Below are 72,089 nucleotides of genomic sequence, written 5' to 3' on the forward strand. Positions count from 1 at the left end.
TGGCTCAGTCAGTTGAGCATCTGACTCTTGGTTTCAGCTGGATCTCGCAGTTTGTGGGTTCAAGCCCCGTATCAGGCTCACACTGGCAGTGCAGAGACTGCTCAGGATTCTCTCTCTCTCTCCTTCTCTCTCTGTCCCTTCCCCACTCACTCTCTCTCAAAATAAATAAATTAGCTTTAAAACAAAATAAGTGGGTGCTAGAGGGGAGAAAGACATGAATGATAGAAGTTTTTCAGGGTAGTGGAATGCAAGACACATCAAGATTATAAATCTAGTTTAAAAGGTCGGAAATGAGGATGGGAAGAAAATCTTACAGGTATGCAAGGTCTGTAAGAACAATCAAGCCGGAAACAAGAGCAATAATTGGTTTCCAATTAGTCTCAGCACTCTGGGACCAAGAGGCAGACAGAAGTATGAACCAAGGCATGGGGTCCTGGCATTAAGGAAGTAGCATTAGAACCCAGGTGAAAATCTAGGCACTTGATGAAAGGGACCAAGGGAGAAAAGAGCATACTTAATACTTGTACATATTTAGACATACTTACACTCTGAGACACAGGCTCCTCACTCCTTATCCCAGGCAGCATAAGGCCAAACCATAGGCTGACTTAAAGCATAGGTAGGAACTAATAGATCAACCTGACTAGAGTATATGAACACATAGCAGCGAAAGCAATAAATTTGTCAGCCTATATTTCTCATGTGTTTAGATGAGGCATTCATTCCACAAGAAAATCAGAATAAAACTTCATATTCCACAAACTGGCATATGCATTAGTAGAGGCCAAAACAATATAAGTATTTTAATATATCAGTTAAACAAGTAGCTTGAGAATATGGAAGGTAGGAAGACAAATTCGTACATTCCTTATCTGAATAATTTTGTAGATTAAATGGATATGCTGAGCTATAAAACTACTGGGATGGAGATCTTTAATATGCTTGCCAAGAAATGTAGCTTCACGTCTTTCAGCCTAAGTGTTTTCAACAAAATTTAGCCTGAGTTAAGGTAATGACCAACTCACCTCACGACATTATTTTTTCAGTCCTTGCCTAGAGAAATTATAGAGTCTCACACTAACCTCTGATTTACTTGAATTTCTCTTTAGTGAACCTATCTAGGCTACTAAGTAAGATCGTACATCACAGTTTTTATCGTCTTACATTCAACGGATTTCTTTGCCAATGTTCTACCGGTGTGTTTGCTGACAAGCTCTTCCTAAGTCTTCGCCTGCGTGTGGGAATCAAACGGAAGCATTGGCTACAGCTCTCTTCATACTTCATGAAACAACACAGTGAAGAAGAAAAAGTGGACCATGTTTTGTATCTGCTCTGTCATTAGATCTGAGGGAACCTAATTATTAACCATATTTTAACCCTGGCTGCACATTGGAATTACGTGTCTTCCATCTGAATTCCATTAATAATTTTAAGATGTATTATCCGGACAAGGAAACAGTCCTAAAATATCTCAGGTGATTCTCCTGAGGTTTGTATTCAAATCTGTGTTCATCCTCCTAAAATTTCTTTGATGTTTAAGCAAGTCACTTCACCTATCTAAACCTGTTTCTTTACCTGTAAAAAAAATATCTACTTTTCAGGGTGGATGTAGGGGTTAAATGAGATCATCTATTTAGGCTCTGGAGCCTGGAGCACTGCAAGTTCTCAATAAATGACAGTTGGACTTTGGTTTTAGGTGGAATCTAAAAACTCATATTAATATTAGTATTATTAATCAACTCTTTGATGATATTGAACAGTAGTACATAGTTGTATTTCTATGAAAACAACATCAACATACCTCCCCCTATAGGAGAGGAAATATATCTTCTTCCTCTATCCTTCTAAGCTCTTGACTGGGACTCCTGTAGCAAAAGACAGATTAACAGGAGAAAAGCATACAAAGGTATTTAATGTAAGTTTTATGTGACATGAGAGCCTTCACAAGGAAATAAAGACCTGAAGAAAACAGTTACACCCGGGTGTTTTTGTGCTAGGTTTGATGAGACTGGAAAGTCGTGGAAAGATAGGATAGGACAAAGATTATGAGCTAGCGTAGTAACAGGGAAACTTGGCAAAGGCTGATTCCCCTCTGTGCCCCTTTATCTTTAGAGATAAGGCTGCTCCTTTCATCAGACATAGAGAGGGCATCTCTCACTGGAGGGTCATATGACCTGCTTCAGGGGAAGGTCAGAAAGTCCTTCCTGCACATACCATTTGTCAAATTCTTTCAGCTTGCAAAAATCAAGATGCCAAGGTGCCCAATTTTGAACCACATCACTCCAAAATAAATTTATTTTCTCATTTCAATTGACCTTTTTGGTAAGAATAAGTTTACATGCTAAGGAAATGGGAGGAGGTACCTGAAGAGGAGAGAGGCATATTCCAATATACACTTAGGTATACCAGAATTTCACTATTCACCAAAGATGAAGTAAAATAAAAAAAAAGCTTAAAGAGACCTAAAGAAGAATTCAATGCCTGCCTCCAGAGAAAAGAGTATTTACCACATAAGATAACATGTTTTCTACTGTTTTTTATAATGAAACTTATCATCTTTCCAGTTATAATGGATAACTTTACGTATCTTAGAATTCAATGTGATTACTAAAGCTCTTTTACATAGTTTTGACAAAATCATCAATAAATAAGACGAGAAGCACTCTTAGACTTCAGTTGGCATATCAGAAGTTGAGGTAAAAATTTCACACAGAGACAATAGGCAGCAGATTTCCTTATGCAGTGTTGACATTCAGGCTCTTCTTCTTCCTTTTGACTATCGAGAGATCACTAACGTTCCCCACTGGGCTGAAATGGAAAAGTCAGCTATGGATGAATTAATGTTCAAATCCCCTAAGAGGACTCTGCTATTCATGTAATATATGTCAACAGAACGCAGCAAAAAAACATTCTCTCTGTAGTCTGTGTTTGGACAAAAGTCATTAAATATCTACTGTGCTCCAGCTATAGCAGATAATGCCTGTCCTTTGCAGATAGGGCTCTCCTTCTTACACAGCAGTGCCCAATGCATTGTCTCACTTAATCCCAAAGCAAAACTGTCACATGGGACAAGAAGTTGTTACCATTTTGACCCACTGACAGTTGTTACATTGAGATAGTCACACCAGTAATGCTGAAACGTAGAATTCTCCTGACTCTTGCCATTGCAGAAACATCAATAAAGCGTCTGCCATTGAGGAGTTAATAATCTACGAATAAATTCCAGATTTACATTCAGGAAGGATCACCTACCATCCATGTCATTCCATTTTAAACTTGAAAGGGTCTACATTCCTGTGGAACAATGGTTTCCTGTTGAAGAAGTCTCTTTCTATTCCACATGAGATTTATTTTATTTGGATTTTGAAAACTACAAACCAAAACCTTAGCAGTGACTTATCATCAGCCCAATTAACAGGAATAAATTCTATTTCAAAGAATTTTTTTTTCATTCTATACCTTCTCATTTCATGATTCTGACAATTTTTTGAACCAAAACAATTATCCTCAATTTGTTCTTGTTACTCTCCATTCTAAAAGTCCTCTTGGGGCACCTGAGTGGCTCAGTCAGTTGGGTGTCTGACTGTTGGTTTTGGCTCAGGTCATGGCTCACGGTTTGTGGATTCAAGCCCTGCGTGGGGCTCTGCGCTGGCAGCAGAGGGCCTGCTTGGGATTTTCTCTCTCTCCCTCTCTCTCAGCCCCACCCCTGCTCATGTGTGTTCTCTCTCTCAAAATAAATAAAGTCTTCTTAATGTGTATGGGCAAAGTTACTAGTTACGTAATAAATTTTTAAAATTAGTTTAAAAAGGAATCAAAAGTAGATATATTTTAATTTCTTTGTCTAAAAACACATACGTTTGCCAATATACTGATATAGAACCAAGGCCTTCTCTTTTTGTTTTAATTGTAGCTGACACTCAATGTTATGTTATTTTGGTACCAAGGCCTTTTCTTTAAGAATCTGGGAATGGAAATCCTAAAATATCTTTCTGGCAGTAACCCATGAGTCCCAGTATGCATTTTATTGAAATAGGGTGAAAATATAAACACTACTACAATAATAAATTTGCAGGCAAATGCTTTCGGAAATTTAAGATCTTCCTCAATCTTTCGTATATAAAAGATTGTCTTGCCCATATACGGTTCAATAGGATTATTTTTTATATACCTTTATCAACATTCTAAAGTGTTGAACTTAGTCTTTTAGAAACAATGCCTTTTTTACCCACCCTCAATATCATTAGTTTCTATAATATTTAGTTATCATATATAATTACAAAAATATATACAACTGTCATAAATATGTGGGGGGGGGAACCAAAAACTCATTCTTGGCAAGAAAACGATTCAACTTGTATAGGAAGATGCTTGCAGGCCTGGTAAAGAATAACCTACTACTTGTGGGGCATCTGGGTGGCTCAGTCGTTTGAGCGTCCGACTCTTGATTTTGGCTCAGGTCATGTTCTCACAGTTCGAGAGTTCAAGACCCGCATCTGTTTGGAATTCTCTCTCTCTCTCTCTCTCCTTCTCTCTGCCCCTCTCCTGCTTGCTCTCTTTCTTGAAATAAATAAATAAACTTTAAAAAAATAATAATAATCTACTAGTCGTGAGCACTCAGCATATCCTGACCATAGTTACTGCATGTTTCAAAGGGAATGGAGAATGTAGAAAATTTCAGTGAATCAGTCTAGCAGAGGTTAATTTAAAGAATATCTACTCTATTTCATGAATATCTTAGTGTCAATTAAATAATCACCTGCCTCTCTTAACTTGCCTCTCTTAACTTGCTAATAAACTCCATGGGGACTGAGCTCCCTAAGGAATTTAACACTTATACATACACCTCATTAACCAAGCCAAGACATCCAGACTAATTTTAGTAAAATGTATTTTTTTATTTTAATTCCAGTGTAGTTAATATACAGTGTTATACTAGCTTCAGGTGTACAATATAGTGAATTCAACAGTTCCATATATTAGTGCTCATCAAGATAAGTGTCCTCTTAATACCCTTCACCTATTCCACCCACCTCCCCTCTAGTAGCCATATGTTTGTTCTTTGTATCTAAAAATCCTTTGTGGGGGGGGGGGGATCTGTCTTTTAATTTGTCACTTTTCTGGCTGTTTTTGTAAAATCCACTTATTAGTGAAATCATATGGCATTTGTCTTTCTCTGATAGACTTACTTCTCTGATAGAGTTAGCATTATGCTCTCTAGATCCATCCATGATGTTGCAAATGGATGATTTCATTCTTTTTATGGCTGAATAATATTCCACTGTGTATATATATGTGTGTGTGTGTATATATATATATATACACACACACACATATATATACATATATACATATATATACACATATATATACATATATACATATATATACATATATATATATATATACATACACACACCACATCTTCTTCATTCATTCCTCTATTGATGGATACTTGAGCTGTTTGCACAGTTTGGCTATTGTAAATAACACTGCAATAAACAAAGGAGTGCATATATCTATTTGAATTAGTATTTTCATATTCTTTGGGTAAATACCCAATAGTGAAATTACTGGATCATTGGATAGTTCTATTTTTAATTTTTTGAAGATTCTCCATACTGTCTTCCATAGTGGCTACACTAGTTTGCATTCCCACCAACAGCATATAAGCATTCCTTTTTCTGGACATCCTCCCTAACACTTGTTGTTTCTTGAGCTTTTTATTTTAGCCATTATGACAGATGTGAGGTGATGTCACATTGTAGTTTTGATTTGCATTTCCCTGTAGATGAGTGATATTGAGCATCTTTTAATGTGTCTGTTAACCATCTGTATATCTTCTTTGGATAAATGTCTGTTCATACCTTTTCCAAACTGTTAATGGAATTCTTTTTTTGGTGGTGAGTTGTATAAGTTTTTATATATTGTATACTAATACTTTATCAGTTATGTCATTTGCAAATATCTTCTCCAACTATACATTGTCATTCAGTGTTGTTGGTTGTTTCCTTTGCTATGCAGAAGATTTTTATTTTAATGTAGTCCCAATAATTTATTTTGCTTTAGTCTTCCTTGCCTCAGGAGACATACGGAAAAATGTTGCTATAGCCCATGACAGAGAAAGTATTGCCTGTGCTCTCTTCTAGGATTTTTAAAGCTTCAGATCTCACATTTATGTCTTTAATCTATTTTGAGTTTATTTTTGCACATGGTGTAAGAACATGGTCCAGTTTCCCCAACACCATTTGTTGAAGAGACTATCTTTTTTTCCCATTGTACATTTTTGCCTCCTTTATGAAAGAGTAGTTGACCATATAATTGTGTGTTTGTTTCTGGGCTTTCTATTCGGTTTCATTGATCTATGTGTCTATTTTTGTGCCAGGACCATCATGTTTTGATTACTACGGCTTCACAATATAATTTGAAGTCTGGAATTGTGATACTTCCAGCTTTGCTTTGCTTTTTTAAAGACTGCTTTGGCTATTTCAAGTCTATTGTAGTTCCATACAAATTTTAAATTGTTTGTTCTAGTTCTGTCAAAAATGCTATTGGTATTTTGATAGGGATTGACTTAAATATATAGATTGCTTTGGATAATATAGGCATTTTAACAATATTTGTTCTTTCAATTCATGAGCATGGGATTTCTTTCTATTTCTTTGTGTTGTCTTCAATTTCTTTCCTCAGTGTTTTATAGTTTACAGAGTATATATAGGTCTTTCACCTCTTCGGTTAGGCTTATACCTCGGTATCTTATTATTTTGGATGCTATCATAAATGGGATTTTTTTCTTAATTTCTCTTTCTGCTTCTTCACTATTAATGTATAGATATGTTAAAGATTTCTGTACTTTGTAATGTATCCTGCGACTTTACTAAATTTATCTATTACTTCTAGTAGTTTTTTGGTGGAATCTTTAGGGTCTTCTATGTATAGTATCATGTTATCTGCAAATAGAGTTTTACTTCTTCCTTAACTATTTGGATGCCTTTTATTCCTTTTTGTTGCCTGATTGGTGTGGCTAAGGACTTCCAGTACTATGTTGAATAAAAGTGGTGAGAGTGGGCATCCTTATCTTCTTTCTGACCTTAGGAGGCAAGTTCTCAGTTTTTCCCCTTTGAGTATGATGTGTTAACTGTGGGTTTTTCATGTAAGGCCTTTATTATGTTCCCTCTAAACCTTGTCCAATTTGTTGGCATATAATTTTTCATAATATTCTCTTAAAATGCTTTATGTTTCTGTGGTGTCACTTGTTATTTCTCCTTTTCCATTTGTGATTGTGTTTGAGTCCTTTTTATGAATCTGGCTAGAGGTTTATCGATTTTATTGATCTTTTCAAAGAACCAGCACTTGGTTTTATTGATCTGTTCTATTGTCTGTTTAGTTTGTATATCATTTATTTCTGCTCTGATCTTTATTATCTCCTTTTTTCTACTGGTTTTAGGTTTTGTTTGTTCTTCCTTTTCTATCTCCTTTAGGTGTAAGGTTAGGGTGTTTGAGATTTTTCTTCTTGAGTTAGACCTATATTGCTATAAACTTCCTTCTTACAACCACATTTGCTACATCCCAAAGATTTCAACTATTGTGTTTTCATTTGTATTTTTCTCCATGTAATTTGTGATATTTTCTTTGATTTCCTGGTTGACCCATTCATTGTTTAGTAACATGTTATTTAACCTCCATGTATTTGTGCTCTTTCCAGATTTTTTCTTGTGGCTGATTTCTAGTTTTCAGTGTTGTGGTCAGAAAAAGATGCATGGTATGATTTGGATCTTTTTGAGTTTGTTAACACTTTTTTGTGGCCTAATACGTGATATATTCTGGAGAATGTTTTGTGTGCACTTGGAACATGTATTCTGCTCTTTTAGGGTGGAATGTTCTGAATATATCTGTTAAATTTATCTGGTTTAACATGTCATTCAAAGCCACTATTTCCTTACTGATTTTCCGTTTAGATGATCGGTCCATTGATGTCAGTGGGGTGTTAAAGTCCCCTACTATTACTGTATTACTATTGACTAGTAACCAATGTATGTTTGTTATTAACTATTTTATGTATTTGGGTTATTTCATGTTGGGTGTGTAAATATTTACAATTGTTATATCTTCTTGTTAGATTGTACCCTTTATCATTATAGAATGTCCTTCTTTGTCTCTTGTTACAGTCCTTGTTTTAAAGTCTATTTTGTCCAATATAAGTATTGCTACCTCAGCTTTCTTTTGACATCCATTTGCATGATAAATATTTCTCTATCCCCTCACTCTTAATCTCCAGGTGCCGTTAGGTCTGAAACGACTCTCTTGTAAGCAGCAGATAGACGAGTCTCACTTTTTTATACATCCTGTCACCTTATGTCTTGATTGGAGTGTTTAGTCCATTTATATTGAAAGTAATTATTGATAATTACTTAATTATTGTATGTATTTACAGCCAGCAGGCTTGCTGGCTTTCTTTGGTAATATACTTGGATGCCTTTCTCTTTATTTTTTTCATATCTAATACTGGTTTTTGATTTGTGGTTACCATTTGTATATAACATCTTCTGGATGTAGCAGTCTATATTAGGTATACCATTTGTGGTATACCATTTGTATATATCTTCTGCATGTAGCAGTCTATACTAGGTGTACCATTTGTGGTATACCACTTGTATATAACATCTTCTGCTTGTAGCAATCTATATTAAGTTGATAGTAGCTTAAGTTTGAGCCCATTCTTTACTCTTCTCCTCTACCCATGTTTTTGCTTTATAGTGTCATACTTTACATGCTTTTATTTTGTGAGTGCCTTTATTGATTTTTACAGACATACTTATTTTTCCTGCTTTTGTGATTTCTACTTTTCTTACTCCTACTTATGGTATTTCCTTTCCACTCATATAGTTCCCTTTAACATTTCTTGTAAAGTTGGTTTTGTGGTCATGAACTGTTTTAGCTTTTGTTTGGGGAATTCCTTCCATTCTGAATGATAGCCTTGCTGGAGAGAGTATTCTTGGCTGCAGATTTTTTTTTTTTTTTTTCTGGTCACCACTTTGAATATGTTATGCCACTCTCTCCTAGCCTGCAAAGTTTCTGCTGAAAAATCTGCTGATCAGCTTATGAAGTCTCCCTTGTATATTACTCTTTTCTCTTGCTTCTTTTAAAATCTTCTCTTTATCACTACTTTTTTGCCATTTTAATTGCTACATGTCTTCGTGTTGTCTTCCCTGGGTTATTTTTATTGGGACTTCTTGTGTCTCAAGGATCTGGATATCTATCTGTTTCCTTTCCCAGATTAGGCAAGTTTTTAGCTATTACTTCTTCAAGTAAATTTTTTGTCACTTTCTCCCTCTCTCTCCTTCTTCTGGGGTCCCTATAATGCAAATGTTACTACATTTTATGGAGTTGCTGACTTCCCTAAATCTAGTCTTATTTTGTATATTGTTTCTCACTTGTAGAGCTTGATTACTTTCAATTACTCTGTCCTCCATATCACTAATTTTTTTCTTTTGCTTCCTCTAGCCTGCTATTCTTTTCATCTAGTGTATTTTTAATTTCATTTATTGTGTTCTCCATCTCTTAATTTTTCTTTTTCATGTTTTCTCTTTGTCAAGGGTCTCACTGAGATCCTCCACTCTTTTCTCAAGTCCAGTGAATATCTTTTTGATCATTTTGATTTTCTACCAGGGACATTACTTACCTCTCTTCACTTATGTCTCTTGATGTGGTTTTGTCCTGTTCTTTCATTTGAGACATATTTTCCTCTGTCTCTTCATTTTGTCTAATTCTCTGTGTCTATTTTTCTATGTTAGGGAGGTCAGCTATGTCTCCTCTTACAAGTAATGGCCCTGTGAAAAAGAAGGCCTGGAGTGCCCTGCAGGGCAGTGCCCCATGTTCACCAGAACCTGGCTTCAGGGGCATATCTATGTATGTTGTGTGCCCAGATGTTGTGTCCTGGGAAATTTTTCCTTCAGTCCCCTCATCTGCAGAGGCTCTCTTTTCCTGTTGTGGGCAGTATTTGGTCCCTGGTCAGGGTGGGACCAACTGTTTTCACAGGGTACACACTGGTCTGCTTGCAAAATGAGACCTGCCACCACAATAGGGCTGTATGGGCAGGGTATGCACTTTTAACAAGGTCAGCCTCAGACTCCACAGGGCTTGCTGCTGTCACTGCTGCCAGGACCAAGACCCTATTAAACACATAGGTCAGGAGATGTGGTGATGATAAGGTTTATGCTGGTCTTCTGGGGGAGAGGACGCCAGTGCCTACACTGAGGCAAAGTTGATTCGGAAGGGCAGATACACAGAAGTAGATGGGGGTGGGGCTTGGTGCAAGCAAGTTAGGTAGTAAATGTGGGCATCACCTGGATTCCCACAGGTGGCCATGTGTTTATGCCGGGGGCTGGAGAAGGGAGATGGCACCTACAAGCTTCTTTGTTCCTGGGAGAAGTTCTTCTGTGAATCTTGCCTCTCCAGGATATGCTCTGAGATGCATAAAAAACTTTCCCTCCCATGTGCCCTGGGTATTTTTCAAACTACTTCTTCTACACCATAATGGAAAGGGTTATTTGTTCTGCTTTCTCTTTAAGGGCAAAGACTCAGCCTTCTATTGCCTAGGGGGTCTTCCAGAGCCACACCCTCTCATTTTTAAAATTCCAGGCTTTAAGTAGCCCCTGGTTTTAAGAACATGGAATTTGGGCCCTCTAGTTTTCAAAGCCAAATGTTATGGGGATTCATCTTCCTCATTGTGATAATCTGTTTCTTGCCCTTCTCCACATCGGTGGCTCCTTCACCCAACCTTGGCTCCCTACCCCCAACCCCCGGGCTCCTGTCCATTTCACTCCCCACCCCAGTTTTTCCTTTCCTACTCTTTTTCACGTGGTCACCTCTCTATTTTTAGTTGTGGAGTTTGTTCTGCCAGGCTTTTGTTCATTTTCTGGGTTATTTATGCTAATGTAAGTGTTATCTAGTTGTATCTCTGGGATGGCGTGAGCTTAGGGTCCTCTTAATCTGCCATCTTAGTAAAATGTATTTTAAAAGTGAAAACATCAGTAAATCATTTATATAGTGAGCCTATATGACTGCAAAGCTGCAGGTTTCTACTTTCAAAATTATTTTACATCTTTGTTTTTAAAATCCAAATGATATTATGTTTAAATATGCTTTAAAATGTATTAATAATAAGCTTAGACTGTAACTGAAAGTAGATTGAAGCAAATGTAGGTTTGTAAATGATCTGGAAACCTTTTAGGACCATTGCTAAGGGAACCAGCAGAGCAGTGTTTAATGAGTAAGCCATATCTTTATTTTTAATTTAGCAATAACACACTAACTATGGTAAAAGAAGATTGAAATGAAACTGCAGGGAAACCGGTGACTGTGGTGATAAAAATCCTAAGAGGATTCACACAGACCAATCTATGCAACTGTTTCTTCCTCTTTCTATTGTTTCAAAGGAAAAGAGTTTGCATGAAGAGAGCAGAAATGTTCCAGAAACTGATCAGGAATACTAACATAACTGAGAAGACCTAGCCTCTGCCAGCCAATAGCCTAGAAGAGTAAATAAGGCATTTATGGGGGCGCCTGGGTGGCTCAGTCAGTTAAGCGGCTGACTTCAGGTCAGGTCATGATCTCGCGGTCCGTGAGTTCGAGCCCGGCGTCAGGCTCTGTGCTGACAGCTCAGAGCCTGGAGCCTGTTTCAGATTCTGTGTCTCCCTCTCTCTGACCCTCCCCTGTTCATGCTCTGTCTCTCCCTGTCTCAAAAATAAATAAAACGTTAAAAAATTAAAAAAAAAAAAAAGGCATTTATGACTGCAATTGGAAAGCAGCTGCCAGCTATAGTCCCTGGAAAGATGGGACCTAAAATTAAGACACTCTCAGAGTGAGTTATCCTACTCAAATCTGAACAGAAGTAGACAAATAAGAGACATATAAGACAAGTAAGAGAGACACAGACAAAATTTAACGTTTTCTTACTAATTTTCAACTAGTGTTCCTAGTTCTTTGAATCTTGAATTTTATTGTTTATCAAGATTTCTAAGGTTTATGTTAGTATCAATTATTGACTTTATTAGTCAACAGGTCTATTTTGCATGACAAAAATCCAAGTAGAAATGTGGGCTCTTCTCTGTATCACAGTTCAAGTTGGGATCCTGACTTTGCAAAGCCATAACTGAACTTTGACCATTATCCAGTAAAAAGATTACCCTAGTTCCAGACAAAATTATGGAAGTGAACAGCTTCTGAAGTTGTAAGTTAAGATAAAAACATGAAAGAACCATCACACAGATCTTTTAGTGATTCATTAAAATTTTTACTTTCAGCTCTCCAAAAACTTCTAGTTTAATTAAACAAAAATCTTTCTCATTTAGAACACACTCTAATCCTAATTCTATTTGTTGTATCTAAATGGAATATGCAGTGCTCGCTTTGGCATCACATATACTAAATAGAATAGGCAGATCTTCTAATACTCCTATTTCACATTCACCTCCCTAACCACACACACACACACACACACACACACACACACACACACACACACAAATACACACTTCTTTTCTTCAAATTAAATACTTCCAATGTCCCCTAAAGTTCTTCTGTGGCATAGCACCATCTCCTCCTTGGTCACTCTTTTTAAATGTCCTTGACTTGAACATGTTCTCCCTAAACTGTGGCACGTAGCCTAGAAGTAATCAGAAAAGAGTGGTCTGACACCCAGAAAAGAGAAGGGCAATGCCTCCTTCATTCTACATTTCTATTAATTTAGCCAAAGTTGTAGTAGCCTCCATGATAATTGTATCAGACAGATGATTCATATCAAATGTATTACCAACCAAAAATCTCTGTTCCTTGCAAAAGCAAGTTCTATACCACCTTCACAGGGTTTGAGAGCACAAGTGTGGGATCTTACTTTCATCTTCAATAAAGTAATCTTATTATACTTAAGACAGTATTGCAGTGTGATCATTTTAAAATGGATCCGTATGTCACTGTGTATAATAAGCTCACTTTTCTTCTAGGCTTGACATCATATTTCTTTTAAAAATTTAGAGTGTTTCTATACATGCATTACATGCAGTATTTTTTTTTTAAATATTGTAAAGAAACAAGGACACAGCTATACCTTAGATGATTCTTTTCTTCTTGTTGACAATAGCTTATTAATAGGCAAACTACAAATGGAGTCATTTGATAATTAATCTATGTAGGGATACTGGCACCTAACTTACATTCCTATAATGTATCCACAAATAGATCAGAGATAACTTGCAAAATATATTGATGAAGTCAAGATCCTAAGTGTATATATTTTGTTCTGACCTATCAGTGTAGCTGTCACGTCAAAGAAAATAATGAGGTAAGTCCATCAACTACTATTCATGAAACCACAAGTAATTACCGGTTTCTCTGCAGGGGAGGTTGGGTTACAATTAGCAAGATACTGAATACCTGAAATGAAATATGGAGGTGGTACTTAGGAGTGAAAAAAACAAAAAAAGAAACAGAAATAAACAGGAGTAATGGAAGGTAACCTCATCTACTTTACCTTTTCACTACAATTAGTCCCATTTACCTGCCCACTCCCATATGGGCAAACAGAACCCTATGCATAAGGAGAGTTCTGCCCTGAAATATTAACAACATCCAAAGTTTAGTAAGAATGTTAAAATTTTTCAGGAATTGATAATTTGTATGAATTATGAAGATAATTTTTAACAAGGATAATGTCAACATAAAAGTGTCAGCTTCACCATTTCACATGCACATATACACACATTTAAATAGTTCACTTATCTCTAAATGCAAATAATAAAAAAGCTGGGCTAATCTTTTGAGAACTTTAATCAAATAACATGATATCTTTTTAGTAATAGAACAACATTCATGCAGTAAAAGTAATAAAGACTTCAGTTGGGGAGTTTATCTTTCCCTTTTTAAAACCTAAGCTAATAAAAATGAAATAATAAAGAAACAAACTTTTAATAGCCTATAGATAATGACACCCCTGCTAAGATACCAGTTTAGTATCCTGCAGTTTAAACAGCTGCCATTTGTCAGATAATTGCTTAGGTTATTTCCCATCTTTGCATTAAAGCAGAATGCTATATTTGCATTTTTGACCCACTTTGTTTTCATAAGCAAAGTTGGTATATAAGAATCATTGAGATACCCTATCCAATTATACTCACTAGTTGAAAGGCTGGAAAAGAAGTCTAAAGAAAACTCAACATCATAAAATGAGATTTATTGCATATATAACCTAATTTTCCATCTTACCTTTTGAAAAATAACTCCTCTCCTTCAATGCACAGGAGGATAATTAACTCCATGCTCCATTCTCATCTCAGGATCCCATTTACACTTTTAGTTGGCACAGCTAATTATTCTGCCCCAAATAACTTTCACTTTTATGCCTTTTAAAAGATCTTTTGGCCTAGACTTCAGCCCAGCAGAATATCCCTCAAATATTCACTCCATGCATGCAGAGTTCAAGGAAAGAATATAAGCTTTCTGCCCAAATTTTCAAAATCTCCAGTCACTGAGAATGAATACATAGCACTGTGGCCCATTTTACTTTATACTGGATGCTCTGTTGGCTATGGTTCTATGTGGTCATCTTTCGGTATGATTATAAGCCTACCCTATGCCAAAGAATAAGTGTAGTGGACAAGTTAAATAAGTAAGGAAGACTTTATTTAAGAGGATACAAGAGGAGTCAAGCCTATAGCAATAGGGATCCAGACTGTTACAATAGGAAAAAGAGATTGAATTCAACTCTACAGAAGGCGGGAGAGTTTGTTTTTTTTTTTGTTTTTTTTTTTTTAATTTTTTTTTTCAACGTTTTTTTTTTTATTTTTTTTATTTTTGGGACAGAGAGAGACAGAGCATGAACGGGGGAGGGGCAGAGAGAGAGGGAGACACAGAATCGGAAACAGGCTCCAGGCTCCGAGCCATCAGCCCAGAGCCTGACGCGGGGCTCGAACTCACAGACCGCGAGATCATGACCTGGCTGAAGTCGGACGCTTAACCGACTGCGCCACCCAGGCGCCCCGAGGGGAAAGTTTTTAAACCTGGGGTGAGCTAGTGGAAAAGTACTGGAAGACATGAGGGAGGGTAGAGAAAAGGTTGGTCAATGTGATTAGACCATGTGTATTGCTAATTGGCACGTGTTGAAGTTAGGATCCTACCCTCCCACAGAGCCTGGGAGATAGGGGCTAGGAGTACTATATTTCTTGCTGATTACATTTCAAAAGAATGACTCTCAGGTCCTTGAGAAAGACAGTCCTGGATTGTAAAATGGGCAAGAGGCTTTTTAAAATATTTACTTTTCAAAAGAGCAGAGAAAGAATTTATAATTGCAAGTTTTCTAAAGTAAATGTTCTAAGAAAAGAGAAATCAGGATCCCAGAATCAAGAAGAAAGTTGACTGGCAGAGGCCCAGCTCCAGCAGACTGCACAACTCATCTCCTGATACAGATGATCCCAAAGACTTGGTGAAATGGTAGAGCACAAGGTGGAAAAAGCCTGGGTCTCTTAACCACCGTGTGGAAGCTTATCTACTGACATATACCACATCCTAGCAGAAATCTATAGGGGAAAATAATATGAAACGGGGACAAAAAACAAGATGAAACTACTAAAATAAGATCAAGTACCAGGGAGGGAGTCAACATGGTGGAGGAGTAGGGAGACCTGACATTCCCTTGTCCCTCAAACACAACAGTATTGAGGCCTGAAGACTTGGAATTCCAGGAATTCTGGCTATAGAGTGACAGAAATATCTCCAGGAGCCCACAGGGACAACTTAATGGGCCATAGGTGCATGATTGTGAATTGGGAGAAATAAAATGGGTGGCGTAGCCATAGAGGGGAGGGATCCCCTTCTGTGGAGAGATAAAAGGAAGATAAAGAGGCTGTAGAGTGTAGGACTGTATTTGGACAAAGAGAAAAACTTCTCTGGACCATGGACTGGGGAACAGGAAGAACGGATAAAGAACCAATTTCTAACATGATCCAGGGTTGTGGGGCTTTCTCCAGACTGGGGCCTGCTACCCTGTACGTGTGCCTGGGGAGGAGGGGAGCCAGCCCCGGGCTCAGTAGCAAGCTCAGAGGTTCATTCAGAGAAAGAAGTCCCCTCCGTTGAGTACTGTGGGAAGAAGGCATATAGCCAACCCTGCAGGTGCCTGCCAGCCAGAGGCACTTTGCCGGCTTGTTAGGCAGAGTGGCACTACCCCAGAACTGGGGCATGCAGAGTGGGACTGTTAAGTCCTCATGGTTTGAATCCAAGCCGAGAGCCTAGGAGGCACAGGAGACTGTGGAAGGGGACAAACTGGCCCACTTGTGCCCATGCAGCACTGTGAGGATGGTCTAAACAGAGTGGTTTGGGTCACCTGGTCTGGGGAGGAGAGACTGGGATGTCACCATTTTGCTCCTTATCATCAAAAATGTGGGGATTCAGGGAATGGACAATGGGCCTACAGTGGAGGTGAGACCCACCTTCACCAAACCATGCCCCTCCCTGCCTGAAAACTGTGTATCCAATGGAATACTACTTGGCAATGAGAAAGAATGAAATATGGCCTTTTGTAGCAACATGGATGGAACTGGAGAGTGTTATACTATGTGAAATAAATCATACAGAGAAAGATACCATATGTTTCACTCTTAGGTGGATCCTGAGAAACTTAACAGAAGACCATGGGGGAGGGGAAGGAAAAAAAAAGTTAGAGAGGGAGGGAGCCAAACCATGAGACTCTTAAAAACTGAGAATAAACTGAGGGTTGATGGGGGGTGGAGGGGAGGGGGAAGTGGGTGATGGGCATTGACGAGGGAACCTGTTGGGATGAGCACTGGATGTTGTATGGAAACCAATTTGACAATAAATTTCATAATAAAAAAAATGATACAAAACAGATGACTATTAGGGAAGGGAAGCAAGAATAATATAAAAACAGGGAGGGGGACAAAACATAAGAGACTCTTAAATATGGAAAACAAACAGGGTTGCTGGAGGGGTTGAGGGAGGGGGATGGGCTAAATGGGTAAAAGAAAACAAAAAGAAAACTGTGTATCTACTGGAACAAGACTGACACTGACTGAACCAGATGGCCCCTCCTCCAGACCATCACAGCCCACCGGTTCCAAGGCACCTGAGATATCGGGCTAGCAGGTTTGTATTTTCTGATTTGATTTTTGGTCAATTCTTATTTTATGAATGTATCTTGTTTTCTTTCTTTTCTTCCTCCTATTTCTTCCCTTTTCTATTCTGGTTATTCATTTGTTTAAGTAGACATTTTTAATCTGTTCTTTTTATACCTCTTCTGTATCTCCTTCTTAATTTTCCTCTCTCTCTCTCTGGATTAAGCCATAGTTTCTCTGATTCTCTGCCTGGTCATTTTTGTTTCTTTTTTTCTTCTTTTCTTTTCCCCCCACCCCTGTCATTTCTCTCTTTGTATGAGATAAGGCTTCTTCCACCATGCCCCCCCTTTTTAAAGTTTCTCCAGGGTTACTTCAACAAACAAATCAAAACACACCTGGTGGAAGGTCCAAGCCACCACTATGAGTAGGGAGATAAAGCAACTAGAGCCACAACAACAGAGAGCATGCAACACACTCCAAAAACAGCTCCTGAAGGTCCAGGCTCTGAACAGTGTATGACCCCTTTTTTATATAGTGATGCTCACAGGTGCAGGACACATAACAAGTTATTAAAATACATAAAGGACAGAAAACTAAGCCAAAATGATAAAACAGAAAAATTCTCAAAATAATTTACAGGAAGAAATGACAAATAATTGCTCAGAACAGATATAAACTATATATCTGAGCAAGAATTTAGAATAATAGTCATAAGATTAATAGCTGGCTTGGAAAAAGCATAAAAAACCAAGGAGTCTATTGCTGCAGAGATCAAGGAACTAAGAAATAGTCATGGTGAATTAAGAAACATTGTAAAAGAGGTGCAAAATATCAGATGCAGTGACAGCAAGGATGGAAGAAGCAGAGGGTATAATAACTGAAATAGCAGATAAAATTATGGAAAATTTTGAAGGCGAGGAACAGAGAGATAAGAAAATACTAGACCACAAGGGAAGAATTAGAGAACTAAGTGATTCAATGAAGCATAATAATATCCATATCATAGGAGTTCCAGAAGAAGAGAGAGAGAAAGGGGCAGAAGGTATACATGAACAAATTATAGCTGATGACTTCCCTAATCTAGGGAAGGAGGCAGACATCCAAATCTGGGAGGCACAGAGAACTCCTTTCAGATTCAACAAGAATAGTCCTTCTCCCTGGCATATTACAGTGAAACTGGCAAAAAACAAAGATAAAAAGAGAATTCTGAAAGTAGCTAGGGACAAACAGGCCTTAACCTATAAGGGTAGACACATAAAAGTAGTAGCAGACCTGTCCACTGAAACATGGGAGGCCAAAAGGGGGTGGCAGGAAATATTCAATGTGCTGAATAGGAAAAATATGCAGTCAAGAATCCTTTATCCAGCAAGGTTGTCATTCAGAGTAGAAGGAGAGATAAAGGTTTTCCCAGACAAACAAAAACTGAAGGAATTCATGACCACCACCCAGCCCTGCAAGAGATCCTAAGGGGGACTCTGTGGGTGGCATGCTGAAGAGACTACAAAGGACCATGGACATCACAAGCATGAAACCTACAGATAACTCATTGACATTAAATTCATATCTTTCAATAATAACACTGAATGTAAATGGATTAAATGCCCCAATCAAAAGGCATAGAGTATCATAATGGATAAAAAAGAAGAAGAAGAAGAAGAAAGAAACAAGATCCATCTATATGCTTTCTGTAATAGACTCATTTTAGACAGAAGGACACCTTCAGATTGAAAGTAAGGGGATGGAGAACCATCTATCACGCTACTGGAAGTCTAAAGAAAGCTGGAATAGCCATACTTATATAAGACAAACTAGATTTTAAACTAAAGGTTGTAACAAGAGATGAATAAGGGCATTATATCATAATTACAGGGTATCCATCAAGAAGATGTAACAATTGTAAATGTTTATGCCCCAATTTGGAACCCCCAAATATACAAATCAATTAATCACAAGCATAAGCAATCTTATTGATAAGAATACAGTAATTGCAGGAGACTTTAATACTCTACTTGTAACAATGGACACATTGCCTAGGCAGAAAATCAATAAAGGAACAATTGCCTTGAATGATATACTGGACCAGACAAATATATTCAGAACTTCTCATCCAGAAGCACCAGAATACACATTCTTCTTGAGTGCACATGGAACATTCTCCAGAAAAGATCACATACTGAGTCACAAATCAGCCCTCACTAAATATAAAAGAATTGAGATCATACCATGCATATTTTCAGATCACCAATGCTATGAAACTTGAAATCAACCACAAGAAAAAATTTAGAAAGCCTCCAAATGCATGGAGGTTAAAGAACATCCCACCAAAGAATGAATATGTCAACCAGGAAATTAAAGAAGAAACTTAAAAATATATGGAAGCAAATGAAAATGAGAACATGACAGTCCAAATCCTTTGGGATGCAGCAAAGGCAGTCATAAGAGGAAAATACATTACAATGCAGGCCTATCACAAGAAACAAGAAAAATCCCAAATACAAACCTAACTGCACACCTAAAAGAACTAGAAGCAGAACTGCAAAGAAACTCCAAGGCCAGAAGAAGAAGAGAAATAATACAGATTAGAGCAGAAATAAACAATATAGAATCCAAAAACAAAACAAAACTAAACAAACAGTAGAACAGATCAATGAAACTGAGAGCTAGTTTTTTGAAAAAATAAACAAAATTGACAAACCCCAGCCAGAATTCTCAAAAAGAAAAGAGAGGACCCAAATAGATAAATCATGAATGAAAGAGGAGAGATCACAACCAACACCAGAGAAATACAAACAATTATTAGAGAATACTATGAAAAATTATATGCCAACAAACTGGACAACCTGGAAGAAATGGACAAATTCCTAGATACCCACACACTATCAAAACTCAAATAGGAAGAAATATAAAATTTGAACAGACCCATAACCAGCAAAGAAATTGAATCAGTTATTAAAACTCTCCCAGAAAATATGAGTCCTGGGCCAGATGGTTTCCCAGGGGAATTCTGTGAGAAATGTAAAGAAGAGTTAATACTTATTCTTCTAAAACTGTTCCCAAAAATGGAAATGGAAGGAAAGCTCCAAAACTCATCCTATGAATCCATCATTACCTTGATTCCAAAGTGAGACAAACACCTCCTAAAAAAGGAGAATTACAGACCAATATCCCTGATGAACTGGATGTAAAAATTATCAACAAGATACTGGCAAATTGAATTCAATAGTATATTAAAAGAATTATTCACCATGATTAAATGGGATTTATTCCTGGGCTGCAGGGCTGGTTCAATATTTCCAAATCAATCAATGTGATACATCACATTAATAGAATAAAGGATTAGAACCATATGATCCTGTTAATATATGCAGAAAAAGCATTTGACAAAATACAGCACCCTTTCATAATAAAAACCCTCAAGAAAGTTGGGATAGAAGGAACATACCTCAACATCACAAAAGCCATATATGAAAAGCCCACAACTAATATCTTCAATGGGGAAAAACTGAAAGCTTTCTTCCTGAGATCAGAAACATGGCAAGGATGTCCACTCTCACCACTCTTGTTTAACGTAGTGTTGGAAGCCCTGGCCTCAGCAATCAGACAACAAGATGAAATAAGAGGCATTCAATTGGCAAAGAGGATGTTAAACTTTCACTTTTTGCAGATAACATGATACTTTACGTGGAAAACCCAAAAGAGTCCAGTAAAAAGCTGCCAGAACTGATACATGATTTCAGCAAAGTCACAGGATATAAAATCAATGTACAGAAATCAGTTGCATTTCTATACACGAATAATGAAGCAATGGAAAGAGAAATCAAGAAATTGATCCCATTTACAATTGCACCAAGAACCATAAAATACCTAGGAAGAAACCTAAAAGATCTGTAAGCTGAAAACTATAGAAAACGTATGAAATAAATTGAAGACACAAAGAAATGGAAAAACATTCCATGCTCGTGGATCATAAGAACAAATATTGTTAAAATGTCAATACTACTCAAAGCAATGTACACATTCAATGCAATCCCAATCAAAGTGCCCCAGTATTCTTCTCAAAACTAGAACAAACAATCCTAAAATTTGTGTGGAACCACAAAAGACACTGAATAGCCAAAGTAATGTTGAAAAAGAAAACTAAAGCAGGAGGCATCACAATCCCAGACTTTAGCCTCTACTACAAAGTTGTAATCATCAACACAGTATGGTACTGGCACAAAAACAGACACATAAACCAATGGAATAGAATACAGAACCCAGAATTGGACCTACAAACATATGGTCAACTAATCTTTGACAAAGCAGGAAAGAGTATCCAACAGAAAAAGACAGTCTCTTTAGCAAATGGTGCTGGGAAAACTGGACAGCAACATGCAGAAAAATGAAACTGGACCACTTTCTTACACCAGACACAAAAATAAACTCAAAATGGATGAAATACATAAATCTGAGACAGGAAACCATCAAAACCCTAGAGGAGAAAACAAGCAACAACCTCTTTGACCTCAGGTGCAGCAACTTCTTACTTGACATGTCTCTGAGGGCAAGGGAAATTAAAGCAAAAAGAACTATTGGGACCTCATCTCGATAAAAAGCTTCTGCATAGTGAAGGAAACAATCAGCAAAACTAAAAGGCAACCTACAAAATGAGAGAAGATATTTGCAAATAACATATTGAATAAACAGTATCCAAAATCTATAAAGAACTTACCAAACTCAACACCTGAAAACCAAATAATCCAGTGAAGAAATGGGCAGAATACATGAATAGACACTTTTCCAAAGAAGACATCCAGATGGCAGACACATGAAAGATGCTCAACATCGCTTATCATCAGGGAAATACAAATCAAAACCACATTGAGATACCACCTCAAACCTGTCAGAGTGGCTAAAATTAACTCAGGCAACAGATGTTAGCGAGAATGTGGAGAAAGGGAAGCCCTCTTGCACTGTTGGTGGGAATGCAAACTGGTACAGCCTCTCTGGAAAACAGTATGGAGGTTCCTCAAAAAATTAAAATTAGAACTACCCTATGACACAGCAATAGCACTCCTAGGAATTTATCCAAACAATATAGGGTGCTGATTCATAGGGCCACATATACCCCAATGTTTATAGCAGCGTTATCAACAATAGCTAAATTATGGAAAGAGCCCAAGTATCCATCAACTGATGAATAGCAAAAGAAGGTGTGGTATAAATACACAATGGAATACTACTTGGTGATGAAAAAGAATGAAATCTTGCCATTTACAATAACATGGGTGGAACTGGAAGGTATTATGCTAAGTTAAATAAGTCAGAGAAAGACAGATATATGTTTTCACTCATATGAGGAATTTGAGAAACTTAACAGAAGACCACGGGGGAAGGGAAGGGGAAAAATGTTTCAAACAGAGATGCAGGCAAACCATAAGAGACTCAAATACAGAGAACAAACTGAGGGTTTATTGGTTGGAGGAGAGGGGAAAATGGGTGATGGGCATGAGGAGGGCACTTGTTGGGATGAGCACTGTGTGTTGTATGTAAGCGATGAACCATGGGACTCTACTCCCAAGCCAAGAGCACACTGTATACACTGTATGTTAGCTAACTTCATAATAAATTATATTTTAAAAAGACTAAAGTACTGTTTTAGCCCTCAGAATGGCCACTGTGTGTGCTGTGTGCAAAAGATAGGATTTAATTAAAGTGATATCAGGAAGAAGTTGAAGGAGGAGAAGGAGACGGAGGAGGAGGAGCAGGAGGAGGAAGAGGAAGAGGAAGAGGAGGAGGAGGAGGAGGAGGAGGAGGAGGAGGAGGAGGAGGAGGAGGAGGAGGAGGAGAAGGAGGAGAAGGAGAAGGAGAAGGAGAAGGAGAAGGAGAAGGAGAAGGAGAAGGAGAAGGAGAAGGAGAAGAAGAAGAAACCTAAGATTTCATCAAGCTGACAGGAAACCTAGGCCATCATGGTCATCTATCACAATTAGATATGCATATCTGATCTGCCCTGGAGTTAACCTAAAAGTCAGAAAGTAATGAGCAATCAGGCCATATGATAACCAAGAACAGAAAACTACCATCTACTCTGACCCACATGAAACTACCATCTAGCTTACCCACATGCCTGGCCATCACAAATAAGATCACCTCCTCATGGAAATAAGGGCTTTTTTCTTATCATTTTTTAATTTAATAACCATTATATGTAATAATTAAATAATTTATAAAATGGCAGCATATAATTGAATACATTGTTTCTCTTACCCCTGCTAAAACCACATCCTCCTCACAGGCAGAAAAATATAACTAAAAAAATTCCATCTCATCAGCAATTACTATAGTTTTATAAAACTTATACAAAAAGCAGTCAAATTTCTGGATTTTCCAGAACACTGTCAGAGCTACTAGAGGCTGTCACCTGGGTGTCTGATGCTAATCTATACACACATCACAACCCGTAAAGCCACCAGCCACATAGCAGAGAAAGGTATATAAAAAGGTAATATTCAGAAAATTAGTTCTCAGGTCTGCCTTCAACTCACTCATATACCAAGTTTACCTCCCATCAACTTATTTTAACCTTTGTTTTGTGACCTGCTCTTCCCTAGGCAACTCATGTTATGGGACACTCAGCTCTCCACTCATCTGATTCACTCTGGTTTATGACTGGTCAGGGTTTTCTTGAGATACAAGCTCCCTGGAAGTATCAAGCTCTTTGATAACTGAGCCATTCTATTGCCAGAATCCTTTCATTCCCCTTCACCTGGCCGACATGAACTTGCATTTCCAAAATTAAAGCTCAAATTTCACATTTTCACAGAGTTTTCCCTGGCCTTCCTTTCTGAATAAATGCCCCTCCTCTCCGATCCTCCAGTAATGTGACATACTTCTATTATAGCACCTGCCTTACTGGACTCTAATTATAGATCCATTCATTTTTTTCTCCCTCTGGATTGTCTTCTCATAGAGAAATAATGCAATTTATTCATTTATCCTTGATTCCATAAAGGCACTGAAACATCTGTTGAATTAATTGAAAATGTATTTTAAACACCCCCATACGTATAACTTCGTGAACAGCCCTAACTAGGTGTAACTCAATACCCTGGGACCTTCTTCCTTCCTGGATCTGGACGTAGTGGGTAGACCAATTTCTAGAGGTTATTATATTTTTCTCTTTTCAAGAGAGTATATAGTGAGTACCCTCTTAAACATAAAAAGAAGAAATAGTGCTATAGTTAATACATTCTAATTAATATGTTCTGTAGAAATAACAAGTTCTGCATAATTTAAACTCATCTTTCCTTTCAGAACAAATATTTTTAAACATATATAGAGACAGAGACTTGGACAATTAGGACTTATAACTAATAACCATTAAGCAAATAAAAAGACATAAAATTAGCAAGCTATCAAATACAACAGTTTAATTTTTATGAAAAAAATCAACTTCGGTATTTTTTCCCCTCAATTTGATTTAAGCATTTGAGGTTAGCATTTATTCTATTTAAAGCACTACAGATTTCATCTACTCAGGAAAGGTTCCCTAATACACCCTGATATTCATTCCATGATACCTTTTTTTCTATTCTATTTAGGCTTTTGTGGAAAAATGAAAGAGCAAAGAAATAGGGAGGTAGTTCCTCATGCCTTTAAAGTAAAGCACATTTTATAGAATCTAAAAATTAGAAGAAATCTTATCAGATGATCTATCCAAGTCTATCCCATCAGGTCCTGTTTGAACATTTCCAGTAATGACTGTGCTTTCCTTCAGGAGGCTCTACTGCCTGGTGCTGCACAGTTTGGCTGCTTTGAAAGCTACCAATATTGAAGTGAAGGCAGGTTGCATTGACTTTCAGGATGAACTGATTATATGAACTCATCTATCACATTCCAATTCAGTCCTCCTTTGTCAGCTACATTTCCTGCCCAACATGGATTCTGGATGCATCTCCATTCTGTCAGCCTTTTCCTGGACATCCCCAATCTCCCGTTTTGTTGTTTGGTTCTTTGGGTTTGTTGGTTAAAATTTGTCTTTTTTTTAAATGCTTATTTATTTTCAGAGAGAGAGAAAGAGAGAACATGAGCAGGGGAGGAGCAGAGAAAGAGGAAGAAAGAGGAACTGAAGTGGGCTTTGCACTGAGAGCAGAGAGCCCAACGCAGGGGTTGAACTCACAAATCCTGAGGTCATTACCGAGCTGAAGTTGACCCACTCAGGCACCCTAGTTAAAACTGGTTTTTAAACTGGTTCTAATAATGAAATCTTTACTCAAACAACTATTAATCAAGTTAAAATCTTTTGAATCCTCACTTATAAATTTACAGAAAGATTTTCAGAATAAGAGGAAAGAATTAATAGATAGTAATATCTAGCTAAATTCAGGGATTAAGTTAAAATGAATAGCAAACTGATGGTTGCCAAAGGGGAGTAGGTTGGGGAAGGGGAAACATGGGTGAGGGGGGGTGGGAGATAAAGTTTTCCAGTTATGGAATGAATAAGTCATGGCAATAAAAGGTACAGCACAGGAAATACAGTCAATGGTATTGTAATAGCATCATATGGTGACAGACGGTAGCTATATTTGTGGTGAGCATAACATAACACCTAGAGATGATGTTGAATCACTATGTTGTACACCAGAAACTAATGTAACATTGTGTGTCAACCATCATTCAATTTTAAAAAAGAGAAAAGAAATAGATTGGGTTACCAAAAATAATTAATTAAAAATGAGTAACTCAAGACACTATTTATACCTTAGGATATATTTCTTTACTTTTTCTCTGCTATCATTTTTGCAGCTTATTCTCAATTTTTTAAAAAAAAATCTTAATTTCAAAATGAAATTAGCCCTCTGGTCAATAGTTAGCTACTTATTTTGTCAGGTGCTCAAGAATGTGATCCACGAACATGCTTTTAGAAATTTGTCAACCCTTCTGCACTTGTTACTTATATCCTTTCTTTCCTTTCTTTTCTAAGTTTTCTTTAAAAAACAAAGCAATTAATAAGTTGTTAGTATGTCTACTACCACTTGACAGCTTCTGGTAATTAGCAAGGTTTAATGTTGCATCTCTGAGGGTTAATAGCCCCAACTGACAGTTCTTTCATTCAACAAACATGTATTGACAATGCACTGAGAACAAGAAAACCAATCTTTGCAATCTTTTCATTTATCAAGTGCTCTGCTCAAGATTCGGCCAGAGCATCATGGAAATACAGAGCAAGGGTCTCAAAATCAACCAGGCAATCCAGAAGACTGTCTGGAGCCTGTTGATCTTGAACAGTCTTGAGGATGTGAGAGAGATAAAGACATGGGAAAGGGATGTTCCAGAATGGGCAAAGTGCTTTTATAAGGTCCACCTCCCTGAGGAAGTGGTTTGATTTTCAGTTTAAGCAAGTCCCCTTCTGTCTGATTCATACATTTTTCAAATCAAACAGTGATCCTGCCTATTGTCTATCAGGGATTTACAGCACAGAAATTTATCAGCCCTTCTTTACTACAGCAGAGGATTTTGACACTCATCACAGAAATCAACCATAATTTCCACAATGTTGATAAATAAATAGCTTCTAAGATAAATGAAAGCTTAAAAATAGAGAATAATGAATGTATTTACTACTTATTCTCCTGGATATCATGACATCATCATGTCAATGTCTTATATTGTTAAATCAACAAAAAGGAATATATGTACTTTAATATCTTATCTTTCTTCAGCATAATGTCAAGTGAGTTAATATTTAATGGTATTCCCTTCCTTTTATAGAGGATCAAATAAGGAAAATGTAAATTTGAACAACGTGTCTTTAAAACATGATTATTGAAGACTCACTGCATAATTCATGGATTCACACCAAGAACATATATTCCAAAAAGTGTATATATTCCACACACAAATATATGTATACAAATATATATACAATATATATTCTACACAAAAATCTGGGTATTTTATATTACCAGGCCAAAAAAAAAAAATTATAGAGCCCATTATGTTTTTTCCCTATACCTATCATAGCTAACTGCAGTATCCAACTTCAGGAAGGGTCAGGATAAAACTTAATCTTTTACTAATTTTAATACATTTGGTGTTTTTATTTTTATTATTACATATTTTTACTATGTAAAGAACTCTTTACGTGAGATCTACCCTCTTAACAAAATTTTAAGTGTACGGTATATTATTTGTTGACTATAAGGACAATGATATAAATAGATCTCGAAAGCTCGACAGATCTTGCTTGACAAAGATTTTATGCCTGTTTATTAGTAACTCCCCATTCCTCCCTCTCCAATCCCAGCACCTGGCAACCAACTTTCCAGTCTTTGATTCTACGAATTTGGCTATTTTAGATACTTATATAAGTCGGATCATGAAATATTTATCTATGATTGGCTTATTTCACTTAGAATATTCACAAGGTTCATCCATGTTGTTGCATATTGCAAAATAACTTTTCTATAAGATTTTAATGAGGTATATCATATATTTTTAAAAGTACATAAATGATCTATGCAGAGCATGATTAATTATACAAAGTGATCACAAAGTGAACAAATAACCACATAGCCCAAGAAGTGAAATATGACCAGCAATAAGCCCCCCAAGGTCCCCCCAGTCTCAATCATTACCATCTATTATAACAAAGTTAACTACAATAAAAAGAATTAAGTGGGAGAGAGCCAAAGCATAAGAGACTCTTAAAAACTGAGAACAAACTGAGGGTTGATGGGGGGTGGGAGGGAGGGGAGGGCGGGTGATGGGTATTGAGGAGGGCACCTTTTGGGATGAGCACTGGGTGTTGTATGGAAACCATTTTGACAATAAATTTCATATATTGAAAAATATATATATAATATTCTCTCTCTCCTTTCTCTTCACCCCTTCCCAATGATCACTCTGTGGTAAAATTCTGGGATGCTTTAATGAAAACGAAGATCCCAAATAGAAATGTCAATGCTTTGAGGAAGTCATTTAAGATAGTGTTTGCATTATGTAATTTTTTGTTCAATTTATTCTTTAATCTTAAATGTTGTGTCTGGATTTCTTGTCTTCAATTATCTTTTTGTATTTATTTTTGCTCTTTTTTGGGAAAGATATACAGAGAAGTTGAAACATCACAGCAACATGAAAGGCAGTGTTAGGTTGAAGAAAAGAAGACAAAAACACTTTTAAGTGTGAAATGGACTCTATGTCCTTCAACAATGGGAACGTTTCATAGAACAGGTTAATGGGATACCCTGTGGTGCCTGGGGTGCTGCAGTTCACAAGAACTGCTTCATCCTGAAAAGGATGTACCTTGTTTCCTTGATATTTTCTATCTGCCTTCATCATGCATTTCAATGCAACTTTTCAGCAACAAATGCTATCTTTGTTATAAAGAAAATAATATACACACTTGTGGCAGTAAAGGGACCAATGCAGGTACATTTTGTTGTCTTTGGATAGCAAATATTATGGATTTAAATCTTCAAAGAATAAAATATATATTTCAATATGTTAGTATATAAACAAAAATCATTGGCATATTTAATAAAGTGATATACTTGATTTTAAAAAAATGTTTGTATAGTATATTTATCTTTTTCTTCTTTTCATCAATCAATACTGAGCATTTACTATGTACCAGGTACTGATCTGAGTACTTTACAAGGATTATTTTATTTCTTACAACAATCCCCAGAGATATGTACTATTTATCATCATGTCTTTCCTACATTAGCACTGAAAACTCATCTACTACACAATTAATTGGCTCATACAAGAACTTACATTCCAAATACATAAATATCCACCCATAAACTTGGGTATATTATTTTGCAGATTATAAGAAGTATGTAACCTATTATGTTTCTTTTTCCCATAGTTATCATAACCTAACTGCACTCTGCTACAAGAAGGCCCAGTTTTTACAGAAGTCCAATAACTTGCCCAAAGTCTCATGTTAGAAGGTAGAGTAACCAATAATTAACTGGGACTCCGGAACCTGTGTTAACTGCTAAGCTATAATGTATTTTAGGAGACTTTACTAATCATCACATATTCCTCCAAAATTTCTTAAAACACTTCCTCATGCATGCACTTGTGTGTATTATATACATGTCTTATGTCTCTAAATATATTAACAGTTTTGCAGATATATATTGACCCAGATTTTAATTCTGAAGTTTCAGAAATATCAATTGCACAAGCTTCAGAAATATAAACTATGTAATAGGACCAGTCATGGGAAAACCTCAGGATACTCCCCAGAAATCTGCCACACTACATGAAATTTTGTTACTGGAGACCAACTTCTGCGGATGAGTAAGCAACTTTTTTAACACCCAAATATCTCAAGAAGGCTTAATACATTATCCATCCATTTAATAAATATTTATCAAGGACTGCACTAGGCACTTGGTATACATCAGTGAATAAATATTCTACCCTCATGTAGCTTTTTGGTAGAGAGAGAAAAATAAGAAAATCCTGATAAATAATAAGCAAAGGATGGAATTTGAGATGACATGTGCTTTGGGAGAAAAAAGTAGAGCAGGATAAGGAGGATTTGGAATAATGGGGTGGGGTGGATAGGGAACAGATCATAATGTTCAATACTGTGGCCAAGACAGACCTCAGTGAAATGTGAGGTTTGAACAAAGATTTGATAGTGGAGGTGAGGGGATTAACCAAGAGGATATGGGGGGAGAAGGAGAAATAGACAGGGGTTCTGACAGAAGTACTAGCCAGACTGAAGGCCCTGGGGACAGAGAATGCCTAGTAGCCTAGTGTGTTACAGAAGAGGCAAGTATTTGGCTGGAAATCATGAGAGGAGAAAAGTCATAAGAGAGCTGATCAAATGGGAAATGAGATGAAGACTCTGATCATACAGACCCTTGAAGAGCATGGTATGAATATTGGCTTTTACTCTAAGTGAAGTGGAGAGCCCCTGTAGGGTTTTGAGTAGTGTCAATCAGCATTTTAAAAAGATCGTTCTGGTGTTTGTGCTGAGAATACTCACAGATGGATGAAAATTGAAGCAGGAGACCCATGTTTTAGACATGAAAATTGCCTGATGATTGGATGTAGGATGGGAGATAAAGAGGTGTTGAAGACATACCCCAAGGTTTTTGGACAGAGTGATTAGTCAAATAAAGTTCCTATCATATAAGATGAGTACATAGTTGCTCATTAAATAGGTTTGGATGGAAGGAAATATCAGAGGTTAAGTTTGGACATGACAAGATTGAAGTAATTATTCATCCAAGAAAAGATTTCAGTAGAAACATGGAGTGGGTACATTTAGCATTTGGCAGAGAATTCCAGGTTAGGCATACACATTTGTTGTTAAATACTGATCATTCCTATACATGTAAAGGCAAAGTAACCAGGACAGAAAATATTTCCCCAATAGGTGCCTGAGTAAGGTTGGCAATTTCGATAGAGTTTTGGGTGCAGAAGGGAGGGAAGTTAAGGTGGTATAATTTTAGCCTATTCAAAGACCCCTAAGGCCCACTAGAGGGCAAAGTACCTTCAAGTACCTTTATCTCAACACTAACTGGCACATATTATTACCATTACTACTCTTCTGTGGTGCTGGTCAAAAGGTGCAAAGGTGTGAGATGGAATGAAAAAAGTTGCACAGTGAGAGATTTAGCCAGGACTTGGATCTGGCTATTCATATTTCTCCCCAGTATTGTTTCCTGCCTCCATTCAAGCACCAGGAAACTAGAAGGCAAAGTGCAGGGGTTCTAGAAGAGACAAACAGGAAATGAAAGGAGGCTTTGGCCAAATGTACATTTCTCAGTAACTTGCCTAGCACCAACCTTTATGCATTATGGTGTATCATTGAATTAGAGTGCAAAGTCTCCTGTCTGCAGAGACTTATATGAAAGATATCTGTCTAAATCAGTTTAGGCCAGTCTTAAAAAGAGGTGAGAAAAATGAATAACTTGTAAAAGTTGTTTCTCATCTATGTATCAATTAAAACTTACTGTTTAATTAACACTAATTTATGTTTCCAACCAGAAAACTGCCAAGTTTTTTTTCATTCTTTTGTTTATATTAACTATTTTTATTCAATTTGTTTAAACTAAGAAAAAAACAGCTCACCCATTTTTCTCACAGCCCACCCCCACCTCTGGCAACAAATAATTTGCTCCCTGTAGCTGTAAGTTTTTTTTCCCCCTCACATAAAAAAATCTAAAAAAGAAAGATCATATGCCATTTGTCTTTCTCTGTCTAACCTATTTCACTTAACATAATGTCCTTGAGGTCCATCCATGTTCTCACAATTGGCAAGATTACTTTCTTTTTTATGTCTGAGTAACGTTCCATTATATCTATACCACAATTCATCCATTCACTCACCAATGGGCATTTTGATGTTGGTTTCACGCCTTGGCTATTATAAATAATGCTGCAATTAACATGGGGGTACATATATTTTTTCAAGTAAGTGTTTTCCTTTTCCTCAGATAAATACTAAGAAATGGAATTGCTGGATCATATGGTAGTTCTATTTTTAATTTTTTGATGAAACTATACTGTTTTCCATAGTGACTGCACCATTTGGCATTTTCACCAACAGTGCACAAGGGTTTCCTTTGCTCGACATCCTTGCCAACACTTATTATTTCTTATCTTTTCAATCATAGCCATTCTAATAAGTGTGAGGTAGAATCTCATTGTGGTTTTGATTTGCATTTCTCTAATGATTAATGACGTTGAACATTTTTTCATGTACCTGTTGGTACATGTCTTCTTTGGGAAAATGTCTATGCAGATCTTCTGCCCATTTTTAAATCAGAGTTTTGTTTTTTTGTAATTGAGTTGTAGGAGTTTTTAATATATTTTGGATATTAGTCCCTTATCAGATATATGATATGCAAATATTTCCTCCCATTCAGTATATTGTCTTTTCATTTTGCTGATGGTTTTCTTTGGTGTGCAGAAGATTTTTAATTTGATGTAATCCCACTTGTTTATTTTTGTTTTTTACTGCTTTTGCTTTTTGGTGATTCAAAAATTATCACCAGGACCTATGTCAAGGAATTTATTGCTTTTGTTTTCTTCCAGGAGTTTTATGACTTCAGGTCTTACATTCAAGTCTTAATCCATTTTGAGTTAATATTTGTGTTATGGTGTAAGGTACATGGTCCAATTTCATTCTTTTGCATGTGGTTGTCCAATTTTCCCAACACCATTTACTGAAGAGACTGTCCTTTCCCCATCCTATATTCTTGGCCTCTTTGTTGTAAATTAATTGACCATTTATGCATCAATTACAGGTGGGAAATAGAGGTGGGAAATGTCTAGATAATTTATAGAAGTTGTTACTCATCTGTGAAACAATGGAAACTTGTATAGCTTCCTTAATTTATATTTCCAACCAGAAAATAGCCAAGTTTTTAAATTGTTTATGTAAGCATTTTTTTAACAAAGAAAATAATGCTAGTGGGAAAATCATTTTGCTTGGATAATGTAGGATCTATGAATTTCAGTGATATATGCACTACAGATTCTTTCACATTTCTATATATTTTCAAACAAAGCCAATTCAAACTACATACTAAGAACCAAATATATTTTAAGAATAATGTTATATGTCATGTTTCCATATATTATTTTCTGGGAGTCAGTTTTTACTGAACATAATTTTTTGGTACATTACAGCCTTTGATATTTCATTTATGTTATCCAACATAGCAAGAGGGAAAATAAATTTTTTTCATTTTAAGGGGGAAAAAAGCCAGTTAGGGCTTACTAGAGGGCACCCTGATTTTGTATATATATTATGACTGAAGGAAAACAATATTTAAAACAGGAAAAAATTGTGTTAAATTATGAAATTGTCTTACTTAATATTTCTATTGTCAGGTAAAATTGTTTGTACATATTCTGGAAAAATTAAAACCATTCGTATCTGGAAACTTATTATGTTTAACTTTACCACTAGATTTAATTTAAATATATTTTTCAAGTTGATAGCAGAGGACTCATTCAATACCTTCAAGTGCTAACTTATGCAAACCAACCATAAATGAACAAATCACTTTCCTGCCCATAGAAACATAAGCTGAACACTGAGCTATTATTTCTGTTTTTCATTACCAAGGCTATCAGCTGGTATTCAAACAATAACATATGTAACAAAAACTTATTACTGAAAGTGATTGCAAAACAGAAAAAAAAATAAACTATAAAAAAATATGGTTAAGACCCAGGAGAGCAAATAATTTCTGCAAAATCGTATACAAAAGAAGTCAGGTCCATATGGCTACCATAGAGATGTTTCCATCTGCTTAAAACTGGCCCCAAGACTTCCTAAAATTCACATTTAGTCCTTTGCTTTTGGGTTCAGCAAATCATTGAAGACTATAATAACAGAGGAAAAAAAACTTTAAAAAATAGAAAAAGCATCAGATGAATAGGGAAGTCCAGACAAGGAGACTATTATTCCAGAGGATTGAATATAAAGTCATAGAACCAGAAGGAATTTTGGTAGTTCCCTCTAAATGGACTATACTTTCAGTAACAATAATTCAGAATCTCATAATTAAAACTCATCAGGGAGTTTCTCCAGCAGTCCTTATTAGTGCTTAAATGTCTTCCTTTTAGTTAAAACCAATTAAATTCTTAGAGACTCCTGGAAAAAAAAGTATTCCCAAATAAACAATTTTCTTCCATGACCTTCAGTATAAACCAAACAGACTCTGCCAATAGCAGGTAGTCAATAAATATTTGTTTAATGGCTAAGTGAATTAATACATTTGCTCAAATAATAAGCAAAATAGTATCAATTTTGAAAAAATAAATATACTAAAATATACAAGTTTACTAAGTGAAAGAAAATATTTAATAGGTATCATTACAACTCAAGAAGAGGATATTATAAAAATAAACCTACCAAAAATGGGCATTTTTGTTCTAACAGAGATGTTAGCAACAGCTAAATTGTATTCAGTATTCAATTTTTTTTCTGATCTATCTGGTAATATAGGATACTTTCATAAATCAATTAACTGAGAACTTATGTTTTCTAAATTTTAAGACAATAGTTAATATTGTCAAGTTAAGGGACACCTGAGTGACTCAGTCAGCTGAGCCTCTGACTCTTGATATCGGCTCAGGTCATGATCTCTAAGCCCCTAAGCAAGGAGCCTGCTTAAGATATTCTCATTCTCTCTCTCTCTCTCTCTCTCCCTCCCTCCCTCCCTCTACCCTTCTCCCCCTCTTGTGTGCTCTCTCTCTCTCTCAAAATAAGAAAATTAGGTAAAATAAAAATAATAAAAATATTGTCAAATTAATTGTGCACTTCTAAGGCCTTCCATTTAGTTTCATTGTACTCTTCTTGAGTCAAAAATGCTATAAAAATGTTATATTTTCTACTATACAAAACTATAATCATTGCATATCAGGGGTCTTCTGTTTAAAACTGTGAATCTTTATACATGCATACGTGTAAGAAATTTCTAATCTTATTTATGTTGAGAAGTTTTGTAAACACAAAAAATCATTAAAAAGACATTACTATTTTCAAAGAAACACTCATTTATCCTCAAAAGTAAGTGCAGTGCATTTTCTTCAGTAATGCATATGAGCCCTCCCCATGAGTCAGATCTTTGCTGGGCACATAAGATGCAAAGTCAGAATCAAGGTCATTTTCTGTTCATGACTTCACGGCAGCCTTCATGTATGCAGAATTTTTTTTCATAGTGTTCCTAAGCCAAAATTAATTGAACAGGTCCCTTTATTAAATAATTAGGTCCAGGGGTGCCTGGGTGGCTCAGTCCGTTAAGCGTCCGACTTCAGCTCAGGTCACGATCTCGCGGTCGGTGAGTTCGAGCCCCACGTCGGGCTCTGGGCTGATGGCTCAGAGCCTGGAGCCTGCTTGGGATTCTGTGTCTCCCTCTCTCTCTGCCCCTCCCCCATTCATGCTCTGTCTCTCTCTGTCTCAAAAATAAATAAACTTAAAAAAAAAGTATTAAATAATTAGGTCCAAATAACCTAAAAAAAATTCACATCTACAACAGATTCTTAGTTTTAAAAATCAATATGTATGAATTAGAAAAAAAATCTCATTTTTAAATAAACACAATTACTTACTTATAGGGTGTACAGGTCTTTTGGGTCCTGCACTACTTCTCAAACCTTCTCAAACTTAACGACTTCAAACAATTCTCAAGCCTTGGAATCAAACCTTGGACACCACCGCCCTCATTTTTTGTTTCACACTGATATTTATGTGGCGTCTGTTCTTATAACTGCAGTTGCAGAAAACCCAGCTTCACAAAGACATAACATCATCGAAAGAAGTGTAACTTGATCTATTATTAAAATTGTGAAATACCTTGAGCTAGTAGTTCACGCGGTTTCTGACAAATGTCATGTGTTTTCCTTAAATTTAAAATGCCCTTAAGTGCCCCTATGAATTCACTGTGGTGCCACAGTTTAGGAACTGTGGGTCTAGGCTAATAAGCAGTTCAAAGTGTCCAGAGCCAGATACAACACAGAAAAAAAATAATGACAATCCAATAAGGGATGTGCTACTTTATAAGAAGATAGTGTTGTAGCAACGTGGATGGAACTGGAGAGTGTGATGCTAAGTGAAATAAGCCATACAGAGAAAGACAGATACCATATGTTCTCACTCTTATGTGGATCCTGAGAAACTTAACAGAAACCCATGGAGGAGGGGAAGAAAAAAAAAAGAGGTTAGAGTGGGAGAGAGCCAAAGCATAAGAGACTCTTAAAAACTGAGAACAAACTGAGGGTTGATGGGGGGTGGGAGGGAGGGGAGGGTGGGTGATGGGCATTGAGGAGGGCACCTTTTGGGATGAGCACTGGGTGTTGTATGGAAACCAATTTGACAATAAATTTCATATATTGGAAAAAAAAAAGAAGATAGTGGTAAGAAGAGAAATAGGGAAAATCGAACCATATTTTATAATATATTAGGTAAATGGCATACTAAGGCATTCTACCTTTTCTTTATCAGCTCAAGAGGTTTATAGACAAGGAGAACAGATGAAAAACCAATTGGGGGTAAGAAAGGAATGGGTTCTAAAAGGAGGACAAAAATATGATCATCTGGTCATTCAATAATAGCTAAGCATCCCTGTATGGCTAGCGGACTCTAGATGTCACCAAAAAATAAAAGAGAAGCATTCAACTATAAAGGTACTCCACCTCTTGAAACCTCTTACATGTCCCTTGGGTATAGTGATTCTGTGGTGGCCCTGAAATTTGAATGGTGTCTGGCATGTAATAGGTGTTTTATAAATGATTATATGTTAATTAGAAGAGATAGAACACATGAGAATAATTTAAGAAGTCACATATACAAGACATCAACATGTGCATATACATTTAGTTATATTTGTATTCCTCTTTTGGAAGCATACAGTAAGATGCCTCCCATATTCAGTTGGGGGCAGAAGATCAAAAGCTTTACAGTTGGAAGAAATAAAACAAATGTATTCAATAAAAACTTAACACAACTATTTTGAATGGAAATTCTGTGAGGTGATTTTTTTTAAGAATATTAAAATCCTTAACAGATCAGAATCTTATCTACATTACCGACATTGGGAAAGATGGGAACAATTTCATGTGCCATCACCCACAGTGAGGTGAATGTGTATCTGAAAGAAGGGGACGTTATTTTCCTTGCATACCTGAGATGAATTACAATTCCATACAGCAGTGGGTATATTTGGCAGTAATTTGCCAAAATGTATCTCTCCATCCACTCATACCATTTGAGGTCATTTACTTAGTCAAGGCTCTGTCTAGAAGAAAAAGTCTACTCTCCTGGATTCAGTGATGGGAGAAGAGCTTGGGAATTGTATTGACAAAAGCCAGATTTGTAAGAGAAAAGACAAACGGAATCATCTATACAAGGAGTCCACAGAAAAATGCAGCCTAAAATGGTGGTTAGAATTTGGGGCTTATATCCATCTTAATAGGGGAAGAGTAAGGGAGAAAGGCACTTAGAGAAAAACAAATGACTTTTTGGAAAGATAAATGGGCCCTTGGAGATGAGATGAGAGATGAGAGATGACAGGAGTCCATCATTCATGAATCTTCTTCTTATCCTGAGTCTGAACTCATTCACTACATCAACTCAAGAATGAAATACCCTCCCCCAACACACACATACACAGCTGTATGCATAATGGACATCAATGAAAGGATAGAGAGAATGAGCCGCAGAGAAACACAAAAAATGATTAACCCTCCCTCCTGAACGAGCACCCTGAAACCCTCCCACTGGAGATTTTCCATGTATTAAGGCATCTCCCAGGTGCTGCTTTGCTGTCTTGCTGCCTTTCCTGTTCCTACTCACCTCCAGTCTATCAGATTCCTCCCCAGAATTACTGTTCTTTTTCTTGTGTACAATCAGATTCATCCACCATCCCAGCCCCTGCTCCCAAACTCAGATCCAAACTCATGTTTGGTAACAACAAAACCCAACAGCATATTCAACTGAACCAAAAGTGACTTTTATATAATCAGCAACACAAAAAATTGACAAAGTCCCATTTTAAAGGCCGTTCATATTTTAATATCAATTTCCTTTATCCCCACTCACCTGACTTCAGTATATTAATTTTTTCTGAAGTCCTGGTTTCATTCAAATGTTAATGTCCTTTCACCCTTGTCTGTGACCATTTTCCACCCTGCTCTGTTTCTCAGGTCCCCCTCACCCCTGGGGGATCCTCAAGGAATAAAACTGAATGCTCAGCCTTTCTCCACCTCAACACTCTGCAAATTCTAGCCTTGCTTTTGTAAAGGAAGGAAAAAAAGTGAAGCAGGATTAGAAAAAACAAATAATCATCAGTTGCTGAGAACACTAACTTGTAATCTACTTCCTTTTCCAGGAGTGAAGAGGTGTTGGATTGTCTAAGTGAAAATAATCAGAATTGCAATTCAATGGATTCCATGTCAGCACATGAAATTATTCTAAAACTCATTTTAATGAGAAGCTGTCCATCTCTAAAACACTCTATATGCAACATAATTGTCTGCTTAGTTTATTTCTTCATCAGAATGCACAAATAATTCCCTCTACTCCCATACTTCTGAATTAATAAAGATGCTTCTTCATCCGCAGTAAAGGTCCCACAAGATAAGGTAAGTATTAAATGCATGCAAGCTGATACCTGCAAACCTGACAGAAGAAAGGTGAGCCTTTTAAGAAGTAAGAAAGAAAGGAGATTGCCGTAAGAGTCCCGGAAATCCTCAGTTTGCAGACAGGTGAGTTAATGGTCACTTTTGATCTCGGCTGGAACCAGCTAGTACTTGCAGTTTATGATGCAGGCAATTATCAGTAATAAGAAGTTGCACCAGAAACACAGTAACTGCTTTCCAAGGCTATGTTAAATTATAACAGCAATAGTTACCTGTCAGGAAATTACTAATTGATGAGTGGCAACAGGAATATATTAACAAGCAGAATTTAAGAAGTTTATAAAGTTCTTTCTTCGTTACATTCTCGGAAAAAAATCAATACACGGTGCAAAAAGAGACAAATGGATCAACAACGGTGATTATGGTGCTTGCTGTTCTGACTCGCATGTTATTAATCCATAGATTTATTAGTGTGATTTGAAATACCATCCCTCCCCTTGCAAGAAATGGTTTCGTTACAAGGCCAGAGTACAGGAAATACCTCCAAGTTGTTTGCTTTCCAGTACAATACTGCCCTCCTATGGAAACAGACACAAGCCCCCTTCCCTTGCAGCCTGACTTTCCCTTGTTTCAGGCTTATCACTTAAGAGTTCAGGAAAGTAAAAGAGTTTTAGAGAATTATGAGAAAACAAATATCAGATACTTCAACATCATCCCTGAGATGTATCTTAGCTTAAAACTTAGTAGAGAATGCCATTTACATTTATAAAAAATGTACAATCACCAGAGTTCTGAAATATGCCAGGACTATTACCACTCTTGAGTATGTCTCTAGAACTAGACTATCCTCAACACAAAAAGGCTTTCCAGTATGTTTCTAATGCTTTTTGCAATGAGGTGAATTGAAATATTACACTATTCTTACCAGATCAATTTCAGAGAGTGTGAAGCCGAAAGCCCATCCCAGTAGACTTCCAAACAGCAATATTTAGAATTGAAATATGTAAGATTGCAGGCAAATAGTCAAGTATGTACATCATGTACAGTTTATATGGATAAAAAAATCATAATGAGAATAGAGATGAGTGCATTAGAGGACATATCTGTTTCAGTTCTTGTGGTATGATATATGCACTTATTATTGTTAAGCCATAAGATGCAATGAATACATCAATCACCTAAGCAGCTTAGACATCACACACAAAGTGCTAGCTTGTGCTATAAAATAAAATAAAGCTATTAATTTTGTTGCCTCAGCCAATGAGCCAAAACCATGAAAATGAATTGTCATTGTAAACACTTGCTAATATCACTCCTCTAATATTTATTAAAATATGTGAGGATGGCAAGGCTAAACATACGAACCCTTGATTTTCCTTGCACAGCAGTTGGCCCCAGTTGATTCCCCTTCACTGAGTTTTTTTTGTTTTTTCTTTGCCATAAATTCTAACCGGGGAAGTTTAACTCCAGGAAAAAAAAAAAAAAAAGCTAAAGTCCAGTGCCGCTATTTATGATGTTATAAATCCGACTCATTCCAGCATCACTTGTTCATATAAGATGAAGAGTAAGTTCTATTGATTCCCGCAATTCTAACTTGGTGATATTTCCCTTAGGATCTAATGAAACCCAGGCACTTTCCTGCATTATGATGACTGTCTCCTCAATAGTCATGCATTCGTTGCTGAATCTCGCAAGCCTACTAAAGTTTATGGCTATGATAAATATTTGGTATCGTTTACAAATTATAATTTTACCTTCTGCTCTACATAATTATAATCACTTCTTGTAGGAATACAGGCAAGCCTTTTGTCCATTTGCTACTCCCTATTAGTTTCAAATGAAGCAATAAACAGTTTTGAGATAAAGGACTTTAAGGATAGAGTTTTTAAATCACCAATGTGAACAGGCTGAAAATAGCAGCAGGACTCAAAACATAGAGAAATACAGATGGATCCTCAGATGTCTGTGTATCTGTATGTTTTAAAGAAAGTAAGCGTAGCGTATACTCAGGTATAGATTTATATCAAACAGTTTCATTAAAAATATATATCAGGGCTTAAAGTTCAACAACACAGTTAAGAGTTGCTGATAGCAATTGTGTCTGTCCGTTCCAGACTATTAGGAACTTGATAACATTACCACAATTAATCCTCGACCCCATGAGGCAAATGTTGTTACAGTCCTCACGTTCTAGATAAAGAAAATAAAACTTAGCAAGTTGGTTTTGAGAATGACAGATTGATATCATAGGGAGGGGCAATTGTAATTATCAGTCAGACTGTTCTGTTCAGTTTCTGTAGATTTGTATCTATCCCTTAGAAAGAGGGAATCATAATAAAGGAGTAGAAGTTAACATCCAAAATATCTGTAAGACACCAAAGGTATATGGCCACATATCTTGAAGCCTCTAAAAGAAGATTATAGTCCAGTTTGGATAGAGAGCACTATTGGAGCATGAAAACTAATAGATTGGACTCTACTCCAGATATCCTACATCTAGATTGGAGAAGGTAGGATAACATGGGCATACATGAGCACCTCTCAGATGAACCTATCAACTACCTCAACCTCAAGCTCTGCAGAGTCAGAATAAGAGAGGAAGAAAATATCAGCCAACTTGGGCCACTGATAGGACTTCTTGGGAAACCATGTGATGTAATTTATAGAAGTGCTCTCAGAATTCAGGGGAAGAAATTGAGGGTGTCGGATTTCTCATGGAACAGAGGACATAAAGCCAAAAATATGTACAATGTTTCTTTTTTTGTGATTTTATCAGTTAGTACTGTTGAAAAAACAAATCACCCCAACCTTTTGGCCAGAACCTCTATCTTCCAGTAATTTGTCAAAATGACAAACAGAAAGGAAAGAGAAGAAGCATTTTGCTATATATTCTCTAAACCTTTCCAAGTACATGAAATTGTTCCTTTAGCCACATATATGTGATTCTACAAGAAAGGTGATATCATAGACATCAAGGGAATGGACACTGTTCAAAAAGGAATGTCTCACAACTGTTACCATAGCAAAATTGAAAGAATCTATCATGTTCCCCAATAAGCTGTTGGCATTGTTGTAAATAAACAGGTTAAGGGCAAGATTCTTGCCAACGGAATTAATGTATATACTAAAAATATTACACCAAGAGAATTAATGTACATATTGAAAATATCACACGGGATGCCTGGGTGGCTCCGTCGATTAAGCGTCCGACCTCAGCTCAGGTCATGATCTCGTGGTTTGTGGGTTCGAGCCCCTCATCGGGCTCTGTGCTGACAGCTCAGAGCCTGGAGCCTGCTTCAGATTCTGTTTCTCTTTCTCTCTCTGCCCCTCCTCTGCTCATGCTCACTCTATCTCTCTCTCTCTCTCAAAAAATAAACATTAAAAATAATTTTTAAAAAAGAAAGAAAATATCACACACTATAGCTAAGATAATTACCTGAAATGTGTGAAGGAAAATGGTCAGAAAAAGAAGAAAGCCAAAAAAGAAAGATACCTGGGTTCAACTAAAGAGTCAACTGGTTCCACCCAGAAAAGTGCTTTGTGAGAACCAATGAAAAGGAACTTGAGCTGCTGGAGCCTACTTCCTATGAATTCATAGCATAATAGGTTTAAAACAAAGATTTCTAGATGGAAAGAAAAAAAAATCACCCAGGGCACCTGGATAGCTCAGTCGGTTGAGTGTTGGACTTTGGCTCAGTCATGATCTCATGGTTCAGGAGTTCAAGCCCTGCATCGGGCTCTCCGCTGTCTGCACAGAGCCTGCTTTGGATACTCTGTCTCCCTCTCTGTCTTCCCCTCCCCAGCTTGTTCTCTCTCTCTTGCAAAATAAATAAATGTTAAAACATATTTATTTTAAAAAATCACCCCAAAATTTATTGGCTTAAAACAACAAAAATCCTGTTATCTTTTATGGTTGTTATGCATTAGGAATTTGGAAATGACTAGACTGGATGGTTCTGGCTTTGGATCCATCATGCAGGTACAATCAGATAGCTAGAGCCGGAAAACAGAGGGTGGGGCTGGAGCAGCTGGAGACTAGCCAGGCACTTCTCTGTTCATGTAGTCTCAGGCCTTCTCCATATGGCCCCACCATGTGGGCTAGTGTAGATTTCTTCATAATATGACAGCCTCAGAGCAGACAGATTGCTTGGATAGCAGCCGAAGACTTCAAGAGTGAATATTCCAGGAAGAAAGATGGAAGCTGCCTCATTTTTTATGACTTAGCCTCAGAAGCCATTCAATGACAATTCTGTCACTTTGTATTGATACAAGCCAGTCACCACCTAAACCAGGTTCAATAGAAGGGTTATTCAGACTTCCTTTTGGTGGGAGAGAGATAAGGTTCTGGAAGAGTCTGAGAGATGAGAGTTATTGCTGCTGCTATCTTTGAAAAATATGATCTGACACAGGATATTACTATTACCATTAAAATTGTGGTGGTCAAAGATAAAGGAGCAATAAACAAATAAATAAGCTACAGAACATGTTCCTATGATTTTCTCAATAACTGCCCTTCTCCACATTATTCCCCTCCTTTTTTCCACCATATTATATAGTTGGTGCTGTATAGGACATAGCTGATAATAAATTTTACTGATTCAGGGGTACCTAGGTGGCTCAGTTGGCTGAGCATCCAACTCTTGATTTCGGCTCAGGTCATGATCTCATGGTTCATGGGTTTAAGCCCCACATAAGGTGCTGTGCTGACAGCACAGAGCCTGCCTGGGATTCTCTCTCCTTCTCTCTCTCTCTGCCCCTCCCCCACTCATGCTCTCTTTCTCTCTCTCTGTCAAAAAATAAACTTAAAAAATATAGACAGATATCTACATTTATCTATCTGTATCTAATGAATATAGATATATATAAATTTTCCTGATTCATCTTTTATCCAACTTCTATCACTTCCCTTCTTCCTCTATATTCTAAGTCTGGAAATCCCTTCAATCCCAGATTTTTTCCTCGTTCTATCCACTCCCTACTCTACACTCTTTTTGAAATTTTATTCACATTTTTTCTTCCATGGCTTTAAATACCAATTTTATACAGCTGACACCAAAATCTATATTACTACCTCTAACCTTTCTCCTAAACCCAATATACGTATTTCAAAACAGATTTTGAATATTTCTAACCAAACGTCCAATCAATATTTAACATTCAGTATCTCCCCCTAGTAAGGTTCTTCTGGCTTTCCTTCCTTATTGATGTCACTATTATTATAATAATTCAGAAATATATACTCCAAAATCTTATATAAGGCATCTAATCTACTTTGCCTCCAAAATCTCATTTAGTCAATTTAAGCATTAGCATTGCTTCCTCTCCAACTATTCATACATTTATCCTCCACTGGTCATCTCTGTGGTAACCAGAATAAATCATTTCCTCCTTTCTAATATCTGAACAATTGTAATTTGCTTTCCAATGGTTTGCCACTATTAGATTTTCCCTATCCAATTCATCCTACACATTGCAGTCAGTTTAAAACACTTAAAATCACTATATTCATTGGGTGACATTACTTGTCAAAATCTTTTAATGGCCTACCTTGTCTCCAGAGTAAAGTATATAACCCTTGTCCTATAGACCCACCTTTACCTTTCACTTCTCCATACCATGTAGGTTCAACACAAATTATAATTTTATGTTACCTGAACTTATTCCAAATTCTCTAACCACTATACACTTCCCTAATCACTTTTTCAACCTTTTTTGCTACTGCAAAACTTCAATGAATATCCAACCAATACTACTTACCTCCATTTCAACTGCCACCTTCTCTGTGACTACTTCCTTGAAATAGCTAAATCCAAGTACTATTTTTAACTAACTCATTATTCTCTTATCTGTGTATTCATTCAACAAATATTTAGTTGAGGGCTTACTCTGTGCCAGGCATTATTCTAGTACTGGATATAATCCTAGAAAAAGAGTCAAAATTTTGCTTCTTAGAGCTGACATTCTAGCTTGGGATAGACAGAAGAAAGAAATGGACCACAAAACAAACAAATTAATAAACAACATAATTCCCAATACAAAAGGCTATAACAGAACAAGGTGATGTGAGAGTGACTAAGGTTGTTCAAGGAACCACTTTAGGGAGACCAAGGAAGACTTCTCAGCTGAGACTACATTTGTTTAGAAACAAGAAGAACCCAACTGATGAAAGATGATGGTGCTAATGGCTCTAGGCAGAGAGAACAACCAATGTGGTGATGACCCTTTACCTGGATTAACTTCACTGTGCCGAACGGAGAAAACAAATGATACAATTAGAGAGCAGTGGTTAATAAGAAGAGAATTATAAAGATAAGTGAGAGGCATCGGTATGTGAATTCATTTTCTAGGGCTGCCATAACAAATTACCTCAGACTGAATGGCTTCAACAACAACAATTTATACTCTCATAGTTCTGGAGGCTAAAAGTCTGAGATCAAGGTGTAGCAGGGTTGTTTCTTCTGAGGCCTCTCTCTCTGGCTTGTAGAGGTTGTCTTCTTGCATCTTCATATGGTCTTTCCTCTGCGTATTTCTCTATCCTAATCTCCTCTTCTTATAAAGACACCAGCCATATTGGATTAGGGCCCACTCTAAGGATCCCATGTTAACTGAATTACCTCTTTAAAGGCCCTGTCACCAAATATAGTCACATTCTGAGGTACAGGGTTGCAACTTCAACATATATACAAGGAGATGGGAAGCAAACATAATTTAGCTTGTAATAGATTTGTACATGGATTTGTAGGACTCTGTAAGGAGTTTGGATTATATGTTAAAGGCAAGGAAGACACTTTTTTTTTAAGGAATACTCTGGCCTCTGTGTAAGAAATGGATTCTAGAGAGGCAAAAAATAAAGTATGAAGACTAGTTAGTAGTCTACCGCAGGCATCCACATGAAAATTGATACAGGCTAATTTGCCTCAAAATTTACCTTTGCTGACATAATTATATAATGCTAGCAAAATAGCAGAGACACAAACCAAGTAGCATTTCTTTACAAAGGTTTTTTTCTTAACAGTTTTCAAAAAAACTGCTACTTTATAAAATGTATTTCAAATTTCAAATTTCAAGATCATGTAAACAATGGGTACTTTAATAAGCATATAACATTATAGCTTTGCTGATAACCATGTCTCTACAACTTTGAAAAGGAGATATTTAAATTGAATGAATCAAAATGTTCTTTCCAGTTCTAAAATTATACATTTGAACCAGTAAAATAAATAATAATAATAATTCTTGGAATGTTAAATCCAAAACTGTGAATATTTGCAGTCTGTGAATATTTTAATCAGTTCCATATCCAATCTGGAAGTATTGGGCCAGGAATTCAGAGATATCTTGAATTAAAATGAATACCTTTCCAGAAATCTGTAGATAATCAATAAACCATTGTTTCAATCTCCCAGAAAAGAGGCTTTATAAGGCTTTTTAGTTTATCATTGTTCACCTACTGAATCTGAAATAGGCCCATCAATTTTATCTCTCAACATATCAAAGGCTGTGCCTGCTTTTAGACTTACTTCCTGTCCAAACCATTGAAATCATATTCACAATCACAGGCTTGAAATCATGACTAGTCACACATCTCTTAAAACCCCTTCATAAAGAACAAATTTCATCCTTCTTCCCAACTTAACACTTCCGTCCACTAATAGTGCTGTGTTCTGAGAAAGCCTGCCCATTCTCAAATGACAATACTCTTCCTTACTTTTATGACTTCTCTATTTCTCATTTCATCAGCAAACAAAATTAAAAGTTTTGCAAGAGGTTTATCAAATACAATTAATACTAGAAAAAGCTTAAGTTTTCTTGTCATTGGCCTAAAGAAAGCCTCCGCCCAGAAAGTAGCTCTAAACTGAGGAAAAAGCAAAGAATTACTAATTCCCACATCCCCAGATGCATCAGCCATTCCCCAAAGCCAGAGTACAAGAGTACCAATCTCATTAGTGCACAGAAGTGTCCTGAGTAATAACCTATCTCACACCTGTGTCCCAAAGATTTGGCTGATTAGGCAACCCCTTTCTACAAGAAAAAAAATACAGCTAGTCATATATCCCTTTATTTTTCAACCCATTTATCTTTTTTAGGTATAGTGACAATATAAGGTTTTTAGTTAACATAAGCTTTTGTCCCTTTTGAGCCTGTTGTATGCAGTGAGATTCCTCATGCTGTCCCCCACCATCAGTCACTGTTATGCTTTTTGGAGAGCTACAACCCAGAACAGTCTCCTACTGTATGCATAACTCAATTCCCAGTCTGAATTGCCACCCTGCCTCTTCTTCCAATCTGGTCAATTGTACTAGTCTCCCTACATGAACTTCTTAAGCCCTACAGCAGGTTCTAAGCATCCAGCACCCTTCTCATCCTCTGAGTCCTAACTTTTATTGGTAGCCCTGCAGCATTAGAAATATCTCCTAAAAGAAAAAAGAGCCCTCAAAAATCAATGAGAATGTAAGAAAGAAGGAGACTCTTAACCAAAACTTTTTACAACGCACCATCATGTCCTCATATCACGCCTCCCAATTTCTATAACTCCTCACTTTTTCCAGGGATTCATCCTTACTCATGCTTATGATACTGACATTTGAAAAGGGAAAAAGAAGGAAAGGGAAAGAATTTCAGCTTCCTCTCCTCATCGCATATATACAAAAGGATAGGACACTTGTATGCTTTCCCTGCATTTTCCAGTTTCTATTGATAGACATTTTCACATTTATGCATGCTGTATTTAACCTTTAAGTATGTGGCTTCTTACCATGTTCATTGTACCTTTTTTACTACATATTTTCAGTGTCTATTAAGTCTTCTCCCTGAGCATATTGAAATGTGTATGGTGAACATAGGAACAATGTGCCCAAATCCTTTAAAGACTTGTGTCTAGAAAGCTCAAGAACCATAAATTCTACTCATTATGAAGGAACTGCTTAATTCACTGGAGAGGAAAGATACTCATCTAACCAGTTGTTTAGCATAATGAATTAGTGAGATGGGAATATATGATGAAGACAAGGACATCATCATTTACTGAGTACTTCTCATGAGCTGGAAACTGGGATCAGTTTTTATCACGTTATCTTATTTTATCTTCAAAAAATGCTATGAAATAGGGATTCCTTCATCCCCATTTTACAAATGAAAATAAGCTTTAGAGAGACTAAGGAACTTGCCCAAGCTCACATAACTAATAAGGAACAGAGATGAGCAATTAAACTCAGGTAGCTTTGTTGCAAATTTGTATGTCAAAGCAGTGTCTGACAAATAGTGGAAGGCATACATTAATATTTTAGAAGAACCCGAAGAGAACTTTTCTGACTGTATTTTCTTGTCTCAGTCTTCTATCTGCCTGCCAATATTAGTGCACATTCCTTAATAAGCCCCAGTCAGAATGAGCTAAGATTAACTGAATCCAGCCTCCCTAAAACATGAAAAAACCTGCCTAAATATAGGATATCACTGAGATAAAAAGAGTAATTAGTGAGTTCTTTCCTCAGTATAAGTTTGCTGAATACATGAATGAGTCAACTGAATGAAACTGATTGGGATTCTCTGGAACAGTTAATGTACATAATGAAAAGTATTCTTTGAATCAAAGAAAAATATTCTCCTCCTCATATCTATACTTCCTTTCATAGCTTCTTCTCCTCTTCCCAAAATTAGTGAGGGAAACCTTCTCCTTTCCTCCAAGGCAGACAGACAAAGCACTAGATTATGGCTTGTCAACACTCCTGCTACTTTCTTTGATGTCTGAGGGTCTTACTCATTCATGCTCTAGAGATAACTCTCCAAGTATTGCACCGAGGGTCATGTTTGTCATGAAAAGATGTTTTGGTAGTGTAGTTCAATAAAAAGTTTTAGATAATGCTATAACAAGATTCCTTTTGTGTTTTATTTTATTTTTTTTATTAATTTTTTTTAACGTTTATTTATTTTTGAGACAGAGAGAGACACAGCATGAACGGGGGAGGGGCAGAGAGAGAGGGAGACACAGAATCGGAAGCAAGCTCCAGGCTCTGAGCCATCAGCCCAGAGCCCGACGCGGGGCTCGAACTCACGGACCGCGAGATCGTGACCTGAGCTGAAGTTGGACGCTTAACCGACTGAGCCACCCAGGCGCCCCTTTTATTTTATTTTATTTTTTTTTTTTTTTTTCCTTTTGTGTTTTAGAAAACCTGTCTTGACCACGATGATTTTAGAGGGAAAAAAAATGAAAACAGAAAAGCCATATCTGACCTTAACAGATCAGGACTTACATGCATATATAGGTTACATTGGGAAGCGATCCCAGGGAATAGGAACAAGGCCACTGGAAATGGTGAAACAGGAAAAGAGGAATAACCAATATTAAATATGTATCATTGAGTAGATTACCACAGTGTACTACTGTGATCCAATCCTACTGGAGGTTCTGAGTTATTGGTCAGCCTCTCCTGAGCAATGTTAAGTCCTTCATACTCCAAGTTCATTTATGAGCCAGCATGGGTTGACTATACTCCTGCAGGAATTCCAAATAGCAGCACCAGGGAAGTCTCAAGGTGGTAAATAAAAGATATATGGCATAATTGAGGTGAAAAGCTGTCAGACTACACCTGCATGCAGCTGGTTGCCTCAGCGATGATAGGAGCAAACACTTGGGCAGAATGGGTATAAAATCAGCACTTAAAAAAAATGGTCAACACAGTCTGCCCCTTGTATTCCTTATAACTGCTTGGGCCCTACATTAAGTCCAGTTTATCTCAGAGTCTTAAAGTTGGTATGACCACAGTCTCCACAAAAGATTCTGCAAGAAGGCTTTGTGGAACAATCTCTAATGCTTCAACATGGAGCCAGCTGCACACCACCCATTGCTAATGTCCTCACACACAGGCAACACTTCAACCAGCACTGTGTCTTCAAGAAGGTGAGGACCACAATTACTTTACACTTAACTATAGTAGCTGCAATTGACCATATTCAATTATCACTGTCTGTAGGGGGAAAAAAAAACACTACAGTGAATCCTATAGTTGCTAAAGAAAATCTTTTTTTTTTTTGCTCCCACTATAGAAGCCAATCTTAAATGCTCATGCTAATCAGGATCACCTTCTGTCTTCATCTGTGAAAAACCCAGCTGATAATTGTAAATTCTGGTTCAGCAGAACCCTTATCACTACCCTAAAATGAACAAATGGTAATCATACTTCAGGTTCAATGAAATTGCAACAGCCACTAGTAACCAGGGTTTCTGATCCAGGAGAATTTAAGATGGTAGGGACCCAAATGGTAAATTCAGAAAGTTTGTCACTGTAAGTAATGGTTAAGAATCCAAAACCTATTTCAGCCCCTTGGATCCTGGACAGAGCACCATATATCAGAGATACAACAGAATGAAAGATTGCTTTTCCAACACTGTATGGAATTGTTTTTGACCTGGCACTCTAAGGCTTTGATAAACCACTCCATTATTTTATTAGGCCAGCTGCTCTAAGTGATACTGTATATGGTTGGGTTAATGCATCTTATGATTATGTACACATTGTTGTACCTCTTTCAGTGCAAAAGAGGCCTGAAGCAATATTATATTGGATCCCATACCAATAAATCCAGCATTCTGTACATCCTTGGATGACATTGCTTACAGAGACACTTCAGATAAGGAAGATAAATTCCAGTGAAAACAAAATGCTGACTTCTCCAGTGGCTAATTGGTCAACCTCAAGGAAAGGTACAGATGGAGAGCTCAGTGCCAGTCTCCACTACAGGCAAACTGGACATTCACTAGTGGCATAGGTTATATATTGTCGCATACAATCATGGACCCCATCACTGCCACCATTCCATTCATGGGACCACTGCCAGAGCACTGGAATAGCTGAGGAGAGAGGCTGACTGAAATTCACAAAATGAATCACCCTATTGTATTTTCTGTCTGATTGTTGAGTACCTCCTCTGTGACAGATGTATTATATTGCCCGATATTATAAGTGGATTGGAAATTATCCAAATGATGGACAACTCTAGTTTCATATTCATTTGATGTCCCATGGTCAGGTGGTCAGTCTACTAGAGCTCAGCAGGATGTTAAGGGATGCTTTTTCAATATCAGGTAGTAGCTCTTGGCCGCAGAAAGTATGGTCCTTTAAAATCTTTTCTCTCCAAAAATGTGTTTCTATCTATACTTACTTTCCAAGAATCATTTTGGTGAACAGAAAATCCATGCCTCAGATTTCTTTTGGAGGCCCCAAAAGGATTCCCAAGTATACTTCAGCTGCATTATAATAGTAATATAAATTAATGATGAATTGACACTATCCTTTATGCTAGAAAAAGAGTAAAAGAAAATCTCAAAATGTTAAAACTGGGTAATAAACAGCATTGGAAGAAGAAACTTTAATCGTGCAGTTGTGAAAATTATAAGTTGCTTTCTGTGCATAGTAGAAAAGAACTGAGCCAAGAGACCCAGTAGCTTGTTTTAACAATGTTCCAGGAAAGTTTACTTTACTCCCTAGTCAACCATGAGCTTATTTCTTATGAGAGGGTTGGAAATAAACTTTCTGAGTAATCTGGAAGTGCTCTTACCAATTTCCTTCAAATCCAACAAATTCAAACCACTGGAGATAGTGACAGAAAGACTCAAAGTCCTACACAATTATCTGAGAAACTGTAGAAATCATAAATAATCAAAATCTAGTCTTTCCCCTAAAACACTGTGATTTATAACAGTTTTATCAAGCTTTCTGTATTAAAGCCAGCTATCATTCCAACCTCTGAAGAAATATTGCTACAACACAATAACAATAGCATTTTTAGTAAATTGCAGGATACATCTTGACCTTCCACAAAAGATTTGAGACGAGTAAAGGAAGACTTGTTTTCTGCATTCTATTTCATGTCAAGTGCCAATTATTTTTAACTACAAAAATGCATAAAGAAAGCAAATACTAAAAAAAAAAAAAGTAAAGCAAATACTTGTCCTGCATCTATGCTTTTCTTCTACCAGCTTTCCCAATGATCACTAAGAAAGAGACCCAATACTGCTAGGTAAAATACCATGAATAATTATTATTTATTATATTTATGATAATCCCAAAGCACATTTAATAATCTCTTAATTTTCTTCTCCAATATTCATTATAGAGATACAAAATTCTGTTATACAATTTCTATAATCAACACAAAGGATATAACTCATAAAACTGGAAAAGGCAAAATGAATGCCTTCAAATTTAAGACATAAGGATATTGTGATGTGGCGTCACCTCACAGTTGACAAGCCAATCCCTGCATAAACTAATTAGTCCTAGGTACCATGCCTAATTCTTATAGTTAGGCTACAAGGAAGACTGCCTGAAATTTTGCATACTTGTCAATTATCTAGGTGTTCCTTATATAACTCAATCTTAGGACATTAGCTCATAATTCACTCAGAAAATGCCTTTTGTAAAAAGAAAACAAGATTTGTTTCACTAAATACTAATTTTTAATATGAAGCTAAATGAATTTAAGAAAATTTGCTACTGTAGGAATGAAAAGATAAAAGTGAAAGTACAGTAAAACCTTGGTTTATGAGCATAATTCATTCCAGAAATATGCTTGTAATCCAAAGCACTTGGATATCAAAGTGAATTTCCCCATAAGAAATAATGGAAACTCACATGATTTGTTCCACAACCCAAAAATATTCATATAAAAATGATTGCAAGGGGCTCCTGGGTAGCTCAGTCAGTTAAGCATCTGACTTTGGCTCAGGTCATGATCTCACGGTTCACGGGTTTGAGCCCCACATCAGGTTCTGTGCTGACAGCTCAGAGCCTGGAGCCTGCTTCAGATTCTGTGTCTCCCTCTCTCTCTGCTCCTCCCCTACTCATGCTGTCTCTCTCTCAAAAATAAATAAACATTAAAAAAAAATTTTAATTATTACAATACTGTAATATAATACAAAATAATAAAGAAAATACAAAATATAAAGAAAAATAAACAAATTAACCTGCACTTACCTTTGAAAACCATCATGGCTGGTGTGAGGGAGACAAGAGAGAAGAGGGTTATTGTGTAGGATAACTCTCACTATCACTAACGGAATCACTGCTATCTATTGGCTCAATGGAATCTTTTCTTTTCTTGCAACTTTAACAAGGAACCTATCCAATGACATTTGCTGTTGCCTCCTTTTGAGGATTTTGCGGAAATATGACATTGCATTGTCATTAAACAGATTCATCACTCACACTGCTACAGCTTTATTCGGGTGGTGCTCTTCTACAAAATTTTACGCTGTTTCCTACATTTCCCTATTCTCACTTGAAGTGAGGGATTCCTCCACCTTTTCTCCTCCTCTTCTGCAGACGAGATCTCCTCTATAACCTCTTGCTGTTGCTCATGATGCAGGTCCACCAATTCATCAGTGGTCAGCTCCTGGCCATGTTCCTCCACCAGCTTTTGAATGTTGTCCTCATTCACCTCCAGTCCCATGGCCTTCCCCAAGAACACAATTTCATCAACAACTGGCAGCTCCTGTTCATGAGCAAGCCCCTCTAAGGCATGTCCAAGAACAAAATTAGGCCACAGCTTTCTTCAAGCAAAATTGAGGGCTCTCTTGGTGACCGCATCCCAGGCTTTCTCGATGATGTTGGAGCAGTTCACAACATGGAAATGATTTTTCCAAAACTTTCAGGGGGTAAAGTTTGTTCCTTCGGTCACCTCAAAGTATCACTGAAATAGTTCTTTGGAGCAAAACTTTTTAAGGTTTGAAAGCCTTGACCAGCCGATCTATGAGCTGGAGGATTGGAGTGGTGTTGGGAGGAAGAAACTTGACCTTAATGAACTTAAATTCCTCCAGTAAGTCGTCCTCAAAGCCTAGAGGATGAGCAGGAGCATTATCTATAATCAGCAAGGCTTTGAGTGGCAGATACTTTTCTAAAAGGTATTTCTTCACTACAGGACTGAAGACCTCATTGATCCACTCAACAAACAAGATACAAGAGACCCAAGCCTTGCTGTTGGACCTCCATATAATGTTTAACTGGATCCTCTGCACCCTGCATTTCTTGAAGGCTCCTAGATTTTTGGACTGATACACAAACAGGGGCTTTAAGGGGCTTGTGACCAGGCATTGCATTCTCTCCGTCTGTAATGTAGGTTCTCTTTGGCATCTTTTTACAAAGAAGCCCCCTCTCATCACATTTAAAAACTTGCTCTAGCAGGTAACACATGGAAACCATTTGCTTCTGGAACTCAGTAGTGAATGCCTCAGCTACCTTAGTGTCTGAACTCACAGCTTCTCTGTGCCTCACAACACTATGGATGCCATTTCTCCGCTTAAAGTTATCAGACCATCCCCTGCTTGCCTTGAAGCATTCTTCATTTTCTGTTAATGTACCTGGCAGTTTACTTACAAGGTTGGTGGTGTACAAGGCCTTTGCCTTCTCACAGATAAAGTTCTCACTCATAGTATCGCCTGTCAGTTGTTTCTTGCTTATCCAAACCAGAAACAACTTTTCTACATCTTCCAGAACACGTGGCCATTGCTTTGATATTCTCATGACTTCTTTTGCTGCATCTAACTCCCTAATTTCTTCTTTCCTCTTTAATATTGCACAAATGGTCGATGTAAACTTCTTATAAAATCTTGCCATTTCAGTCACTCACATATCTCATTCATACTTTTGGATGATTCCTTCTTCACTTCCACCATAATCATCTCCTTCTCACTGCCTTTCTTTTCAACCTTTTTCTACTTGGGGCCATTGTATACACTCACATGGAGGTTGACTACAGTACAGTATTGATAAACTCTTGTCATATACTAGCAATAATGTAACTAGCAATAAGACATCAGAGAAAAGGGTCTATATCTGCAGGCAACCTGACCTAGAATGAAGCAAAGCATTCCTAAACTTAACTCTTGTATGTAGAAGCAAAGAACTGCCCATAGGTGCTTTGAAGTGACAAAAAATACACTAATGCCAGTTTGGACGCCTTTCAACATTCTGGAAAATCACTGATTTCTGCCAAACACCACAGCCTGAGACTAAACATCTGAGCATGAGAGATGATCACCTACAATCCCCCAGTAAAAAAGAGAGAAAAAAGAACATTTGGCATCACATACCATTCATATTGCGAGACATCACTCGTTTGTCAAGTTAAAATCTATTGGAAATTATTGTTCTTCTTGTGGAACACTCTCAGAACAAATTACTCACAATCCAAGGTTTTATTGTATTTCTGTTCACTCAGAGTTTCACCTAAGGTCCCCAAAACTCACAAAAATGAATAAGCATCTCTATGCTCTAAAGAGAGCTACCAACTCTATAGCTGTAAGTCTTACCTACTATAACAAAACCATACCTTTGTCTGAGTTCCTGCAAAAGGAAATCTGAGAAAAGGACTGGCACTGAGGTAGCTCACGAATAATTTATACAAAAGACAGGAGTAAAAGGACAAGCAAATGAGGCAGAAAAGGTGGCAAAGCCAACTCACAATACATTATTGAGATTATCACCATGGGTAACAGGGGCTTTATTCTGCAGGGACATCTGAGGAACACACAGAACACCTTCTAGGATAGTCCACCCAAAAGAAGAGAGCACTTATCCACTGGCTTACCCATTGGTTGAGGATTTCTTGCAGCATTAACCTCGTAGCATTTGGGGACTGAATCTACAACTGGACCAAGGGGATTTCTGTTGCTTTAGATAAGGTCCTGAGGCAATTGGGAAGATCCATTGCAGATGCTTAGGTTAAAATGGTATCCATGGGCTTAGTACTGTCCACCAGAGCCAACGCTGAAATAAAAACTGAATCAATAGGATGAGATGCAGGGTACCACAGCAGCATCGGCTACATTGCCCCACCCCAACCCCACCCTTCTTTTTATGAGATATTTGAAATTGATCAAAGGGAATGATTCCTTAAAGCAAAAAAACTCAAAAGCACTGTGGCATTTCCCTGACTATTCCCATAGAGGTGAGTATAGAGTTGCTTTTTATCCTCCAAGCAAATGAGTAAGCTTAAAATGAAGAATCCCCTAAGTGCCTTGGAGATGTTTGCAAGAGGGGTGTCTTGCATCTCACTGCCATCAGACATCAATGTCCTCACCTGAAAGAAGTGCCTAATTTTACCTCTGCGGCAAGCAAAATAGATAACCAAAGAGATTCTAGATATTAACATAGGTTCCCCTTAAACTGGTCTTTCTGAAGTAGCCCATGCATAAAAAGCAAGAAGAGAATACAGTTATGAGATCAACATACCTTCTACTTTGTAATGCAACAAGGTTACATGAGTTCCCATTGTTTGGGTGGACACCTTGCATTATAGGCTAGGATGATCTTGGAAAGAATATTGGCCAAGATAGCTGTCTTTAGGATGAGGAACCACAGCAGAAAGGGGTTATGTGGGATGCACCACTGCAGGGCAGCAACTGAAGGAAGGTCATAAGCAGTCAGCCAAAGAGTACATTTTTTGGGTTGAGATGGCATGCTGCCAGTGGTTCCCACGAATTTCCTCTCCCTTTTGCTAGACTTATGGCTTCCAAGCTACAAATGTTGTTTCCCAGCCTCTTTCCACTAAAAGTAACCACATGACTACATTACCATGATACAAAGTTAGTTGAAATAATGGGTATAACTTCAGCCTCACTCGCCAAAATGAAATTCTTTGCCCTGGATTCCCCTCTTTCCTCTTTCCTCTAAAAAACTGACATTTCCTGACAGCTTTTTGATCCTGCAGACCAGGGTAACATACTAGGTGATGGTGGAACAGTAAGATGGAAGGTACTTGAGTCCCTAAATGACCTTATGAGGCAGAGATGGACTGTTCAGAGAGAGAATAATAAATGTCTTTTTTATTTAAGCCAGTGTTGCTCAACATTTTTTTATTATTGCCCCTCTAAGAAGAAAAAATAAATTTAACTAAATTTTTAATTTAATTCAATTTAACTTAATTTCTTCCTAACAAGAGAGATTAAATACTAAGAAATGAGATTTTTTTTGGAGCTTTTGAAGGCCACAAACCATTTTAATAACTTAAACCTTTTTTTCATTTCCCTCTCTCCCAAGAACCAATTTTCACTGCTATTGAGAATGCATGATTTAAGCTATTATATGTTTGGTCTCTTGTTAGAACTACTTAACCTTTGCCCTCACTAATATATTAGGGGAACTAAATAAGGTGGAAGTGCCTTCTGGTCCTCCTATGAACCCACTATTTCTAGCCCATGACAGAAGCCTTGCCATAAAAAAGGCCATTAGAGAATCAAGGTAGAACTATAACCACCAGATAAAACACCAGGTAAGGAAAATTGGTACTGTGGACTGAATGTTTGTGTCCCAAAACATACATTGAAGCCCTAACTCCCAATGTTACTGTCTTTGGAGATAGGCCTGTAAGAGAGTGATAAAGATTAAATGAGACATATATGGATGAGGCTCTAAGACAATAGGGCTGTTGCCCTTATAAGAAGAGCAAGGGACACCAGAGCTCTGTCTCTGCCATGTGAGGACATAGCAAGAAGGCAGACCTCTGCAAGCCAGGAAGGGAGTTCCCACCAGGAAATGAACCAGCCAGTACCTTGATCTTGAACTTCCCAGCCTCCAGAACCATAAGAAAATAAATTTCTGTTGTTTAAGCCACTCAGTCTGGGATACTTTATTACAGCAGCGGAGCAGTCTAATACAATGGGCTTGGCCACATTTTCTCTTATTTTTCTTTTTTCCCTGGCCCACTTGGAGGACCTAGAAGCAATGGGCAGTGGAGCAGGGAAGTGAAACAAGGAGTTTATCAAAACATAATAGGCCTTACTTCCCTTAAGTGAAGAAAAAAGGTGGAGAAGGTTTGAATTGGAGAAGAAAACAAGATTTGGATTTAGATTGGCCTGGACGTTTAAAATTTTTTAAAGGAATTAAAAACTGTACGTTTCATACAAGATGTCACCCGGAGTTGACAGTTGACAATGGATATCCACAAAGACAGTAAGAACAACAACAACAACAACAACAACAACAAACAACAAACTGCTTCCTAATTGTATCCTGCCAAGTTCAGTACATCCAATAAACCTAGCTATCTAATATCCAATAAGTAAAATATGTAGACTGAAAATATTTAATAACAGAATACTTTCTCCCACTAATCTTTAGCAGTCATCAAACCCAGCTAACCTCATTGCAATTTCCCTTACCTTATTTTAAGTATAGCTCTGCCTTCACTTCATAGATGCCTACTAGAATTCTAAAGCCTCTTTATGGAGCCAAATGACTTAATAGACCAATTACCCCTGTGAAACTACTAAAAAAAATTCAGAATCCTTTACTACAGGAATCTCATTTGGCCAGTCAGAGATTTTTGTCACTCAATCACTAATAATGAGATTTATATGACTAACATAGAATAATTAACATCTCTTCCTTATGTATTGAACACCAAATACCTCAACATGACAACAGATATGCACAGCGTCTTTTAGAACAATACTCACATGCTCAAATGTAGGTATTTAAAATATTGGTAAGGTTCCAACAAACAAGACAACAGGCCACTGGATTCCCAGGGGAATTCTACCAAACATTTAAAGAAGAGTTAATACCTATTCTTTTGAAGCTGCTCCAAAAAATACAAACATAAGGAAAACCTCCAAACTCATTCTATGAGGCCAGCATTACCTTGATTCCAAAACCAGACAAAAACCCCACTAAAAAGTAAAATTACAAATCAATTTACTTCATGAACATGGATGCAAAAATTCTCAAGACACTAGCAAATTGAATTCCACAGTATATCAAAAGAATTATTCACCATGATCAAGTGGGATTCATTCCTGGGTTGCAGGGCTGGTTCAATATCCACAAATCAATCAACATAATATATCACATTAATAAAAGAAAGGATAAGAACCATATGATCCTCTCAATAGATGCACAGAAAGCATTTGACAAAATATAGCATCCTTTCTTGATAAAAACCCTCAAGAAAGTAGGGTTATAAGGAACATACCTCAAGATAGTAAAGGCCATATGCAAAAGGCCCACAGCTAATATCATCCTCAATGGGGAAAAACAGAGTTTTCCCCATAAGATCAGGAACACAGCAGGGATGTCCACTCTCACTACTGTTGTTCAACATAGTACTGGAAGTCCTAGCACAGGAATCAAACAACAAAAAGATATAAAAGGCATTCAAATCAGTAAGAAAGAAGACAAGCCTTCACTCCTTGCAGAGGACATGATACTGTATGTGGAAAACCCAAAAGACTCCACCAAAAACTGCTAGAACTGATCCATGAATTCAGCAAAGCCACAGGATATAAAATCAATGTACAGAAATCAGTTGCATTTCTATACACCAATAATGAAGCATCAAAAAGAGAAATCAAGGAATCGATCCCATTCATAATTGTACCCAAAACCTTAAGATACCTAGGAATAAACTTAACCCAAGAGGTAAAAGCTCTGTATGCTGAAAACTATAGAAAGCTTATGAAAGAAATTGAAGAAGACACACAAAAAAATGGAAAGCATTCCATGCTCATGGATTGGAACAAATATTGTTAAAATGTCAATACTACCCAAAGCAATCTACACATTCAATGCAATCCCTATCAATACCAGCATTCCTCACAGAGCTAGAACAAACAATCCTAAAATTTGTTGGAACCAGAAAAGACCCCAGGTAGCCAATGCCATGTTGAAAAGAAAAGAAAAGAAAAGAAAAGCTTGGAGGCATCACAATTCCAGACCTCAAGCAATATTACAAAGCTATAATCATCAAGACAGTATGGTTCTGGCACAAAAACAGACACATAAATCAGTGGAACAGAATACAGAACCCAGAAATGGACTGAAAAATGTACGGCCAACTAATCCTTCAACAAAGCAGGAAGGAATATCCAATGGAAAAAAAGACACTAAAGTGTCTCTTTAGTAAATGGTGCTGGGAGAACTGGACAGCAAAATGCAGAAGAATGAAACTGGACCACTTTCTTACACGATACACAAAAATAAACTCAAACTGGATGAAAGACCTAAAAGTAAGATAGGAAACCATCAAAATCCTAGAGGAGAAAACAGGCAGTACCCTCTAGGACTTCAGCCACAGCACCTTCTTACTCAATACATCTCCAGAGGCAAGGGAAACAAAAGCAATAGTGAATTACTGGGACCTCAACCAGATATAAAACCTCCGAACAGCAAAGGAAATAATCAACAAAACTAAATTGCAACTGACAGAATGGGAGAAGATATCTGCAAATGACATATCAGATAAAGGGTTAGTATCCAAAATCTATAAAGAATTTACCAAACACCACACCCAAAATGCAAATAATCCAGTGAAGGAATGGGTAGAAGACATGAACAGATACTTTTCTAAAGAAGACATCCAGATGGCTAACAGACACATGAAAAGATGCTCAATATCACTCATCATCAGGGAAATACAAATTAAAGCCACAATGAGATACCACCTCATACCTGTCAGAATGGCAAAAATGAACAACTCAGGAAACATTAGATGTTGGCAAGGAGGTGGAAAAAGGGGAACACTTTTGCACTGCTGGTAGGAATACAAACTGGTGCAGCCACTCTGGAAAATAGTATGCAGATTCCTCAAAAAATTAAAAATAGAACTACCTCCTATGATCCAGCAATTGCACTACTAGGTATTTATTCAAAGGATACATGTATGTTGTTTAAAGGGGCACAGCACCCCAACATTTATAGCAGCACTATTGACAATAGCCAAAGTATGGAAAGAGCCTAAATGTCCATCGATGGATGAATGGATAAAGAAGATGTGGTGTATATATACAATGGAATACTACTTGGCGATCAAAAAGAAGGGAATCTTGCCATTTGCAATAACGTGGATGAAACTAGAGTGTATCATGCTAAGCAAAGTAAGTCAGTCAGAGAAAGACAAATACCATATGCTTTCACTCATATGTGTAATTTAAGAAACAAAACAGATGAATACAGGGGAAAGGAAGGAAAAATAAGGTAAAAACAGAGAGGGAGGCAAACCATAAGAGACTCTTCAACACAGAGAACAAGCTGAGGGTTGTTAGAGGGGAGTTGGGTAGGGGGATGGGCTAAATGGGTGATAGGCATTAAGGAGGGCACTTGTTGGGCTGAGCACTAGGTACCATATGTAGAAGATAAATCACCACGTTCTATTACTGAAACCATTACTACACTGTATTTTAAATAACTTGGATTTAAATTTTAAAAATAATAATAAAATAAAATATAAAATAAAATAAAATATTGGTAATATTTGTTTAATTTTTATTTTATGGAGATTTTTTATTTTTATAAGGCTTTGACCCAAAAACTGTTGTGATATGCTTCCCAACTGCAGAGGGAAGCAGGTTGCTTTTTGAAACGTATTTTTGGAGAACTTTTTTTTTTTTAAGTTACACAGTGATTTTAAAAGCTGCCATTAACCCTCTTGCACTGTTGGTGGGAATGCAAATTGGTGCAGCCGCTCTGGAAAGCAGTGTGGAGGTTCCTCAGAAAATTAAAAATAGACCTACCCTATGACCCAGCAATAGCACTGCTAGGAATTTACCCAAGGGATACAGGAGTACTGATGCATAGGGGCACTTGTACCCCAATGTTTATAGCAGCACTCTCAACCATAGCCAAATTATGGAAAGAGCCAAAATGTCCATCAACTGATGAATGGATAAAGAAATTGTGGTTTATATACACAATGGAATACTACGTGGCAATGAGAAAGAATGAAATATGGCCTTTTGTAGCAACGTGGATGGAACTGGAGAGTGTGATGCTAAGTGAAATAAGCCATACAGAGAAAGACAGATACCATATGGTTTCACTCTTATGTGGATCCTGAGAAACTTAACAGAAACCCATGGGGGAGGGGAAGGAAAAAAAAAAAAGAGGTTAGAGTGGGAGAGAGCCAAAGCATAAGAGACTGTTAAAAACTGAGAACAAACTGAGGGTTGATGGGGGGTGGGAGGGAGGGGAGGGTGGGTGATAGGTATTGAGGAGGGCACCGTTTGGGATGAGCACTGGGTGTTGTATGGAAACCAATTTGACAATAAATTTCATATATTTAAAAAATAAATAAAATAAAATAACAAAGCTGCTAAAAAAAAAAAGCTGCCATTAGTCACAGAATAGGACATGTTTTCTTCCTTAATTATTTCCCACAAAAAATTAGTATTCTTATTCTATCACGGGAAAGTACAGCTGGTAAGGAGTAAGTAGAATGAAATATTTAAAGGAAGTTCTCTGCTTCTTTTTCTTTGGGTCCCACCCAAGTTCTTATAAACCTGAAGTCACCTCTAAATGTAAGGTATCTCCAGTTTTAAATGAGAGCAATGGAGAGCAAAGGACAGTTTTACTTTTTTTTATGAGGGATCTTAAAAAAAATACACCCAACTCAAAAATATCATAGATGAAACACTTAGCTCTTGAAAACTCACAACAACAGCCAAAATGATGATCCATCAGCTTCCAATTCACCTAGGGTTTACATCATCTTTAATATTCATATCAAAGCCTCCCACATTCTGAATGCTGCTCTCTCTGTCCCAAGATGAGATGTGCATCCTCCTATTGGCTCTGTATTTCCTGTCTTGTGTTAGGAAATCCCGATTCCCATCTCCATAGGGGCTCATTCTGCTGATCCTCATAGCTTTCCCTAGTTATCCCTGGTGCTGTCTCCAAGGACTCCTCTGTCAGAGGCTGAGGTGAGGGAGGGATAGGTACAAACACAACAGCCTAAAGAAGGCAGTAACTCCTCTTAGGCTGGAACTAAGTCTCATTCAATCCTGTGTTCCAAAGCCCCAGCCCAGCAAATACTAATTGGAGTTGTTTTGCTTTGGTTTTGCATTAATTGAATCACTGGATGAAGATAAGGGAAAGAAAATTTATCTTCTCCCAGGGACAGACCACGATCACAGCACGGATCCTAGATGTTCACGGTCAGGCAGTCAGATCCCTGGTGCAGAGGTTAAAATTCAAACTCTTTTCCTCCTTCACCCCCAGAGCCTGGCTAGCTGCCAAGCTGCTCCTCAGTTTAGCCATTTGGTTGACCTCAGGGGCTGCTGAGAAGCAGTTTCAAACCACCTAACTACTCCTTGCTCGATAATCTCTCCACATGGCTAGATGCCACCAAGAAACTCTCTTGGGTCACTAGATAGACCTGCCATTTACAAACTAACAGCCTTCCAAAAAGCTCTCATTTAGATGAATGAAGTAATTTATAAGCAAGACAGGAAAGACAGAAAGAGAGATGGGATGAAGAGTGCAACTTCAGCCCTTTCCGTGAGGTCCAATCCCTGTACCAATAGCCAGGCTGGTCAAATGCTCCTACACTCACTCAGATAAGCTGTTATCCTGCACTGGAAACTACTGGAAGTTTTTTTGGCCCATCGCCATTCATTACCAGGAAGAAAAATCACCTTCTTATTTGAAGTTCTTCTTTTCATCATGGCCCATTGGCCATGACTGATGTTGCTTTAAGTAAAGCAGTTAAAACTGCTTAACCTCAGAAAGCCTCATACATAGAAAGTGCTAGCTATAGTTAAGATAAAATCCAGAAGAGGCAGAACTGTGACAGGACTATAGGTGCTTTGTTCAAAATTCCCTTTACCACCTTCCTAATATCTAAAGATATAAGATACTGCTGTTAAGATGCAGTTTTTATAACTCTGGTTATAAAAAAGTCTGGGAAATAAGGACAGTACTCTCATATATCCTAAACATTGCATAATACTGCTGATGTCAATCACCTTATACATTAGATCATACCAAAGGATGAGGATATGGAACTTATATCCAATTTAAATAATAAATACACTATTTTACATTTCATTTGTCAGATCTCTCATTAAAATATTTTTTAATCCAATGCTATCACTTTACATGTCAATTCCTTTTTCAATACCATTTCAATTATTCTTTAAATAATTAGAATATGGTTCACTAGTTCCCTCAGCAACTAAATCCCTTCAACAATCTTTTTTTTTCCCCCCGCAGTGCATCTTGTGTTTTTTATCTTAAGATAATAGCTTCCAATATAACAGAGTCACTATTTCTCTCAGAATACTTAAACTTCATGTAAAGATGCAGCCAGTGAGAGGAAGAATGCTGTCTGCACTTTATTAACATTTAGCAAGTTAAACATCATTTATAAGATGGCCACCTGGCATATTCTATTAATCCAGTTACCACAATTGCAAGGGTTAGGATACACATAAAAAATTTTTTTTCTAATTTTAAGGGAGATTTACTTAAAAATTAGGCCAACATGCATGAAGTAAACAATTTTTAAAATCCATAAATAGACAGCTAGCTAATAGTTATTACATTCAATAATTTAGCATGATATGCATGACGGTTTTGACCTCCAAAATAATTTAGCGCCTTGAGCTGAGATTAAATGCAGAACATTAATTTTTCCCTCTGGTTGTCAAGCCAACCAAGAGACCCGTCAAATCCATTTAAATAAAGCCTGCATCATGTAATAATATTAAAGGGAATAAAATATTAATATGGGCCTGTGGTAGAACATTGGCCAAAATAACTGCAGTGAGGTGCCTTTAATTTATTACCCTGACAATCTGTCTTTGTACTGAAACCAGGAGTTAAAGCACCATCTAAGAATTATTTTTCGTGCTAAAAGATGGTCCCATTTAAGAAAGGTTACAGGTCCTCCAAATGCTGAGAATTTTTAGTATCTCCAAGAAAAGAAACTCATGAGTTCCATTTTAATTGTATTAATTTGAAGATATAAGAAAGCAAAAATGGCTAGGGATTTGTTATAATGAAAATGAAATATTGAAAGAAAAAGGGAGGGACTCCTAGGGGGCTCAGTTGGTTAAGCATCCTACTTCAGCTCAGGACATGATCTCACAGGTTCATGTGTTCGAGGTTTGTGTGGGTCTCTGTGCTGACAGCTCAGGGCCTGGAGCCTGCTTTGGATCCTGTCTGTCTGTCTCTCTCTCTCTCTCTCTCTCTCTCTCTCTCTGTCCCTCCCCAGCTCATGGGCTGGTTCTCTCTCTTTCTCCCTACTTCTCTCTCTCTCTCTCTTCAAAAATGAATAAACATTAAAAACAAATTAAAAAAAAAAAGAAAAAGGGAGACACTAATTCATTAAGTGAGGTTTGATGAGCTTTCCTCAATAATAAAAGTGGATATAAATCAATGTATTATTTACATGCCACATACACCAATTGGTGTTTCTTCTATCAAACCTTCTGATTTTTATCTCTGAAGATGTTTCTCTGGATCATTTTCCAATGAGTTTCCTTTCTGAAGAGTGGCAGGTTTAAGTACCTCTTCTTAAGTACTATATTCCCATTCTGAAGATGTTATCCCTGTAAGGACCACACTTATTCCATGTAAAATTTTGGATTTGAGTGTATGGAGGTTATAGAGATAAACTGGGCAAGAAATATATGTACATGCCTTTATTTTATTCAAGTAGTTGCTTTATTGATGTGAATACTCAGTAGTCATTCATTTTAGTAACTGAGAAATTTGTATGAAATTTTCTTAAGAACAAGTTTTAAAATTATTTTAGGGGCACCTGGGTGGCTCAGTCGGTTAACTGTCTGACTTTGGCTCAAGTCATGATCTCATGGTTTGTGGGCTCAAGCCCAGCATCGGGCTCTGTGCTGACAGCTCAGAGCCTGGAGCCTGCTTAGATTCTGTGTCTCCCTCTCTCTGCCCCTCCCACACTTGTGCTCTATTTCTCTCAAAATAAATAATTAAACAAAACAAACAAAAAATTTTTAAAAATATTTATTTAAAATAAATATTTAAATATTTAAAATAAAATAATTATAAAATTTCTTTTAAACTCACCAAATACACTCTTTACTGCTAATCATGTTATTTTTTCCAGTTAGGTCACAAACAAATTGAAAACCAGGGGCTGCATGTTTGCTTCCCCATCACCCACCCCACAGAGCAGTGTATCCCTCTTTAAGCTGAGCTTCCACTGACTTCAAAGATTCCTTCTTGTGTGAAGGAACGAGGCATAAGACATAGGAAGGAACAGAAATCTGGCCACAGGAAAAGAACATTTAAACATTCTAATCAAAGCATTAAATTCTCCAATCAAGGCAATTGCTCAGTAACAATCAGATCAGACATGAAATCACAAACATTGAACTGAAGTGTAAAGGAAAAACAGGACAGCTGTGACACAAAATCTCACAGCAATTACAGGGACAGACTCAGATAAATGCAGATCTCTCAGGCTGACCCAGCATCACTTGATAAAATGCAACACCATTCTGATGTCTCAAAGGGTGGTTGTAATCTTTTAGGGCATAGAAAGTCACTTGTATTCAAAGAATCAAAGGGTCAGCTCCTCATTTCTGAACTTACTACTTTCACTCATGCTTTTCTTTCTATGAAATAAGTTCCCCAAATTAACTGATGAGCCACATTTATAACAGAACAGCGTGTTCGCTAATTACACACAATCTGAAGGAAACCTAATTTTGAGTTCGTGTTCACCCCCTATTCACCTACCTGAGCCCCAGGAGGTGTTGTTATTGTACTGTTTCTTTGGCCTCTTGCCTCACAAGCTAAATGATTATAGTGACAATCATCTCTGTGAGGTGTTACTCTTCTTTACCAAAGCCCCATAAGAAAGGTCACAACCCAAGAGAAAAGACAAAGAAAGATGTATGTAGTTTAAATTATTTGCCCAGAGGAAAGCAGAAAATCATAGAACAACGTAAAACAGTAGCTCTATCTCTAATGCATCATTAATTCATCTCCTGGAGCAAAGACAGGCAGAAACTGATTTCTAGGTGACCGTCTTTCTGGGGTGGCATCCAGTAGAATTACCAAGGTGAGTATATGCACCTTATGGTACAGCGTCCCTTACAAACTTCCAAGCAGTGCTCATTAATAAAGAGCTCAGAAAGTCCTTTCTAGGCTCAGAAAGTCCCAATGGAAATTACATTTGAAATATCTGATTATTTGGGGGGTGTTTCCTAGGAGAATTTCCCATCAAATATTTATTAAGAACCTAACAGGGTTTTTTTTAATGTTTATTTCTTTATTTTTGAGAGAGAGAGAGTATAAATGGAGCAGGGACAGAGAGAGGGAGACACAGAATCTGAAGCAGGCTCCAGGCTCTGAGCTGTCAGCACAGAGACCAACACAGGGCTCAAACCCACAAATGGTGAAATCACTATCTGAGTTGAGTTGGACACTTAACCGACTGAGCCACCCGGACACTCCCTAACACTGCTCTTTGGACAGTAAGGATACATGTGTAGCATGCATAACTCCTAATTTCAGACATCTTACAATCTAAAGTGGAATAGACAGACAAAATACAGAATACTCAGTTAAATTTTAATTTCAAATAAAAATGAGTTGTTTTTCAGTATAAGTATATCCCAAATATTTCATAGGACATTCTTAGACTAAAACTTATTTAATAGCTGAAATTCAAAGTTAACTAGACATCCTGTATTTTTATTTGCTTAATTTGGCATTCCTAAGAGGGAACAGTGATGAGAAAGGGAAAAAATGATACAAAACTGCGGGCTTAAACAGGAATAATATCATTTATGAGATACCTATCTGTGCCAAGAACTAAATTTAAACTTACAAAAGAAATGTGTATGCAGTGTGTATGGGAAAATGTGTTTAATCAAGACTTACTAAAAATCCAAATAAATTATTTTAAAAGAATAAAACAGTAGATAGGTGATTTATATGTGACTTTATTAAATAATTAAGTTGTCATTTATCTAACAGTAGTATGTGTAACTGATATAATGTTGCTTAATCATTAAAAATTCCTTCTCACCAACAACCCAGTATATTCTTTTCACCAGGTTGTTAGAGTACCTTTAAAAGGGATATCTATGTGGGGCACCTGGGTGGCTCAGTCAGTTGAGCATCAGACTTCAGCTCAGGTCATGATGTCACAGTTCATGGGTTCCAGCCTGTCAGGATTTGTACTGACAGGGCAGAACCTGCTTCAGATTCTCACTCGCTCGTGCTCTCTCTCTCTCTCTCTCTCTCTCTCTCTCAAAAATAAATAAACACTTTTAAAAAAGGAATCTATGCATAGATAGGTAGATTGATAGATGGATAGATGAGACAGATGGTTTCTAGAAGCACACACGAGAAGCAGGTAATAGTGAAGAACCTGAGAAGGGAATATGAAGAATTGGGGGATAAAGCGTGAGCCTGACAGGGTGGGCAGAGGGCCTGAAATGGGAAGAGTCAAGACCAGCTTCATGGACACATGACCTGTGCAGTCATACAGGACCCAGAGCTTAGAAGTTCCTGTACTTGGTTCAATGCTCTTTTGTCATTGTCTTGAACTTCTTAATAATTTTGAATAAGGGTCCCCATATTTTCATTTTGCTCTGGGGTCCATTAATTAATTATGTAGCTGGTCCTGGGAGGAAGCTTCTATGTTCTCCAGAAAATATAGCGTGAGGCAAAAGCATACGTGCTATCACTTCATTGAGGAATGTACTCCAGAGACTCACAGGTGAGTGAAAAGGGGGAATGATAAAGGAAGGAGGACGAGAGCATAGGGGAGATGTCACAGAGCTGGCCTCTACTTAGCAGCAAGTATAGCTGATGCCTTAATTTCCCAGTGTGTCTTGTGAGAGGTCACATGAGAACCACATCTCACACATACGTGTGTACTGGTGGCTGGAAGAATAAAGAATTTATCTTCAGTTTCTTCCTCTTGTCCATCTTTCTTCAGTCAAAATCCACTAGGATGAGCCGTAAACTCTTTGCCCCAGTAGCTGAGTCAGGAGTTTGTCCAGTAGCAGCCTGAGAAGGCAGAGTCCGGCGGGGCATCATTGCAGCAGCCCCCTCACCAGCCAGCCAGCACGGAGGGCTTCTCCTCTGGAATGGCACCAACCAACCGGTCAGTGTTGCTAAGGCAATGTGGCTAGAAGGCCAGGCCAGGACACACAAGTCTGGATTGTGTAGAAACTGAGTCCCATACGAGCCCACATGTCTGTGAGCTGTAGAACGAATACACTGTGAGACTCCTACAATGGATCAGTAGAAAGCAATGCAAATGAGTCCTGCAGCACTCCAACAATATGAGTGTAGCTCATCAACACAATGTTGAATAAAAGGAGCCTGACACAAATTAATACCTTGTGTATGACCTCACTAATGAAGCTCAAAAAACAGGTAAAATTCAAGTATAATTTTTAAGAGTACATGGTGGGATGGAAGAGCCATAAGAGAAGCTACCAAGTGATTACCATAAAAGTTGGGATACCGGCTCATTTGAGAAGGGAAATGACAATGATTGGGAGAGAGCACTGGGGCCGCTTCTGGGCCTAGTGAGGATTTTCTTGTGGTGTCCCAGGGCCAAAGTGAAGAAGGCAAGATAGAGGAAGGTCAACGGTTTCAAATGCTGCTGACAAGTAAAGCAAGATACACCTGACTCATGTAACTATTGGATTTGGCACCGTGGAGGTCAGTGGTTATCCAAGACTATGTGGAGTGGAGTCAAGAGGAAATGGGAAAGATGGGGCGCCTGGGTGGCTCAGTCAGTTAAGCGTCCGACTTCGGCTCAGGTCATGATCTCACGGTCCATGAGTTCGAGCCCCACATCAGGCTCTGTGCTGACAGCTCAGAGCCTGGAGCCCGTTTCAGATTCTGTGTCTCCCTCTCTCTCTGCCCCTCCCCTGTTCATGCTCTGTCTCTCTCTGTCTCAAAAATAAATAAATGTTAAAAAAATTAAATTAAAAAAAAAGAGGAAATGGGAAAGAAATAGGAGACAGCTAGTATAGAAAACTCTTTTAAGAGGTTGAGTTGTAAAGGAAAGGATAAATGTGGGGCTATAACTGGAGAGAGTAAAGGTTTTGTTTAGGGAGTTTGAAAGGCCTGATGTGAGAAGAATGATTCTCCCTGTATATGTATAGGCATTATCTAATGGGGGAACACTGATAAAACACTGTCTTTGAGTGAGCTAGAGATGACAGGATCTTATATAGAAGCAGAGGGTTAGAAGGAACATGGACAATTCATGCACAGTTGCAGAAGAGAAGGTAGGGCATAAGCGTCCAGATGCAGGTAAGTGGGTAGCTGGGGTCACGGAATGTGGTAGAAGTTCTCTCCTGACTAGAAAAGTGAAAGCTTGAAGATGGTAAAGAGAATGGGGAGAAAGGTGTTAAGAGCTAGAAAAACAGAATGTATGAAATAGTCATCTAGGAGAGAGAGAAGAATTAAACTACTAGAGAAAAACAGAGGGCACCTGGGTGGCTCAGTCGATTAAGTGTCTGACTTCTGCTTAGGTCATGATCTCACAGCTTAAGAGTTGCAGCCCCACGTCAGGCTCTGCGCTGACAGCTCAGAGCCTGGAGTCTGCTTCAGATTCTGCGTCTCCCTCTTTCTCTGCCCCTCCCCTGCTTGCACTGTGTGTGTGTGTGTGTGTGTGTGTGTGTGTGTGTCTGTCAAAAATAAAAATAATAAATAAATAAATAAATAAATAAATAAATAAATAAAGTACTAGAGAAAAACAGTATGATTGCTGAGCGCATTAAGGGTCCACCTGAGATTAGTTATCATGAATGTGAATTAAACACAGAGAGCATGGCTGTGTATAATGTTTCTCCAGCAATTAGCAGATGCAAACAGAAGTAGGCAGAAAGGAAAAACAGGAAAAACAGATGACCTCTGAAAAAGTAGAAAATTGTACATAAGTGACTCCTTTCCAGACAGTCCGAATTTAGGAATGGAAGTTTGGATTCAATTAGTAGTACTTAAATATAAAAACAAGAAAATAAATTACCTCCTAAGTGAATATAAACCAGACCAATAAATATGCATAACTTGACACTGATCAGTTTTATATTTTTGTCAAATATATGTAATTATGTTCAGATATTAATGCAAAATATTTCCTAATAGGAATTAAGAGCTCTAGAAAAAATTCTGGGATCTAAGAGTACAGCACATCAGGTCTCTTGTTGATTTAATCAATGGCTTTCAACATCTAAGGAAAGGATTTCCTTCCCATAAAAATAGAAAACTAGGAAATTTGTTCTTATTTAGGTAATTAAGTGAACAAATAAGAAAATATTTAGCAGTTTGTATTTCCTGGACTATCATTACAAGGGCTATATTTAATTTTTAAAAAGAATATGCATTGTTAAAAGCACATGTTTATGATAAATATTTTAATAAATTTCAGTAGTTGCCACACTTACTAAAGGTAGTAAATTTTAAAATGCTCAAAGTCCTTTTCTGCACAGAAAAATAATTTCTAGTTTTATAAGCAAATCTTATGTTATATAACATGTTCTCAAAAGTAATGCAGTTGTTCCTGCTGGTACATGAAATGTACTACATCCAACATGAAGAAATAGTCTATGCTTAAAAAGAAAATATAATCTGGATCAAACTATTTTCCAAAAACATTTACTGGATATGTTTAATTTCATTGAAAATGTTTCTATTTCATGCAAAAATGGACAATGTTTCTTGAATTTACATCATGTGACTTTTAGTGAAACATACTCTTCATTTACCTTTTTTTTTTTTTTTTGGTACAGAAACATAGAGACAATGAATATTTTCTTTAAAATCTTTCATATAAAATAATTATATCACTTAAAGAAGGAATATAAAATACTGCATTTTAGCACTTATATGGTCCTGATTTAACTATTGAGAATCTGTTTTTAAAAGGCCACTTAGAGTTTGTTAAGAGTCACAAATTGCATTCCTTGTATTAGAGGTGAAGTTTACAGTATCCAGTGTCAAATGTTTTGCTCTATTACTCGGGTAATCTAAAAAAAAAAAAAAAAAGCAAAACTGTTTTGGCTGTGTGTCTATGTGTGTGTATGTCTATGGGCTCTTTAAAGAAGGACAAAACACAGCTACGGGCTGAAATAATGTATAGAGAACTGTGCACTTCCCCAACAACTAAATGTATTTGCACTAACAATTGCAGGACTGGGTCATTTCACTAAGGAGCAAAATATCATTATTCCAAAAACAGTGTTTATATAAAATGTAGGAAAACTAACATATAAACTTATTCAAAAAGAATGGAAATTTCAATTTTAAACAGGTGTGATTACAATAAACCCCGAGAAGAGAAAGATAGTTGGTATCTAGAGCACTATTATAATATATATATACATATATATGTATATTTATATACTTATTTTTTTACTTCAGAGAGAGACAGCACACAAGCAGGGGACAGGGGCAGAGGGAGAGACAGAGAGAATCTTAAGCAGGCCACATACTCAGCACAGAGCCCCATGAGGGGCTTGATCTCACGACCATGAGATCATGACCTGAGCCAAAATCAAGAGTCAGATGCTCAAACACCTGAGCCTTGCGGGAGCCCCTAGAGCACTATTATTTTTTAAAATTAAAATATGATAGACTTACGTTCCTGGTAAATAATTGCAAGATAGTTAAAAATGAACTTTCATTGAATGAGCATATTTGCTTTTATGTAATTCCTACTTTGAATAGTTATCTGCCTTATAAATTATAGTATGAAGTCATAGCCCAGCCTTTTGGGTTCTGGCAATTTTAAAAAGGAGTAAGCAAAAGAAAACAGTCTCAGATTCACTAGCAGAAAGTAAACAAAGGGAAGGGAGTAGCTTTTCTCTATATAAGCTGGACAATGGAAACATAGAAAGGAAAATAAAGTAGAAATTTAGAACTTTTCTGAATTTTAAAAATATAGGCATAAACTGTATACTGCCTTACACCTGGGACATTTCAGACAGAGTCACATAATCAAATGTATTAATATATCCACAGAAAACCTATGAATATTTATAATATATATGATAAATAAAGACTATAAACAGTATGTGGTACAAGACTCCAAACAGATCCCCATTCTCCAAAAACATTACTAAGGAAAGAAAATGGGTTGAAA

Source organism: Panthera tigris, chromosome B1, assembly GCF_018350195.1.
Source record: "Panthera tigris isolate Pti1 chromosome B1, P.tigris_Pti1_mat1.1, whole genome shotgun sequence".
NCBI classification, from domain to species: Eukaryota; Metazoa; Chordata; class Mammalia; order Carnivora; family Felidae; genus Panthera; species Panthera tigris.